The following is a 72,089-nucleotide window of genomic DNA, read 5'->3' as shown; positions in this document are numbered from 1 at the left end:
TTCATCTATTAGCCCAGAAGGAAGGAGAGCCCCTGCGCAAGTACATTCAGAGATTCAGCCGTGTACAGCACAACATCCCAGATGTCCACCCTGCCGCGGTCATCAGCGCGTTCCATCAGAACGTGCGTAACCGCAGGATGCGGGAGGAGATGGCGATGTGCAAGATCAGAGACGTCAGTGAGCTGTATGCCCTGGCCGACAAGTGTGCACGTGCTGAAGAAGGGAGGAAACTCCCCGGAGAGAATATAGGAGCAGGAGGATCTGACAGTGAGGATGCTGCCCCGGCAAAGAAAAACCGGCGGCAGAACAGGAAGAAGAAAGGCAAAGATGTGCTAGTCGTTGAGCAGTCCGGCAACGAAGGTGGCACCAAGAAAGCCAAAGTTGGTAGCTCCGGCAAGGAGATTGCCGCATGCACCAACTGCCAGGCTGTGGCGGTCGCCGACAAGCAGGACGGCACCGACAAGTAGTACTGCAAGATTCACCGCACCAAGGGCCATGACCTCCAGAGCTGCAAGAAGGTCGAGCAGCTTGTCCAGCAGCAGAAGGCTGAGTACGAGCGACGAGACAAGGAGAGGGCCCAAGGAGGCGCTGGAGAATCTGGCAAGAAGCGCGCCGGCCGGGGAGGACGCTGCGGCAAAGCCAAGCAGCGGCAAGGAGACAGACCTCCCCGCGGCCGCGACAAGGATGAAGATGACGACGACGACGAAGACATGGATGATGTTGAGACCAGTGAGCAGGAGTTCCAGAAAGCCACAGATGTCTTGTGCGTTGACGGCAGTGCTTCTCTGCATACTTCACACCGCCAACTCAAGCAGTGGGTGCGGGAAGTCAATGCAGCGGAACCACCTGTCGAGTCACGCAAGCTTCTGAAATGGTCCAGCACGCCTATCATCTTTGATATTGAGGATCACCCTGACCGCACAACTGCGGTCGGGTGCTTGCCGATGTTGGTTTCACCAACTATCCGCAACCTCAAGGTCACTAAGATGTTAGTTGACGGCGGGGCCGGCTTGAACCTGATCTCCTCCGCTGTACTCCAGAAACTCCAGATCCCTGACAGCGAGCTTGAAGAGACCGGAACATTCCAAGGAATTAACCCAGGAAGGAGCAAGCCGAAGGGGAAGGTTACGTTGCCAGTAACATTTGGCAGCGAGCTGAACTTCAGGACTGAGAGGGTCACTTTTGACGTTGCCGATATTCCATTGCCTTACAATGGGATACTTGGCCGTCCAGCACTCACCAAGTTCATGGCAGCCTCTCACTACGCATACAACATGCTGAAGATGCCAGGCCCGATAAGCGTCATCTCTGTCCCTGGCGACAAGAAGGATGCTCTTATCTGCGCCGACAAGATCTACCGGGAAGCAGCAGCCGTAGCGGACCGCAAGTCACTTGCCGCTGAAACTCCCGGGGGGAAGAAGAAGACCAAGTACGGCAAGAGTTCTGATGCCCACTCCGGCAAGCGCACCTCTTCGGAGTGCTGCGCTGCCGTCGAGGACGCACCATCGAGCTCCACCCGGCAAGTGTAAGAAGACAATGGCAGCTCCGCCAGAGACGAAGAAGGTGTCCGCCAAGGAGGACGGCACTGGTGGTACCTTCACCATCAGTGCCACTCTCGACCCTAAATAGGAAAGCGCGCTCATTGCTTTCCTGCGGGCGAATGTCGACGTGTTTGCATGGCAACCGTCTGACATCCCCGGTGTTCCCAGGAAAGTAATTGAGCACCACCTTGCCGTTTGTCCTCATGCGCGGCCCGTCAAGCAGAAGGTCAGGAAGCAAGCAGTGGAGCGCCAAGAATTCATTGCAGAAGAGATCAAGAAGTTGGAAGCAGCAGGCCTTGTCAGAGGAGTGCTCCATCCTACGTGGTTGGCCAATCCTGTAGTCGTGCGCAAGGCAAACGGGAAATGGAGACTTTGTATCGATTTTACCGATGTTAACAAAGCTTGTCCCAAAGACCCATTTCCTTTGCCGCGCATTGACCAGATTGTTGACTCCACAGCCGGATGTGATTTGCTTTCATTTCTTGACGCATACTCATGATACCATCAGATCTTCATGGCAGAAGAGGATGAGGAGAAGACCGCATTTATTACTCCATGTGGCACGTACTGTTTCGTATGGATGCCTTTTGGTTTAAAAAATGCTGGATCAACATTTGCAAGAGTAGTCCATGTCGCTCTGGAGCCACAAATACACTGAAATGTGGAAGCCTACATGGATGACATAGTGGTCAAGAGCAAAGACAAGGCGACTCTGATCCAAGATTTAGACGAGACCTTTGCAAATCTGCGCAAGATCAGCCTCAAGCTCAACCCAGAGAAGTGTGTGTTTGGAGTCCCCTCCGGCAAGCTCCTCGGGTTCTTTGTGTCTCAGTGGGGAATTGAAGCCAATCCCGACAAGATCAAGGCCATTCAGCAGATTGAAGCACCAAAGCGCGTCAAGGATGTACAAAGACTTGCCGGTTGCGTGGCTGCTCTCAGCAGGTTTATCTCTAGGTCTGCTGAGCGCGCCCTGCCATTTTTCAAATTATTGAAAAAGGCAGGTCCAATGAAATGGACTCCGGAAGCGGAGGCTACGCTGCAAGACTTGAAGAGATACCTATCCTCCCCTCCAATACTTGTCGCACCTAAGCCACAAGAGAAGTTGCTGTTGTACATAGCGGCAACCAATCAAGTGGTTAGTGCTGCGTTAGTAGCAGAGAGGGAGGCAGATGACGAACCAGCAACCACGGCAAGCGCGTCCAGCGACAAGCAAGGGGCTTCCCCGGCAAGCTCTGGTCCCGACAAAGATGGATCTGCGCAGATGCACGAGGAGACACAGAAGAAAATGGTGCAGCGCCCAGTTTACTTTGTCAGTTCCCTTCTGCAGGGGGCTAGGTCAAGGTACTCTGGCGTGCAGAAATTGCTTTTCGGCCTTCTCATGGCCTCGAGAAAGCTGCGCCATTACTTCCAAGCACATGAGATCACAGTTTTCACTCGCTTTCCGCTGAAGAGGATACTACAGAATCCAGAAGCGACAGGCAGGATTGTTGAGTGGGCACTGGAACTGTCAAGCTTTGGCCTCAAGTTTGAGAGTACTTCAACTATCCAAAGCAGAGCATTGGCATAATTCATAGCAGAATGGACGCCAACACCAGATGAAGAAATTCCAGAAACGAGCATCCCCGTCGACGAAGCAAGCAAAGAGTGGCTGATGTACTTTGATGGTGCCTTTTCGCTGCAAGGCGCCGGCGCTGGCGTGCTGCTTGTCGCACCCACCAGAGAGCACCTCAAGTACGTAGTCCAGATGCACTTTCCCAAGGAGCAAGCAACTAACAATACTGCAGAGTATGAAGGCTTGCTTGCCGGTCTCAGGATTGCGGCAGACCTTGGGATTAAGAAGCTCATTGTCAGGGGTGACTCACAGCTTGTCGTCCGCCAAGTGAACAAGAGCTATCAGAGTCCGTTGATGGAAGCCTACGTCGACAAAGTGAGAAAGCTAGAAGAGCACTTTGACGGCCTACAATTGGAACATGTTCCAAGAGCTCAGAACACCATTGCCGATGGCCTGTCAAAGTGCGCCGCACTTAAGTTACCTGTGGAACCAGGGATCTTTGTGCTCAAGCTGGCTCAACCGTCCGTAACGCCATCAACTGGACAGAGCAAGAAGAGGAAGTTGATTTCTGGTGACTATTTGCCGGCGGGGCTTCCCGAAGCCGCCGCCAAGAAGGTCCCCAAGATCAACGCCAAGAGCGCTGAGGAGCAGTCTGCTCCGGCAAGCCCTAGGGTTTGTTCCGTTGAAGCAGAAGCTCCCGATAAGTTTTGCTCCGGCAAGCTTGTCGGGGAACGTCAAGCTCCGGCAGAGACGCAGCTTCTCGCCGTAGAAGCGGATGTTCCCGCAGCAGCTGAGACCAACACCAAGAGTGCTGAGGAGCGATATGCTCCGGCGAGCCCTAGGGTTTGTTCCGTTGAAGCAGAAGCTCCCGACAAGTTTTGCTCCGGCAAGCTTGCCAGGGAACGTCAAGCTCCGGCAGAGCCGCAGGTTCTCGCCGTAGAAGCGGATGTTCCTGCAGCAGCAGATTTGCCTTTATTCCTTGTTGTCGAGCCACAAGCTCCAGCATGGGCACAACAGATTGTCCGTTTCCTTCAGACAGGAGAACTTCCCGAAGAGCAAGAAGAAGCCGAAAGAGTAGCCCGACAATCAAGTATGTACCAGTTTGTCGACAAGACACTGTACAGAAGAAGACTCAACGGTGTGAAATTGAAGTGTATTCACCGGGAAGACGGACAAAAGCTGTTGGCAGAGATACATGGAGGCATATGTGGTCACCACATTGGCGCAAGAGCACTTGTCGGCAAAGCGTTCCGGCAAGGTCTCTTTTGGCTGACAGCCCTCCAGGATGCAACTGCACAAGTAACCAAGTGTGAACCATGCCAGTTCCATTCCAAGCAGATACACCAACCAGCTCAAGCTCTCCAGACGATCCCTTTATCCTGGCCATTTTCGGTCTTGGGGCTCGACATCCTCGGCCCCTTTCCCCGAGCAGTCGGGGGCTTTGAGTACTTGTACGTTGCAATCGACAAGTTCACAAAGTGGCCGGAAGTGGAACCAGTGAGGAAGGTGACAGCACAGTCAGCAGTCAAGTTCTTCAGGTCGATTGTTTGCCGCTTCGGGATCCCTAACAGGATAATCACCGACAATGGTACACAATTCACGAGCCGCACCTTCATGCAGTACGCCCAAGACCTTGGCGCCAAGGTCTGCTTCGCTTCTGTTGCTCACCCGAGAAGCAACGGTCAAGCGGAGAGGGCAAATGCTGAAGTGCTGCACGGGCTCAAGACCAGGACTTTCGACAGACTGCACAAGTGCGGAAGAAACTGGATCGAGGAGCTGCCGGTGGTTCTTTGGTCGATCAGAATGACGCCAAATCGAGCCACTGGACAGACACCTTTCGCTCTAGTCTATGGAGCAGAGGCAGTTATCCCCACAGAATTCGTATACGGGTCACCTCGAGTGCTCTCTTATGATGAGCTCGAGCAAGAGCAGCTGCGAGAAGATGACGCGCTGCTCCTTGAGGAAGACCGTCTTCAGGCTGCTGTGCGAGCTGCTCGTTACCAGCAAGCTTTGCGCCGCTACCATAGCCGCAAAGTTAACGCCAGAAGTCTCGAGGAAGGCGACCTTGTTCTTCGGCGTGTTCAGTCCGCCAAGAATTCCAACAAGTTGACGCCGAAGTGGGAAGGCCCTTACCGGGTGAAACGAGTCACTAGGCCTGGCGCTGTCCGCCTTGACACCGAAGATGGCATTCCGGAAAGGAAGGTTCCCTCGCCCACAAGTTTGCCGGGGGGAAAGGAGAAGATAATGGTATGGACCAGGCGTTGTTCAAGAAAGTTTCGCCTTGCCGGGAAGCAAACAACAGAAAAGCTAAGTTGCCAAAGTTTGAGCAATCGGATTTTTAAAATTTTTAAGTTATCTCCCTTGAACGACCGCACTTTGTATGGAAAACCTGTGCGCGGAGGAACCAACTCGTAGCTAGTTGCGCCCTTACTTTGTTTCGAGTCCGCTCAACAACTTGAGTGAGCTACAACTTGTTGCGACAAGGTTTCTTGTTGGTAGCGGCACCGCCAGCAGGCTGCTGACGTCCCGCACTCAGCGCTCGCGGCTCGGGTGCCTGCACCAGCAAGTTCCCTAAAAGCGTAGGGCAAAAACATACAAAGGAAGGAATCAAGTAAAGGGAATAACATTGCAATCATTACCCAGAATAAAGTTATATTACAAAGACAGCTTGTCGCAGCTCTAACAGATTGTTTTCATAACATGACAAACAGCGACAAGGAAAGAAGAAATGGGCTGCCTAATCTATGCGATCGCCCTCGATCCTCTTGATCCCGCTCACCTTGTCCACAATGGGTGCGACAAGGGCCTTGAGCGCCTCCAGATCAGCATCCGGCGGCAGGGTCTTGAGGACGTTGGTCAGGTTGAGGCCCGGATTGCGGAAGGCCACGTTCACCAACACTTTCTGAAGAGCTCCCGCGCAGATCTTGCGTGACTCGTCGGCCAGATGCTTTGGGACCCTCTCCCGGAGACGCTGGAGGGCCGTCGCCACGCCCTTGAAGAACAAGACGAGCTTGGCGCTGGGTTGGAGGTTCTCGTCGGAGGGATACCCGAGATCCTCCATCCCCAGCTGCGCCAACTCCTTGTCAATGTTTGTGGCAGCATTCACAAGACTCTCCGTCCAATGCTCCACAGTCTCCCGGAAAGCGTTTTGGGTGGCGGCGACACTTTCCAGCAGCGCCTTGTCAGCCTTGATCTCCTCCTTCAAGGCCGCCTCCTGCTTCTTGGTGCCCTCCAGCGTCTTGGTCAAAGCAGTCAACTTCGACTCAAGATCTGCATGGAGTCCTTAGCGGCGCTGAGCTCTTTGCCCTTCTCGGCAAGATTGACCTCCAGCTGCGCCACCTTCGTCTCCAACTCCTTCTTGGCGGCCTCGGCGGCGGCGGCAGCGTCCTCTGCTTGCTTGAGGGCTCCGCCGAGTTTTTCCTCGCGCGCGGCAAGCTCCTCCTCATGGGCGTCAAGATTGACCTTCCGCTGCGCCAGCTCGCCCTCCTCCGCGGATAGCTTCACAGCGGCAAGCCGCTGCTGCTCTTCGACTTCGGCCTTCTCGAGGAGGAAGGCCTTCTGCGCTTCGTCGAGTTGCTCCCGCTCCTCTGCCAAGGACCGACGAGCTTCCTGGTGGAAGCCCCGGAGCTCCTCCGCGCGCTTCTCAATATCTGCTCCCACCTTCGCGACAAGCGCCTCGCGGGATTTCAGCTTGGCTTGCCGCGCGCGGTAGAGCGACATCAACTTCCGCAGCAGCCGCTCGTCTTCGGGCTCGTTGCTGCTGCTGCTTGGCGCGTCAACCAGCGTCAGCCCCGCTGAGGCAAGCACTTCCCCGTCGAAGATCTCTCCCTCGACCGGCGCCCTGGAGCTTGACGCCCAGGGGAGGTTGATGAAGACGCCTTCGCCGGCCTTCAGGTAGACGCCTGGCTGGGGCTCTTCGGAGCCTGGCGCTGCGGCAGCGGCGGACGGGTCGGCAGTCGGTGTAGCGCCTGGCGCTCCTATGGCCTCAGGGCCGTCAGTGCGATCGCCAGACCCCTCGCCAGTTGCCGCGGCGGCAGCCTTGGCGGCCTCTGCGCCGGCGGGATCGTCAGCGCCGGCCGCTTCTTCGGCGGCAACCTCGGTCTCCATCGGCTCCACAGCAGATGGGTCTGGCAGCCGGAAAGGGGAGAAGAGTCAAGAAAAAATCCAACAAAAAGAAGATCAAAAGAAGAAGAACCCAAGGGAAGCCTTGCAGCGAAAGGATTACCTGTACCGGGTTCTGCAGTCGTGGTCTCCGCCGTCGGGGGGCCGCTGGTGCTGTCCCTTGCCGGAGAACCCTCCCTTGCCGGAGACTTCTCCCTTACCGGGAAGCCCTCCCTTGCCGGAGAGTTCTCCCTTGTCGGGGGATTCTCCCTTGTCTCCTGGTGGGGCTGCTCTGCTCCTACACAAATCAGCAATCAAATATCAGCAAAGACAGAGTATCCATGCGCACCTCACAAGCGGAAAGCAAACCATATACGTACGCTGGGGGCTGCTCTGGAGAAAAGTTGCCGGACCCGGCAAGGTTGCCTCGGGCGCACCTCCTGCTGTCACAGTAGGTTCGTCCTCGATGACAATCACCGGGACCTTGGCCCTCTTTGCTGCTCTCTGGGCCAGAGTCCTAAAGAGGAACAAGTTCAGAGAAAAGCAAATGAGATACTAAACAAACAGCAAGGATTGAAGAACAGCAAGTACAGCAAGAGAAGCTTACTCTTCTTCTTCTTCCTCGTCCGAGCTAAAGACGGAGAAGTCGAAGTCCGGCGCGCGCCCGGTGCGAGGAGGCGGAGGAGAAGCTTCCCTTGGCCGCTTGGCGGGAGCAGTGGTGGCGGTCTGAGACGACCCCGCTCCAGCTATCATCGCGGCATGAGAAGCGGCAGGAGCAGAAGCGGTGGTCCGGGAGGGCCCCGCTCCAGTTGTCGTCGCAGCGTGAGATGCTCCCGCGGCGACAGTGTTTGCCACGGTGGAGCGTGTCACGCGGCACGGCAACTGTTGACCCGCTTGCCGCTCCGCTACGTCACCGGCCTTGCGGAGACGCCTTCTTGGTGGGGATGGAGGCTCTGCTTGCGGCGAGCTGTCTGAAGACGACGTGGAAGACGAGTTGATCTCCAGCGAGCCGCTCGTATCCTTGGCGGGCTCGCTCGACTCGACGTTCTGCCCGGCAAGCTCTTTCTCGCCGGCAGGCTCCCTTCGCTCGGCACGGCTTGCCGCCTCTGCTGCATCTGCCTCCTCCACGGTGAATCCAAACTCGCCCGCGGCTGCGGCTGCCGCCGCCTCTTCCAGCCTGGTGGCGATGTGTGCCATCTCCGCATCGGTGGTGTCGCGGGTGAGGCCGTCCTTCTCGTCGGGGCGGATCGCCACTTCTACCAAGTCATTGAAGAACTGCTGCACGACGTCGTCTGCAGGCTCCTGCCAAGTTGGCACAATTCCATGCGAGTCGCACTCCGGCATCATTGCACGGATGCGGTCGAGCGAGGAATTGTTGCACAACGGAACGACACCCCCCGGCAACCTGAACACTTCGGGATGTTGGGGGTCATACTTGAAGAGTTCTTGGAGCATCGTGTTGAGCTCCAGAACAGTAAAGTTGTAGTTGAGGCCCGGCCGCAGCCTCATGATATCCGCCGCATTCTTGAACTCCCAAGTGGGTCTCCCCCGTTCCTGAAGGGGGGCGATGCGGCGGCAAAGAAAATCTGCACCAACGGCGCCTACAGTGAGCCCGGCAAGCCTGAGGCGCAGGATCCGGGTGACAGCAATCTTCAACCTGTCGTCTTCCGGGGCCACGTCACTCCAATCGCTACCGCGTGCTACTGGGGTTTGGCGCCGGGCGGTGAATGGCTGCGGGTTCTCCTCGTCAATCCAGCACCAGTCTGCCCTCCACTCCTCCCACTTGCCGCGGAATTCTCCCTCCAGATAAGTTTCCTTCTTGCCGGCCCTTGAGATCCAGGCGATTCCGCCGGATAGAGGCTCTCCTCTCTCTACTCGGGGTATGAAGAAATGGCGAAAGAGGGCTACATTGGGATGGACTCCGACAAAGTTTTCGCAGAGATGTGCGAAAACTGCCATGGTCAGAACGGCATTGGGGGTGAAGTCAAGGAGGTGGAATCCATAGGTATTCATGATGTCGCAGAAGAATTCAGAGAAAGGCGGGCAGAGCCCGCAGTAGAAGAACAAAGCGAAGAAAGGGTATCCATTTGGAGCCTTCTACCAAGCGGCGGCGGGGAGTACCTTCGTGCGCGGATGCGCTCGTGTCTCCGCCGACCAGAAGAGGTAGTAGTTCTCCCTCAGCTCCTTCGCGGCAAGCTTGGGGGGGAAGACTGCGCGCTCCTTCCGCAGCGCCGCAAGCCGCTGCGCCTCGGTCGACTTCACGACCTTTCCCTTGTCGGCTTTTGGAGCCATGGAGGAAGTGGTGGAGGAGATTGATGGCGTTGGTGGCGCTGGTGGCAATGGGGGGCGGAGCGCTGCTCTCTTTCGGCTTTGGGAAGACGAGGGAGCGGCGGAGATTTCTGAGATTGGAAGCAGCAACGGGCGAATGGGCGGACTGCCCCTGTTTCCCCTGCTTATAAAGAGGGAGGGGGCGGAGGTTCCGCATTTCTGAATAAAGAAACCACCCACGATCTCTCCCACGACGCCGCATTCAACGCGTGCCGTTCGGGGAGGGCGCGGTGGATACGGAGTGAGATACGGCGTAACCTAGGCCGCGCGTGCCCGTGCCCTGTTTTGGGCCTGGCCCAACAGTGCTCGGCACCGTGTATGGCCCAGGCCCGGGGGCTCCTGTCGGTGTACTAGAGTAGAGGTACCCTAGTATCCCGAACTTGTGCACGGGCAGTCGCAGCATCCCGCGGCAAGGCTTGCCGGGTGACCGCCAAGGTCCTCCGTGGTTCCTTTGGAGCCGTTCAAGAACAAAGTATCCAAGTCAAGACCCCGGCAAGAGGAGCTTGCCGGGAAGGCCAACCAAGGCACTTCAAGACCCCGGCAAGAGGAGCTTGCCGGGAAGGCCACCCAAGGCATCTCAAGGAACTTGCCGCGGCGCGCCACGCGTCCCGGCAAGGCCCGGTGAGCGACAAGCTCTCGGACGCGACAAGACAACGACCGCGGCAAGGCGCTTGCCGCGGCAAGCCACCACTCCGTGCCCGCGCTCCAGCACATCCACCAACGTGTCGCTCTGGGACCCTTCCCAGCGTACGTGGCGGGAGGCTGTGCAGCCAGCGGTGAGCGGTGGCAAGCGGCGCTAACAAGATTGCCGTCGTGGCGAGCGGTGGCGTCCCTGACGGTCCCTTTTACACTGTTTAGGCGACGTAGATGGGCATTTAAGGCCCTTGTCCCCTGCCGTCAGGGTTAGGTATGATACACTGAAGCAGGTAGCTGTACCAACCGCAGCACCTTTCCCTTTTTGCCCTTGTCTACGTTGCCACCTGTCGGTGACCCCTTGAGCACATAAAAGGAGGCCCATGCGCAACATAGAGGGGGGTTGGCTGGTTCAAGAACACTCACGCTCGGTCTCGTTAGCTGCTGGTGTGTACTGTAGCACTCCGCGCTCCCGAGCAAGAACTCAATACAAACCACAAAGCAGGAGTAGGGTTTTACGCATCCGTGCGGCCCGAACCTGGGTAACTGCTCGTGTGTTTCGCCTCGATCCGCTCTTTGCACGACCTCCGCCCCCGCCGAACCGAAAGGGACTCGGCCCACCGGTCCCATAGGTGTCCGTGGATCAGTACCCCGGCACCAAGATTCGATCGTCGGTATCTCAATACCTAGTTCAATCTCGTTACCGGCAAGTCTCTTTACTCGTTCCGTAATACATCATCCCGCAACTAACTCATTAGTTACAATGCTTGCAAGGCTTATAGTGATGTGTATTACCGAGTGGGCCCAGAGATACCTCTCCGACTATCGGAGTGACAGATCCTAATCTCGAAATACGCCAACTCAACAAGTACCTTTGGAGACACCTGTAGAGCACCTTTATAATCACCCAGTTACGTTGTGACATTTGGTAGCACACAAAGTGTTCCTCCGATAAACGGGAGTTGCATAATCTCATAGTCATAGGAACGTGGATAAGTCATGAAGAAAGCAATAGCAACATACTAAACGATCAAGTGCTAAGCTAACAGAATGGGTCAAGTCAATCACATCATTCTCCTAATGATGTGATCCCGTTAATCAAATGACAACTCATGTCTATGGTTTAACCATCTTTGATTAACGATCTAGTCAAGTAGAGGCATACTAGTGACACTATGTTTGTCTATGTATTCACACATGTATTATGCTTCCGATTAATACAATTCTGAATAATAAACGTTTATCATGAAATAAGGAAATAAATAATAACTTCATTATTGCCTCTAGGGCATATTTAGTTCAGTCTCCCACTTGCACTAGAGTCAATAATCTAGTTCACATCGCCATGTGATTTAACACCAATAGTTCACATCACCATGTGAATAACACCCATAGTTCACATCGTCATGTGACCAACACCCAAAGGGTTTACTAGAGTCAATAATATAGTTCACATCGCTATGTGATTAACACCCAAAGAGTTCTAAGGTGTGATCATGTTTTGCTTGTGAGAGAAGTTTAGTCTACGGGTCTGCCACATTCAGATCCATATGTATTTTGCAAATTTCTATGTCAACAATGCTCTGCATGGAGCTACTCTAGCTAATTGCTCCCACTTTCAAAATGTATCCAGATTGAGACTTAGAGTCATCTGGATTAGTGTCAAAATTTGCATCGACGTAACCCTTTACGACGAACCTTTTGTCACCTCCATAATCGAGAAACATATCCTTATTCCACTAAGGATAATTTTGACGCTGTCCAGTGATCTACTCCTAGATCACTATTGTACTCCCTTGCTAAACTCAGTGTAGGGTATACAATAGATCTGGTACACATCATGGCATAGGGAATGACTTTCATTCTCTTTCTATCTTCTGCCATGGTCGGGCTTTGAGTCTTACTCAATTTCACACCTTGTAACACAGGTAAGAACTCTTTCTTTGACTGTTCCATTTTGAACTACCTCAAAATATTGTCAAGGTATGTACTCATTGAAAAAACTTATCAAGCGTCTTGATCTATCTCTATAGAACTTGATGCTCAATATGTAAGTAGCTTCACCGAGGTCTTTATTTGAAAAACTCCTTTCAAATACTCCTTTATGCTTTGAAGAAAATTCTACATTATTTCCGATCAACAATATGTCATTCACATATATTTATCAGAAATGTTGTAGTGCTCCCACTCACTTTCTTGTAAATACAGGCTTCACCACAAGTCTATATAAAACTATATGCTTTGATCAACTCATCAAAGCGTATATTCCAACTCTGAGATGCTTCCACCAGTCCATAGATGGATCGCTGGAGCTTGCACATTTTGTTAGCACCTTTAGGATCGACAAAACCTTCTGGTTGCATCATATACTCTTCTTTAAGAAATCCATTAAGGAATGTAGTTTTGACATCCATTTGCCAGATTTCATAAAATATGGCAATTTGCTAACATGATTCAGACAGACTTAAGCATCGCTACGAGTGAGAAAATCTCATCGTAGTCAACACCTTGAACTTTGTCAAAACCTTTTTCGACAAGTCTAGCTTTGTAGATAGTAACACTACCATCAACGTCCGTCTTCCTCTTGAAGATCCATTTATTTTCTATGGCTTGCCGCTCATCGGGCAAGTCAGCCAAAGTCCACACTTTGTTCTCATACATGGATCCCATCTTAGATTTCATGGCCTCAAGCCATTTCACGGAATCTGGGCTCATCATCGCTTCCTCATAGTTCGTAGCTTCGTCATGGTCAATTAACATGACTTCCAGAATAGGATTACCGTACCACTCTGGTGCGGATCTCACTCTGGTTGACCTACGAGGTTCGGTAGTAACTTGATCTGAAGTTACATGATCATCATCATTAGCTTCCTAACTAATTGGTTAAGGAGTCACAGAAACAGATTTCTGTGATGAACTACTTTCCAATAAAGGAGCAGGTACAGTTACCTCATCAAGTTCTACTTTCCTCCCACTTACTTCTTTCGAGAGAAACTACTTCTCTAGAAAGGATCCATTCTCAACAACAAACATCTTGCCTTCGGATCTGTGATAGAAGGTGTACCCAACAGTTACTTTTGGGTATCCTATGAAGACGCACTTCTCCGACTTGGGTTTGAGCTTATGAAGATGAAACTTTTTCACATAAGCATCGCAACCCCAAACTTTAAGAAACAACAGCTTAGGTTTCTTGCTAAACCACAGTTCATACGGCACTACTAGGAAAAGGGCTATAGATAGGATTGACACTAATGGCGCACTAGGGAAGTAGTGCGCCACTACTATATACTAATGGCGCACCAGTTGGTGATGCGCCATTAGTGTGGAAGACACTAATGGCGCACCAGAAAATAGGTGCGCCACTAGTGATAATTTTTTTTCATTTTTACATACATACTAATGGCGCATCCTACCGAAGTGCGCCATTACGAGTTCTAACTAGTAATGGCGCACCAGACAGGGAGTGCGCCAATACTGAATTTTTTATTCTTTTTTTTTGCAAAACTACTAATGGCGCACCGCGGTGTCGTCTCAACGGATTTAGATGGTGCCCTTTTTAATGTGAATGCAGCTGTCTCTAATGCATAACCCCAAAACGATAGTGGTAAATCGGTAAGAGACATCATAGAATGCACTATATCAAATAAAGTACGGTTATGATGTTCGGACACACCATTACGCTGTGGTGTTCCAGGTGGCATGAGTTTGTGAAACTATTCCACATTGTTTTAATTGAAGGCCAAGCTCGTAACTCAAATATTCTCCTCTGCGATCAGATCGTAGAAACTTTATTTTCTTGTTACGATGATTTTCCACTTCACTCTGAAATTCTTTGAACTTTTCAAATGTTTTAGACTTATGTTTCTTCAAGTAGATATACCCATATCTGCTCAAATCATCTGTGAAGGTCAGAAAATAATGATACCCGCTGCAAGCCTCAACACTCATCGGACCTCATACATCAGTATGTATTATATCCAATAAGTCAGTTGCACGCTCCATTGTTCCGGAGAATGGAGTCTTATTCATCTTTTCCCATTGATACGTCTCGGTCGTATCTACTTTTCCAAACACTTTTGCCCTTGTTTTGGACTCTAACTTGCATGATTTGAATGGACTAACCTAGACTGACGTTGTTTTCAGCAGAATTGCCATGGTTTTATTTATGTGTAGAAACAAAAGTTCTCGGAATGACCTGAAACTCCACGGAGATTATTTTTAGAAATAATAAAAAATACTGGCAAAGAATCAAGGCCAGGGGACCCACACCCTAGCCACGAGGGTGGGGGGTGCGCCTGCCCCCCTTGGCATGCCCCTGCCTCGTGGGCCCCCTGGAGCTCCACCGACCTCAACTCGAACTCCATATATTCGTGTTCGGGGAGAAACAAATAAAGGGGAAGGATTCATCGCATTTTACGATACGGAGCCGCCGCCAAGCCCTAAACTCTCTCGGGAGGGCTGATCTGGTGTCCGTTCGGGGCTCCAGAGAGGGGAACCGTCGCCATTGTCATCATCAACCATCCTCCATCACCAATTTCATGATGCTCACCACCGTGTGTGAGTAATTCCATCGTAGGCTTGCTGGACGGTGATGGGTTCGATGAGATTTATCATGTAATTGAGTTAGTTTTGTTAGGGTTTGATCCCTAGTATCCACTATGTTCTGATATTGATGTTGCTATGACTTTGCTATGCTTAATGTTTGTCACTAGGGGCCGAGTGCCATGATTTCAGATCTGAACCTATTATGTTTTCATGAATATATGTGAGTTCTTGATCTTATCTTGCAAGTCTATAATCACCTACTATGTGTTATGATCTGGCAACCCCGAAGTGACAATAATCAGGACCACTTCCGGTGATGACCATAGTTTGAGGAGTTCATGTATTCACTTTGTGTTAATGCTTTGGTTCGGTACTCTATTAAAAGGAGGCCTTAATATCCCTTAGTTTCCACTAGGACCCCGCTGCCACGGGAGGGTAGGACAAAAGATGTCATGCAAGTTCTTTTCCACGAGCACGTATGACTATATTCGGAATACATGCCTACATTACATTAATGAATTGGAGCTAGTTCTGTGTCACCCTAGGTTATGACTGTTACATGATGAACCGCATCTGACAAAATTCTCTATCACCAATCCATTGCCTACGAGCTTTCCATATATTGTTCTTCGCTTATTTACTTTTCCGTTGCTATTGTAATCATAACTACAAAACACCAAAAATATAACTTTTGCTACCGTTACCTTTTGCTACTGTTACCCCTACTATCATATTACTTTGCTACTAAACACTTTGCTGCAGATACTAAGTTTCCAGGTGTGGTTGAATTGACAACTCAGCTGCTAATACTTGAGAATATTCTTTGGCTCCCCTTGTGTCGAATCAATAAATTTGGGTTGAATACTCTACCCTCGAAAACTATTGCGGTCCCCTATACTTGTGGGTTATCAAGACTATTTTCTGGTGCCGTTGCCGGGGAGGGTAGGACAAAAGATGTTGGATTTACATATTTACAACAACAAGAGCAAACAGAGTTTCTAAAAGTTTTTCTTTATCACTTTTAGTTTGTCAACTGAATTGCTTGAGGACAAGCAAAGGTTTAAGCTTGGGGGAGTTGATACGTCTCCGTCGTATCTACTTTTCCAAACACTTTTGCCCCTGTTTTGGACTCTAACTTGCATGATTTGAATGGAACTAAACCGGACTGAAGCTGTTTTCAGCAGAATTGCCATGGTGTTATTTATGTGCAGAAACAAAAGTTCTCGGAATGACTTGAAACTCCACGGAGATTATTTTTGGAAATAATAAAAAAATACTGGCAAAGAATCAAGGCCAGGGGGCCCACACCCTAGCCTTGTGGGCCCCTGCCTCGCGGGCCCCTTGGAGCTCCACCGACCTCAACTCCAACTCCATATATTCGTGTTCGGGGAGAAAAAAATAAAGGAGAATGATTCATCGCGTTTTATGATACAGAGCCACTGCCAAGCCCTAAACTCTCTCGGGAGGGCTGATCTGGAGTCCGTTCGGGGCTCCGGAGAGGGGAATCCGTCGCCATCGTCATCATCAACCTTCCTCCATCACCAATTTCATGATGCTCACCGCCATGTGTGAGTAATTCTGTCATAAGCTTGTTGGTCGGTGATGGGTTGGATGAGATTTATCATGTAATCGAGTTAGTTTTGTTAGGGTTTGCTCCCTAGTATCCACTATGTTCTGAGATTGATGCTGCTATGACTTTGCTATGCTTAATGCTTGTCACTAGGGCCCGAGTGCCATGATTTCAGATCTGAACCTATTTTGTTTTCATGAATACATGTGAGTTCTTGATCTTATCTGGCAAGTGTATAGTCACCTACTATGTGTTATGATCCAGCAACCCCGAAGTGACAATAATCGGTACCACTTCCGGTGATGACCATAGTTTGAGGAGTTCATGTATTCACCATGTGTTAATGCTTTGGTCCGGTACTATATTAAAAGGAGGCCTTAATATCCCTTAGTTTCCACTAGGACTGAGGGAGTCCTGGATTAGGGGGTGTACGGATGGCCGGACTATACCTTCAGCCGGACTCCTGGACTATGAAGATACAAGATTGAAGACTCCGTCCCGTGTCCGGAAGGGACTTTCCTTGGCGTGGAAGGCAAGCTTGGCGATATGGATATGCAGATCTCCTACCATTGTAACCGACTTTGTGTAACCCTAACCCTCTCCGGTGTCTATATAAACCGGAGGGTTTTAGTCCGTAGGACAACATACACAACAACAATCATACCATAGGCTAGCTTCTAGGGTTTAGCCTCTCCGATCTCGTGGTAGATCTACTCTTGTACTACCCATATCATCAATATTAATCAAGCAGGACGTAGGGTTTTACCTCCATCGAGAGGGCCTGAACCTGGGTAAAACTTCGTGTCCCTTGCCTCCTGTTACCATCTGGCCTAGACGCACAGTTCGGGACCCCCTACCCGAGTTCCGTCGGTTTTGACACCGACATTGGTGCTTTCATTGAGAGTTCCTCTATGTCGCCGCCGTCAGGCTTGATGGCTCCTATGATCATCAATGGCAATGCAGTCCAGGGTGAGACCTTCCTCCCCGGACAGATCTTCGTCTTCGAAGGCTTCGCACTACGGGCCAATTCACTTGGCCATCTGGAGTAGATCGAAAGCTATGCCCCTGGCCATCAGGTCAGATTTGGAAGTTTAAACTACACGACTGACATCCGCGGGGACTTGATCTTCGACAGATTCGAGCCACTACCGAGCGCGCCGCACTGTCACAACGAGCATGATCTAGCTCTGCCGCCAAACAGTGCCCTGGAGGCCGCACCCGCATCGGCTTCGACCCTTAATTCAGAGCCAATTGCGCCGATCGAGGATAGGTGGTTGGACGCCACCTCGGGGGCTGCGATCCCAACGGCGATCGAGCCAAACACCAGCCCCGCACTCTGCGAGACTCGTGACTCCAAGGAGCCGGACTCCTCTCCAGACTCCGAACCCTCCGCGCCCCTGCCGATCGAATCTGATTGGGCGCCAATTATGGAGTTTACTGTCGCGGGCATCTTTCAGCACTCGCCTTTCGGCGATATTCTGAAGACACCGAAGTTTCTCTCTTTATCAGGAGAGCCCTGGCCGGACTACGGTCAGCAAGGTTGGGACTCGGACGATGAAGAAATTCAAAGCCCACCCACCACCCACTTTGTAGCCACTGTCGACGCCTTAACTGACATGCTCGACTTCAACTCCGAAGACATCGACGGTATGGACGCCGATGAAGGAGACGATGAAGAACCAGCGCTTATCAGGCCCTGGAAAGCCACCTCGTCATATGACATATACATGGTGGACACCCCAAAAGAAGGAGATGGCAATGGAACAGTGGAGGATGACCCCTCCAAGAAACAGCCTAAGCGCCGACGTCAGCGGCGCTGCTCAAAATCCCGCCAAAACAAATACGATGATTCCAGCACGGGAGATAATAATACTCCGGAAAGTGCTGAAGAAAACCCCCTCCAGTATGATTTAGCACAGGAGGATGGAGAAACCAGCCCTCATGAGAGAGCGACAGACAGAGAGGTCGAGGACGATAATTATATGCCTCCCTCTGAAGACGAGGCAAGCCTCGACGACGACGAATTCGTCGTGCTAGAGGATCCCGTTGAGCAAGAGCGTTTTCAACGCAGGCTTATGGCCACGGCAAGAAGCCTCAAGAAAAAATAGCAACAACTTAGAGCTGATCAAGATTCGCTAGTCGACAGATGGACTGAGGTCCTTGCGGCCGAAGAGCATAAACTCGAACGCCCCTCCAAGAGCTACCCAAAGCGCAGGTTGCTACCCCGATTAGAGGAGGAAGCACTTGATACGGCCGACCGGCCACCTCGTGGACGCGACAGAGAGGCCTCTCGGCCCTCCACTCAAGCCACACCCCGTACCAAGGCATGGGAATATGCGCCGGACTTACGAGATATGTTGGAGGACAAGGCAAGGCAAATAAGATCGATCTACGGATCGTGTGGGCGCCCCACGGCTCGAGACGGTAACCGTCACGCCGGCCACAAATTCGGCTGGGCCGAACACAGTAGACAAAGCTCATTGGAGCTACGTCGTGATATAGCCCAGTACAGAGGCGCCGCACACCCACTTTGCTTCACAGACGAAATAATGGATCATCAAATCCCCGAGGGTTTCAAACCCGTAAATATCGAATCATATGATGGCACAACAGATCCTGCGGTATGGATTGAGGATTATCTCCATCATATCCACATGGCCTGCGGCGATGATTTCCACGCCATCAAATACCTCCCACTCAAGCTTAAAGGACCAGCTCGGCATTGGCTTAACAGCTTGCCAACAAGATCAATCAGTTGTTGGGAGGACCTGGAAGCCGCATTCCTCGACAATTCCCAGGGCACTTATGTGCGACCCCCAGACGCCGATGACCTAAGTCACGTAATTCAGCAGCCAGAGGAATCGGCCAGGCAATTCTGGACACGGTTCCTAACAAAGAAAAATCAAATAGTCGACTGTATGGACGCTGAGGCCCTAGCAGCCTTCAAGCACAATATTCGTGACGAGTGGCTTGCCCGGCACCTTGGACAGGAAAAGCCGAAGTCTATCGCAGCACTCACGACACTCATGACCCGCTTTTGTGCGGGAGAAGACAGCTGGCTTGCTCGTAGCAACAATATGACCAAGAACCCTGGTAATTCGGATACCAGGGACAGTAGTGGCAGGTCGCGTCGCAACAAGCAGAAGCGCCGCATTAACGGTGACAATGCTAAGGATACGACAGTTAATGCCGGATTCAGAGGCTCTAAATCCGGTCAGCGGAAAAAGCCATTCAAAAGGAATCCTAGGGGCCCATCCAATTTGGACCGAATACTCGACCGCTTGTGCCAGATACATGGCACCCTCGAAAAGCCGGCCAATCACACCAACAGGGATTGTTGGGTGTTCAAGCAGGCAGGCAAGTTAAACGCCGAAAATGAAGACAAGGGGCTGCATAGCGATGACGACGAGGAGCCCCGGCCGCCGAACAACAGTGGACAGAAGGGTTTTCCCCCACAAGTGCGAACGGTGAACATGATATACGCAACCCACGTCCCCAAAAGGGAGCGGAAGCACGCGTTAAGGGACGTATACGCGGTAGAGCCAGTCGCCCCAAAGTTCAACCCATGGTCCTCCTGCCCGATCACCTTTGATCGAAGGGACCATCCCACTAACATCCGTCATGGCGGATTCGCCGCATTGGTTCTAGACCCAATTATTGACGGATTTCATCTCACTACAGTCCTTATGGACGGCGGCAGTAGCCTGAACCTGCTTACCAGGATACAGTGCGGAAAATGGGCATAGATCCCTCGAGGATTAAGCCCACCAAAACGACCTTTAAAGGCGTAATACCAGGTGTAGAGGCCAACTATACAGGCTCAGTCACACTTGAAGTGGTCTTCGGATCTCCAGATAATTTCCGAAGCGAGGAGTTAATCTTCGACATAGTCCCATCCGCAGTGGCTATCACGCACTGCTCGGGCGAACCGCATTCGCCAAGTTCAATGCGGTACCGCACTACGCATACCTTAAGCTCAAGATGCCAGGCCCTCGAGGAGTAATTACGGTCAATGGAAACACCGAACGCTCCCTCCGAACGGAGGAGCACACGGCGGCCCTTGCAGCGGAAGTACAAAGCAACCTCTCCAGGCAGTTCTCTAGTCCGGCCATTAAAACGATCGGACACCGTCAAGCGCGCCCGGAGTAACCTACAACAAGACCGCCTGGCACGATCCGAGCAGGCGTAGCAATGCGGCCCCAACGCCAGCCCTCGCAAAAATGCGACACCAGTACTTCGCGTACATAACTACGCTCTAGAAATACCATGGCTACAGGGGAAGGGGCACCATCACGGCACGCCCGAAACACGGCTTAAACCGCACCAGGGGCTGCCGATTTTTTAATTTTCTCTTACTTTCAGGACTCCATGCTTCGGAAGGCCTGTTTGGCAGTTCAATTGCCGCACAAATGATGCAAGAACCAGGGAAGCAGACAAGCCATGCCGCATTACGGAACTCCCAGGTGGTCTCTATCACGAGCAGTATACCTGTTTCGCATACTATTCCGTAGCTTGCCCCTGGAACGGACATGTTACATAGTCCAACCTTTTGCTTATCGCATTATTTGTATCATTCTGCTTTGATCGCAGCCCTTTTTAATAAACAGTGCATAGCTTTTGTCTATTTTTGCATTACTCTATATATATATGTGTGTGTGTGTGTGTGTGTTCCTTAACGACATATTGGACCCTTACACTTTTTGGTACGGCCTAAATACGCCAGGGGCTTTAGTACCCCTCAATATGGTGTGAGAAGTCCGAACACTTTAACAAGTGTGGCACCCCGAACTTATAGCATTATATGCATCGGCTCCGAATCATGTCTTGGGTCAATAGTTGGGTTTTCCCGGCTCCTATGTTTTGGTGCCTTACGTTCCGCTATATCGGCTAAGGTAGCACTAGGAGAACCACAGCGATTGTGCCCTAGTTGAGCTGGGTCGAGCACCTCAGTGGAGAAAGTTAAAACTGACTGTCATGATGAAGCGAGAGCTGGTCGCTGTTCGAGAGGTTTTTCGAGTCCCTAACGACTTATGCCGCTTAGAGCGAGGAGCCGGCTCTGTCCGGCCAAGGCGTGGATAGCGCCCTGAACTCGGTCTTCCGAATACCAGGGGCTTCGCCAAAATTTAAAATTATAGAATTCTATGGCTAAGTGAGAGTGTTCACGCATTATAGTCTGATTGCCTTGTTCGTTGGGCTGAGCGCCTCCCTCGAAGGGCCCAAACATGGGAAAAAGAGCGCTCAGGTTTATCCCCGAACACCCCAGCACTAGCGGCACGGGGGCAGAAGCCGACGACTTGCCATCTCTCAGAATTGATAAACAGCCGCACAGAAGGTAATATTTTAAATTCCAAACAGCATTGCTTAGCGCATATGAACAAGTTTTCAGCGCATAGGACAAAACGAGCAAGTTTCACTCAAAAATTACATCCCTAGAACATTCATCCGCCACAAGGCAGGCACCCTTCAGAACATCCTTATAATAATTCTCGGGCTTGCGATGCTCTTTCCCCGGCGGTGGCCCGTCCTTCACAAGCTTCTCAGCATCCAGCTTGCCCCAGTCACCTTAGCACGGGCAAGGGCCCTACGGGCACCTTCAATATAGACTGAGCGCTTGATGACTTCGAGCCTTGGACAGGCCTCCACCAGCCGCCGCGCCAGCCCGAAATAGCTCCCAGGCAGAGCCCCTCCAGGCCACAGCCGAACTATGAGGCCCTTCATGGCCTGTTCGGCCGCCTTGTGGAGCTCGACCAGTTGCTTCAGCTGGTCGCTCAGGGGCACGGGGTGTCCGGCCTCAGCATACTGAGACCAGAACACCTTCTCTGTCGAGCTGCCGTCCTCGGCTCGATAGAATGCGGCGGCATCAGACACACTCCGGGGAAGATCTGCGAACGCTCCTGGAGAGCTCCGGATTCGGGTAAGTAACAAGTAACTCACGTTTATGTGTTTGCTTGGAATAAAGAATGCCTTACCCGCCACTATCTTCTTCACCTCATCCAACTCCTGTAGGGTCTTCTGGGATTCGGCCTTGGCAGACTTGGCATTTTCAATAGCCACCGCGAGCTCGGACGCTCGCGTCTTTGAGTCAAGCTCCAAACTCTCATGTTTTTCCATGAGAGCCTGGAGCTCTTGCCGTACCTTGCCAACCTCGGCCTCACACTTCTCCCGCTCGATGCGCTCTGTGGCCGCCCTCTTCTCGGCCTCGACCAGCGCTTGCTTAAGGGTCGCCGCCTCAGACGTGGCTCCTACAATAGCCATGATAATCCTGTCATTTTTTGCAATTGCACCTTTTTATATATATTTAAACAAGGTATTTCTTACCTTCATTATCCTCGAGCTGCTTCTTGGCACGCCCGAGCTCTTGCTCGGACCGCTCGAGGTTCTGCTTTAGCATGTCCACTTCCGGAGTCAGTGCGGCGGACGCAAGCAGAGAAGCCTGCATACGCATATTGACTCCTTTTTGTTAGACTCCCGCGAATTTTATTTGATCCTCTATTCGGCTTTTCTTCCCGAACGCCAAACAGAGCATCAGGGGCTACTGTCTATGCGGTAATATTATTTACACATTCTTTACTTACCTCAAAGCCTGTTAGAAGGCTAGTACAAGCTTCAGTCAGTCCGCTCTTGGCGGACTGAACCTTCTGGACCACCGCACTCATAATGGTGCGGTGCTCCTCGTCGATGGAGGCGCCTTGGAGCGCCTCCAACAGATTGTCCGGCGCCTCCGGTTGGACGGGGGTCAGCGACACGGTGGGCTTGCTCCTCTTGGAAGGAGGTCCCCTGCCAGACTCTGGAACCTTTGAAGGTTCCGGAGCGGTGTCCGGCCTAGAGCCAGACTTGGAGCCCTGGGGGGTTTCATCCCCTTTACTCCCGGAGTCCGGGAGGTCGCCTTGCGACGCCTCCGGGACCACCTCCTCCCGGCTTGGAACCTGTTGGGACAGCACTTCGGTGTCGTCCATAGGGCGGGGGGAGGAAGCCGTCGGAAGTGAGTTCACATCCGACGAGTCCAGTGAGCCGCTCGACGACGCGTCGAGCCGGTCTTTGGGTGGACTGCATAAACATATTCGACATAAGGGAAAGCTGTGCAATAAATGAATACTATGAGTTACTCTGGTATCCGGATACTTACGATTTTGCCAGGGGCTTGGCCCTGGGCGACCACTCCTCTCCGCCGTCGTCGGCATCGGTGGAGTAGTCCGGAGGAAGGGTTTTCCCCTTCTTGGACCCTCCGGCCTCCCCAGAGAGGGCGGCCTTCCTTTTCTTCTCTCCTCAAACTGGAGGGGGAGAGGTCTCTTCTTCTTCCTCCTCGCCTTCATGGGAGGAATGCACCTCGGAACCGTCGGATGATGGATCCGACACCTCCTGGCGCCGGGCACTCTTTCGAGTCCCCGTGGCCTTTTTTGCGGCCTTCTTCTCCGGCACCACATAGGGTGCCGGAACCAGCAGCTTCGCCAAGCGAGCGTCCGCTGGGCCTTCGGGCAAAGGAGCCGGACAGTTGATCTGTCCGGACGTCACCTGCCAATCCTGTCAAAGGTAAGGGAGCTTAGATCCCGCATGGAGTCAAACTATGAAAAAATGATACCCTGTAAAAGGAAAAAACAGCTTACCACATGAGCGTGACGCTGCGTACTGAATCCGCGATCCTCGGTAGCGGATGCGGGGGCCTCGACGCCCTTGAAAAGCACCTTCCAGGCATCTTCGTATGTCGTGTCAAAGAGCCTGCTCAGAGTTTGGTGCCACGCCGGGTCAAACTCCCACAGGTTGAAAGCCCGTTGTTGACACAGGAGGATCAGGCGGATGAGCATAACCTGGACTACGTTGACAAGTTTGAGTTTCTTGTCCACCAGGGTTTGGACGCATGTTTGGAGTCCGGTCAGCTCTCCTTTTTTACCCCACGACAGGTCCGTCTCCTTCCAGGAGGTGAGCCGCGTAGGGGGTCCGGATCGAAACTCGGGGGGTGCGACCCATTCGGGGTCGCGCGGCTCGGTGATGTAAAACCACCCCGATTGCCACCCCTTCAGGGTCTCCATAAAGGAGCCCTCGAGCCATAAGACGTTGGCCATCTTGCCCACCATGGCGCCTGCGCACTCTGCCTGGTTGCCGCGCACCACCTTCGGCTTGACATTGAAAGTCTTGAGCCATAGGCCGAAATGGGGGCGGATGCGGAGGAAAGCCTCGCACACGACGATAAACGCCGAGATGTTGAGGACGAAGTTCGGGGCCAGATCGTGGAAATCCAGGCCATAGTAGAACATGAGCCCCCGGACAAATGGGTGAAGAGGGAAGCCCAGTCCGTGGAGGGAATGGGGGAGGAACACCACCCTCTCATGGGGCCTAGGGGTGGGGATGAGCTGCCGCTTTTCGGGAAGCCGGTACGCAATGTCGTTAGACAAGTACCGGCCTTCCTCAGTTTTTTGATGTGTCCCTCCGTGACGGAGGAGACCATCCACTTGCCTCCCGCTCTAGACATGGCTGGAGAAGGTTGAGGTGGGGAGTGCGGACTTGGGCGCTGGAGCTTGAGTGCGCGAGAATGGATAAGCAAGGGAGGAAGAAGGCGTAGGTGGACAGGTGGATCCTTATCCCCTTATATGGGTGGACGCAACTACGTGTCGCCACCAGCCTGGTAAAACTCGCTTATCTCCAAGCACCGTAATCAATGGCGCGGTTGGGTTACCCACGCCCGTATTGATGAGAATCCCGGAATAAGGGGACACGATCTCTGCTTTAACAAGACGTGCCAAGGAAACTGCCCCTCGCATGACGCGCTGAGGTGGGATAATGAAACGACTCGGATAAAGTCTTGGCCGTGGTGTGTCACACAACGGAATACGTCAGCAGATTAGGTTTGTGTAAATGTTATTCTCTCTATGGCAATATGTGGAAACTTATTTTGCAGAGCCGGACACTATCTTTGTGTTCAAAATCTTCTATGAAGTACTTGGAGGAGGAACCCGCCTTGCAATGCCGAAGACAATCTTGTGCCGGACTCGTCGTCATTGAAGCCTGGTTCAGGGGCTACTGAGGGAGTCCTGGATTAGGGGGTGTCCGGATGGCCGGACTATACCTTCAGCCGGACTCCTGGACTATGAAGATACAAGATTGAAGACTTCGTCCCGTGTCTGGAAGGGACTTTCCTTGGCGTGGAAGGCAAGCTTGGCGATACGGATATGTAGATCTCCTACCATTGTAACCGACTTTGTGTAACCCTAACCCTCTCCGGTGTCTATATAAACCGGAGGGTTTTAGTCCGTAGGACAACATACACACAACAATCATACCATAGGCTAGCTTCTAGGGTTTAGCCTCTCCGATCTCGTGGTAGATCTACTCTTGTACTACCCATATCATCAATATTAATCAAGCAGGACGTAGGGTTTTACCTCCATCGAGAGGGCCCGAACCTGGGTAAAACTTCGTGTCCCTTGCCTCCTGTTACCATCCGGCCTAGACGCACAGTTCGGGACCCCCTACCCGAGATCCGCCGGTTTTGACACCGACAAAAGGACCCCGCTGCCACGGGAGGGTAGGACAAAAGATGTCATGCAAGTTCTTTTCCATAAGCACGTATGAATATATTCGGAATACATGCCTACATTACATTAATGAATTGGAGCTAGTTCTGTGTCACCCTAGGTTATGACTGTTACATGATGAACCGCATCCGGCATAATTCTCTATCACCGATCCATTGCCTACGAGCTTTCCATATATTTTTCTTCGCTTATTTACTTTTCCGTTGCTATTGTTATCATAACTACAAAACACCAAAAATATTACTTTTGCTACCGTTACCTTTTGCTACCGTTACCCCTACTATCATATTACTTTGCTACTAAACACTTTGCTGCAGATACTAAGTTTCCAGGTGTGGTTGAATTGACAACTCAGCTGCTAATACTTGGGAATATTCTTTGGCTCCCCTTGTGTCGAATCAATAAATTTGGGTTGAATACTCTACCCTCAAAAACTGTTGCGATCCCCTATACTTGTGGGTTATCAAGACTATTTTCTGGCGCCGTTGCCAGGGAGCATAGCTCTATTCTTTGAGTCACTTGGGATTTATATCTGCTTATCATTATGAAGAACTTGAGAGATCCAAAAACCAAGATTTATCCCTCAACTACGAGGGGAGGTAAGGAACTGCCATCTAGCTCTGCACTTGATTCACCTTCTGTTTTGAGTAAGCTTGCGACACCTAAACCTGCTTCTGCTATTAATTCTAATATGTCGCATATTATTGATGATGCCACTTCTGCTATGCATGATACTTATGGTGAAACTACTTCTATGCTTGATACTACTGTGCCACTTGGTGAATTTCTTGATGAACAACTTGCTAGGGCTAGAGAGAATGAAATTATTGAAACTGATAATATTGATGAAAGTGATGATGAAGGCTCTCCTAATAAATATGAATTGCCTGTTGTGCCTGAGGGCTATGTTATGGATGAAGAAACTACAAGAGACTTTCTTGCTTGCAATGCTAGAAGTGATCTTAAGAAATTATTAGCTAAGCTTAAACAAAAAACTTTGAATGCTAGAATGAAATATGATCCTGCTTATGCTACTTCACCTATCTTTGTTACTAATAAGGATTATGAATTCTCTATTGATCATGATATAATGACTTTAGTTGAATCTGATACTTTCTATGGTTATGAATCTAAAACTGTTGTGGCACATCTTACTAAATTGAATGATATAGCCACCCTGTTCACCAATGATGAGAGAACTCGCTACTTTTATATCCTTAAAATATTTCGGTTCTCATTAAAGGGTGATGCTAAGATATGGTTTAATTCTCTTTATCCTGGTAGTGTGCTGAAGGATATATGCCCCAGAGGCAATAATAAAGTAATTATTTATTTCCTTATATCATGATAAATGTTTATTATTCATGCTAGAATTGTATTAACCGGAAACATGATACATGTGTGAATACATAGACAAACAGAGTGTCACTAGTATGCCTCTACTTGACTAGCTCGTTGAACAAAGATGGTTATGTTTCCTAGCCATAGACAAAGTGTTGTCAATTGATTAACGGGATCACATCATTAGGAGAATAATGTGATTGACTTGACTCATTCCGTTAGCTTAGCACTTGATTGTTCAGTTTGTTGCTATTGCTTTCTTCATGACTTATACATCTTCCTATGACTATGAGATTACACAACTCCCGTTTACCGGAGGAACACTTTGTGTGCTACCAAACATCACAACGTAACTGGGTGATTATAAAGGTGCTCTACAGGTGTCTCCAAAGGTACTTGTTGGGTTGGCATATTTCAAGATTAGGATTTGTTACTTCGATTGTCGGAGAGGTATCTCTGGGCCCACTCGGTAATACACATCACTTAATCCTCGCAAGCATTGCAACTAATGGGTTAGTTGCGGGATGATGTATTACGGAACGAGTAAAGAGACTTGCTGGTAACGAGATTGAACTAGGTATTGCGATACCGACGATCGAATCTCGGGCAAGTAACATACCGATGACAAAGGGAACAATGTATGTTGTTATGCGGTTTGACCGATAAAGATCTTCGTAGGATATGTAGGAGCCAATATGAGCATCCAGGTTCCGCTATTGGTTATTCACCGGAGACGTGTCACGGTCATGTCTACATAGTTCTCGAACCTGTAGGGTCCGCACGCTTAAAGTTCGATGACGGTTATATTATGAGTTTATGTGTTTTGATGTACCGAAGGTAGTTCGGAGTCCCGGATGTGATCACGGACATGACGAGGAGTCTCGAAATGGTCAAGACATAAAGATTGATATATTGGAAGACTATATTCGGACACCGGAATGGTTCCGGGGGTTATCGGATATATACCGGAGTACCGGGGGTTACTGGAACCCCCCAGAGGTTATTGGGCCTCATGGGCCCAATTGGTGGAAGAGGAGAGGCGGCCAAGGTGCAGCCGCGCGCCCCTCCCCTCCCAAGTCTGAATTGGACAAGGAAGGGGGGCGCCCCCCTTTCCTTTCTTCCTCTTTCTCCTTCCCTCTCCTCTCCTACTCCAATATGGAAGAGGGGGAGTCCTACTCCCAGTGGGAGTAGGACTCCTCATGGGGGGCTCCAAGGGTGGCCAGCCCCTCCCCCTCCTCCACTCCTTTATATACGGGGAGGGAGGCACCCCCTAGAGACAGAACAATTGATCCCTTGGATCTCTTAGCCGTGTGCGGTGCCCCCCTCCACCATAATCCACCTCAGTCATATCGCAGCAGTGCTTAGGTGAAGCCCTGCGTCGGTAGAACATCATCATCGTCACCATGCCGTCGTGCTGACAGAACTCTCCCTCAAAGCTTGGCTGGATCGGAGTTCGAGGGACGTCATTGAGTTGAACATGTGCAGAACTCAGAGGTGCTGTGTGTTCGGTACTTGATCGGTCTGATCGTGAAGACGTACGACTACATCAACTGCGTTGTGCTAACGCTTCCGCTTTCGGTCTACGAGGGTACGTGGACACACTCTCCCCTCTTGTTGCTATGTATCACCATGATCTTGCATGTGCGTAGGATTTTTTTTGAAATTACTACGTTCCCCAACAGTGGCATCCGAGCCAGGTTTTATGTGTAGATGTTATATGCACGAGTAGAACACAAGTGAGTTGTGGGCGGTACAAGTCATACTTCTTACCAGCATGTCATACTTTGGTTCGGTGGTATTGTTGGATGAAGCGGCCCAGACCGACATTACGTGTACGCTTACGCGAGACTGGTTCTACCGACGTGCTTTGCACATAGGTGGCTGGCGGGTGTTAGTTTCTCCCACTTTAGTTGAACCGAGTGTGGCTATGCCCGGTCCTTGAGAAGGTTAAAACAACACTAACTTGACGAACTATCGTTGTGGTTTTGATGCATAGGTAAGAACGGTTCTTGCTCAGCCCGTAGCAGCCACGTAAACTTGCAAGAACAAAGTAGAGGACGTCTAACTTGTTTTTGCAGGGCATGTTGTGATGTGATATGGTCAAGACATGATGCTATATTTTATTGTATGAGATGATCATGTTTTGTAACCGAGTTATCGGTAACTGGCAGGAGCCATATAGTTGTCGCTTTATTGTATGCAATGCAATCGCCCTGTAATTGCTTTACTTTTTCACTAAGTGGTAGCGATAGTCGTAGAAGCAATAGTTGGCGAGACGACAACGATGCTACGACGGAGATCAAGGTGTCGCGCCGGTGACGATGGTGATCATGACGGTGCTTCGGAGATGGAGATCACAAGCATAAGATGATGATGGCCATATCATATCACTTATATTGATTGCATGTGATGTTTATCTTTTATGCATCTTATTTTGCTTTGATTGACGGTAGCATTATAAGATGATCTCTCACTAAATTTCAAGATAAAAGTGTTCTCCCTGAGTATGCACCATTGCCAAAGTTCGTCGTGCCCAGACACCACGTGATGATCGGGTGTGATAAGCTCTACGTCCATCTACAACGGGTGAAGCCAGTTTTGCACACGCAAAATACTCAGGTTAAACTTGACGAGCCTAGCATATGCAGATATGGCCTCGGAACACTAGAGACATAGTGATGTTCACCATCGAAAACTACTCCATCTCACGTGATCATTGGACATGGTTTAGTTGATTTGGATCACGTGATCATTTAGATGATTAGAGGGATGTCTATCTAAGTGGGAGTTCTTAAGTAATATGATTAATTGAACTTTAATTTATCATGAACTTAGTCCTGATAGTATTTTGCAAATAATTTTGTAGATCAATAGCTCGCGTTATTGCTTCCCTATGTTTTGTATGTGAGTTCCTAGAGAAAACTAAGATTGAAAGATGATATTAGCAATGATGCGGACTGGGTCCGTGATATGAGGTTTATCCTCATTGCTGCACAGAAGAATTATGTCCTTGATGCACCGCTAGGTGACAGACCTATTGCAGGAGCAGATGCAGACGTTATGAATGTTTGGCTAGCTCAATATGATGACTACTTGATAGTTTAGTGCACCATGGATAACGGCTTAGAATCGGGACTTCAAAGACGTTTTGAACGTCATGGACCATATGAGATGTTCCAGGAGTTGAAGTTAATATTTCAAGCAAATGCCCGGATTGAGAGATATGAAGTCTCCAATAAGTTCTATAGCTGCAAGATGGAGGAGAATAGTTCTGTCAGTGAGCATATACTCAAAATGTCTGGGTATCATAATCACTTGACTCAACTGGGAGTTAATCTTCCTATTGATAGTGTCATTGTCAGAGTTGTTCAATCACTGCCAACAAGCTACAAGAGCTTCGTGATGAACTATAATATGCAAGGGATGAATAAGGCGATTCCCGAGCTCTTCGCAATGCTAAAGGCTGCGGAAGTAGAAATCAAGAAGGAGCATCAAGTGTTGATGGTTAATAAGACCACCAGTTTCAAGAAAAAGGGCAAATGGAAGAAGAAGGGGAACTTCAAAAAGAACAGCAAACAAGTTGCTGCTCAAGAGAAGAAACCCAAGTCTGGACCTAAGCCTGAGACTGAGTGCTTCTACTGCAAGCAGACTGGTCACTGGAAGCGGAACTGCCCCAAGTATTTGGCGGATAAGAAGGATGGCAAGGTGAACAAAGGTATATGTGATATACATGTTATTGATGTGTACCTTACCAGAGCTCGCAGTAGCACCTGGGTATTTGATACTGGTTCTGTTGCTAATATTTGCAACTCAAAACAGGGACTACGGATTAAGCGAACACTGGCTAAGGACGAGGTGATGATGCGCGTGGGTAATGGTTCCAAAGTCGATGTGATCGCCGTCGGCACGCTACCTCTACATCTACCTTAGGGATTAGTTTTAGACCTAAATAATTGTTATTTCGTGCCAGCATTGAGCATGAACATTATATCTGGATCTTGTTTAATACGAGACGGTTATTCATTTAAATCTGAGAATAATGGTTGTTCTATTTATATGAGTAATACCTTTTATGGTCACGCACCCTTAAGGAGTGGTCTATTTTTGATGAATCTCGATAGTAGTGATACACATATTCATAATGTTGAAGCCAAAAGATGCAGAGTTGATAATGATAGTGCAACTTATTTGTGGCACTGCCGTTTGAGTCATATTGGTATAAAGCGCATGAAGAAACTCCGTACTAATGGACTTTTGGAATCACTTGATTATGAATCACTTGGTACTTGCGAACCATGCCTCATGGGCAAGATGACTAAAATGCCGTTCTCCGGAACTATGGAGCGAGCAACTGATTTGTTAGAGATCATACATACTGATGTATGTGGTCCAATGAATGTTGAGGCTCGCAGCGGGTATCGTTATTTTCTCACTTTCACAGATGATTTAAGCAGATATGGGTATATATACTTAATGAAACATAAGTCTGAAACATTTGAAAAGTTTAAAGAATTTCAGAGTGAAGTTAAAAATCATCATAACAAGAAAATAAAGTTTCTACCATCTGATCGTGGAGGATAATATTTGAGTTATTAGTTTGGTCTACATTTAAAACAATGCGGAATAGTGTCGCAACTCACGCCACCCAGAACACCACAGCGTAATGGTGTGTCCGAACATCATAATCGTACTTTACTAGATATGTTTCAATCTATGATGTCTCTTACTAATTTACCGCTATCGTTTTGGGGTTATGCTTTAGAGACGGCCGCATTCACGTTAAATAGGGCACCATCAAAATGCATTGAGACGACACCTTATGAACTATGGTTTGGCAAGAAACCAAAGTTGTCGTTTCTTAAAGTTTGGGGCTGCGATGCTTATGTGAAAAAGCTTCAACCTGATAAGCTCGAACCCAAATCGGAGAAATGTGTCTTCATAGGATACCCAAAGGAAACTGTAGGGTACACCTTCTATCAAAGATCCGAAGGCAAGACATTCGTTGCTAAGAATGGATCCTTTCTAGAGAAGGAGTTTCTCTCAAAAGAAGTGAGTGGGAGGAAAGTAGAACTTGATGAGGTAACAGTACCTGCTCCCTTGTTGGAAAGTAGTTCATCACAGAAACCGGTTCCTCTAACAACTACACCAATTAGTGAGGAAGTTAATGATAATGATCATGAAACTTCAGATCAAGTTATTACTGAACCTCGTAGGTCAACCAAAGTAAGATCCGCACCAGAGTGGTACGGTAATCCTGTTCTGGAGGTTATGTTGCTAGACCATGACGAACCTATGAACTATGAAGAAGCGATAGTGAGCACAGATTCTGCAAAATGGCTTGAAGCCATGAAATCTGAGATGAGATCATTCTATGAGAACAAAGTGTGGACTTTGGTTGATTTGCCCGTTGATCAGCAAGCCATCGAGAATAAATGGATCTTCAAGAAGAAGACTCACGCTGATGGTAATGTTACTTTCTATAAAGCTCGACTTCTTGCAAAAGATTTTTGACAAGTTCAAGGGATTGACTACGATGAGACCTTCTCACCCGTAGCGATGCTTAAGTCTGTCCGAATCATGTTAGCAATTGCCGCATTTTATGATTATGAAATTTGGCAAATGGATGTCAAAACTGCATTCCTGAATGGATTTCTGGAAGAAGAGTTGTATATGATGCAACCGGAAGGTTTTGTCGATCCAAAGGGAGCTAACAAAGTGTGCAAGCTCTAGCGATCCATTTATGGACTGGTGCAAGCCCCTCGGAGTTGGAATAAATGTTTTGATAGTGTGAGCAAAGCATATGGTTTTATACAGACTTTTGGAGAAGCCTGTATTGACAAGAAAGTGAGTGGGAGCTCTGTAGCATTTCTAATATTATATGTGGATGACATATTGTTGATTGGAAATGATATAGAATTTCTGGATAGGATAAAAGGATATTTGAATAAGAGTTTTTCAATGAAAGACCTCGGTGAAGCTGCTTATATATTGGGCATCAAGATCTATAGAGATAGATCGAGACGCTTAATTGGACTTTCACAAAGCACATACCTTGACAAAGTTTTGAAGAAGTTCAAAATAGATCAAGCAAAGAAAGGGTTCTTGCCTATGTTACACAGTGTGAAATTGAGTAAGACTCAATGCCCGACCACTGCCGAAGATAGAGAGAAAATGAAAGATGTTCCCTATGCTTCAGCCATAGGCTCTATCATGTATGCAATGTTGTGTACTAGACCTGATGTGTGCCTTGCTATTAGTTTAGCAGGGAGGTACCAAAGTAATCCATGAGTGGATCACTGGACAGCGGTTAAGAACATCCTGAAATACTTGAAAAAGACGAAGGATATGTTTCTCGTTTATGGAGGTGACAATGAGCTCGTCGTTAATGGTTACGTCGATGCAAGCTTTGACACTGATCCGGACGATTCTAAATCACAAACCGGGTACGTGTTTTAATTAAACGGTGGAGCTGTCAGTTGGTGCAGTTCTAAACAAAGCATCATAGCAGGATTTACATGTGAAGCGGAGTACATAGCTGCTTCGGAAGCAGCAAATGAAGGAGTCTGGATGAAGGAGTTCATGTCCGATCTAGGTGTCATACCTAGTGCATCGGGTCCAATGAAAATCTTTTGTGACAATACTGGTGTAATTACTTTGGCAAAGGAATCCAGATTTCACAAGAGAACCAAGCACATCAAGAGACGCTTCAACTCCATCTGGGATCAAGTCCAGGTGGGAGACATAGAGATTTGCAAGATACATACGGATCTGAATGTTGCGGACCCGTTGACTAAGCCTCTTCCACGAGCAAAACATGATCAGCACCAAGGCTCAATGGGTGTTAGAATCATTACTGTGTAATCTAGATTATTGACTCTAGTGCAAGTGGGAGACTGAAGGAAATATGCCCTAGAGGCAATAATAAAGTTATTATTTATTTCCTTATATCATGATAAATGTTTATTATTCATGCTAGAATTGTATTAACCGGAAACATGATACATGTGTGAATACATAGACAAACAGAGTGTCACTAGTATGCCTCTACTTGACTAGCTCGTTGAACAAAGATGGTTATGTTTCCTAGCCATAGACAAAGAGTTGTCATTTGATTAACGGGATCACATCATTAGGAGAATAATGTGATTGACTTGACCCATTCCGTTAGCTTAGCACTTGATCGTTTAGTTTGTTGCTATTGCTTTCTTCATGACTTATACATGTTCTTGTGACTATGAGATTATGCAACTCCCGTTTACCGGAGGAACACTTTATGTGCTACCAAACGTCACAACGTAACTGGGTGATTATAAAGGTGCTCTACAGGTGTCTCCAAAGGTACTTGTTGGGTTGGCGTATTTCAAGATTAGGATTTGTCACTCCGATTGTCGGAGAGGTATCTCTGGGCCCACTCGGTAATACACATCACTTAAGCCTTGCAAGCATTGCAACTAATGGGTTAGTTGCGGGATGATGTATTACAGAACGAGTAAAGAGACTTGCTGGTAACGAGATTGAACTAGGTATTGCGATACCGACGATCGAATCTCGGGCAAGTAACATACCGATGACAAAGGGAACAATGTATGTTGTTATGCGGTTTGACCGATAAAGATCTTCGTAGGATATGTAGGAGCCAATATGAGCATCCAGGTTCCGCTATTGGTTATTCACCGGAGACGTGTCACGGTCATGTCTACATAGTTCTCGAACCTGTAGGGTCCGCACGCTTAAAGTTCGATGACGGTTATATTATGAGTTTATGTGTTTTGATGTACCGAAGGTAGTTCGGAATCCCGTATGTGATCACGGACATGACGAGGAGTCTCGAAATGGTCGAGACATAAAGATTGATATATTGGAAGACAATATTCGAACACCGGAATGGTTCCATGGGTTATCGGATATATACCGGAGTACCGGGGGGTTACCGGAATCCCCCCAGAGGTTATTGGGCCTCATGGGCCCAATTGGTGGAAGAGGAGAGGCGGCCAAGGGGCATCCACGTGCCCCTCCCCTCCCAAGTCCGAATTGGACAATGAAGGGGGCGGCGCCCCCCCCCTTTCCTTTCTTCCTCTTTCTCCTTCCCTCTTCTCTCCTACTCCAACATGGAAGGGGGGAGTCCTACTCCCCGTGGGAGTAGGACTCCTCATGGGGCGCGCCAAGGGTGGCCGCCCCCCCTCCCCCTCCTCCACTCCTTTATATACGGGGAGAGAGGCAACCCTAGAGACACAACAATTGATCCCTTCGATCTCTTAGCCGTGTGCGGTGCCCCCCTCCACCATAATCCACCTCGGTCATATTGTAGTAGTGCTTAGGCGAAGCCCTGCGTCGGTAGAACATCATCATCGTCACCACGCCATCGTGCTAATGGAACTCTCCCTCAAAGCTCGGCTGGATCGGAGTTCGAGGGACGTCATTGAGTTGAACATGTGCAGAACTCGGAGGTGCCGTGCGTTCGGTACTTGATCGGTCGGATCGTGAAGACGTACGACTACATCAACCGCGTTGTGCTTTCGGTCTACGAAGGTACATGGACACACTCTCCCCTCTCCTTGCTATGGATCACCATGATCTTGCGTGTGTGTAGGAATTTTTTTGAAATTACTACGTTCCCCAACATGTGCGTAGTCCCTACACTACTAGGGAAAACCCTATACACAGAATCTTAGCAGCAGCGCGGCTCAAAAAGGAGCGCTGCTGCTAATTAGCAATAGCGCGGGTGTGGAAAACCCGCTACTAACAAGTGCTTAGCAGTAGCGCGCTAGACGTAACCCGTGCTGCTACAAATATCGACCGACAGTGCCCACCCAACTTCATTTAGCAGCAGCGGTGCCGCGAGCCGCGCTACTGCTATAGCTGTAGTAGTAGCGCGGTTTTTCTGAGGTCGCTGCTGCTAATTTTCAAATCGGGCACACTTTTGGTCCCGGTTAGCAGTAGCGCTTGTACCGAAAGCGCGCTGCTGCTACTTTCTTAGCAACAGCGTGTTTTACGTACCGCGCTACTGCTAATGCGCACCGACCACCTTTTCCCCACCCCTCCTCCCCCCCCCCCCAATCCCTCCTCTCTTCTGCCACTCCCTCCTCTCTCTCTCCATACGTTCTCACATTGACCTCTTGCCAATGCGCCCCTCCTCCTCCATGGCACCGAAAGAGGGCGGCGCCTCGCGCCACCGGCGTCTAGGAGCTCGCCGGTCTTCCACCGGCGTCTAGGAGGCCGCTGCCTCGTGCCACCACGCCAGAGACCTAACCACCGATGACCAGCCCCGCTACTCCCTCCATCTCCTTCCTCTCTCCCTCGGTTTTCTTTCTCTCTCTCTCTCTCTCTCTCTCCCTCTGGTTTGACTCGCAATCCCATGTCCATGCCCGTGCAGGTAGTCGCCATGGACGACCATATCTGGCATGGTCGAGAAGAGGAGCCCCATGCCGTTGCCTTGCTCTTCCATGGAAACAGGCCCTCCTCCAACAGCCACCGCCGGATCTGGTGTGCCGCTGCTCGTTCATACCTCCCGCGACCCCAACCATCGCTGGATCGAACAACTGCTGCCATTGACAACACGCACGGGATCAAGATATTTTTTTTGGTTTTGAAAGTAATAGTAGTAGCACGGGGCATAAGACCCGCTATAGATAATTAGCAATAGCGCTATACTGCAACGCATGCTACAGCTAACCATGTATAGCAGTAGCGCGTGTCAACACACGCTACTGCTACAAATTAGCTGTGGCGCCGTATCAGTAGCACGGGCGCCCGCGCTACTGATACACCCAAAACCCGCGCTACTGCTAGGCTTTTCCCTAGTAGTGCTAGGATATGATTTATTACTTCTCTGCTAAATATTTCCCTGCTCATAAGAAACAAGCTGCCTTAAGGGATATATATAATTTTGTGCAAATTGAAGAAGAGAGTCTCCCACAAGCTTGCGGGAGGCTTCTCCAATTACTTAATGCTTTGCCTGATCACCCTCTTAAGAAAAATGAAATACTTGATATCTTTTATAATGGACTAACCGATACTTCCAGAGATTATCTGGATAGTTGTGCTGGTTCTGTTTTCAGAGAAAGAACACCGGATGAAGCTGAAATTCTATTGAATAATATGTTGACAAATGAAAATAATTGGACACTTCCTGAGCCAGCTCCTGAGCCAAATCCTAAGCCTATTCGTAAACCAACTCCGAAGAAAAGAGGTGTTCTATTTCACAATCCTGAAGATATGCAAGAGGCAAAGAAATCTATGAAAGAAAAGGGTATTAAAGCTGAAGATGTTAAGAATTTACCTCCTATTTAAGAAATACATGGTCTTAATTTACCGCCTATTGAAGAAACACATGGTCTTGATAACCCACACAGGTAGTAAAGGTAAATTTTCTCTATAGATATGATAAAGCTAAAATCCCTCCTACTAAGTTTGCTAGCCAATGTTTGGATGAGTTTGATAACTTCATGGTTAAGCAAGACGACTTCAATGCTTATTTTGGTAGAAAATTGAAACAAAATGCTTATATGATTGAACACTTGGGTGCTTATATGTCTAGAGTTAAAGGTGAACTTAAACTCATTAGTAAACATGCTTTTATGGTTACCACTCAAGTAGAACAAGTACTTAAAGCTTAAAATGATTTTCTCAATGAATTAAATAGTAAGAAAAATGATAACGCGGTTAGAGTTATGACTTGAGGTGGTAAAATGACCCAGGAACCTTTGTATCCTAAGGGCCATCCTAAGAGAATTGAGCAAGATTCTCAGAGAAATGATATTGATGCACCTAGTCTTTCCAAGAGGAAAAAAAAGAAAAATGATAGGACTTTGCATGCTTCTAGTGAACCTGTTATTGACACACCTGACAATCCCAATGATATCTCTATTTCTGATGCTAAAACACAATCTGGTAATGAGCATGAACCTAGTGATAATGTAAATAATGATGTTCATGTTGATGCTCAACCTGGAAATAATAATGAGGTAGAAGTTGAACCTGTTGTTGATCTTGATAACCCACAATCAAAGAATCAACGTTATGATAAAAGAGACTTTGTTGCTAGGAAACACGGTAGGGAAAGAGAGCCTGGGGTTCAGAAACCCATGCCTTTTCCTCCTAAGCCATCCAAGAAAAAGGATGATGAGGATTTTGAGCGCTTTGCTGAAATGATTAGACCTATCTTTTTGCGTATGCGTTTGACTGATATGCTTAAAATGAATCCTTATGCTAAGTACATGAAAGATATTGTTACTAATAAAAGAAAGATACCGGAACCTGAAATTTCCACCATGCTTGCTAATTATACTTTTAAGGGTGGAATACCTAAGAAACTAGGAGATCAAGGAGTACCAACTATACCATGCTCCATTAAAAGAAACTATGTTAAAACTGCTTTATGTGATCTTGGAGCCGGTGTTAGTGTTATGCCTGTCTCTTTATATCGTAGACTTGATTTGAATACGTTGACACCTACTGAAATTTCTTTGCAAATGGCTGATAAATCAATTGCTATACCTGTCGGTATTTGTGAGGATGTGCCTGTTGGGGTTGCAAACATTACTATTTTAATGGACTTTGTTATTCTTGATATCCCCGAGGACGATAGTATGTCTATTATTCTTGGAAGACCCTTTTTGAATACTGCAGGGGCTGTTATTAATTGCAACAAAGGCAATGTCACTTTTCATGTTAATGGTAATGAGCATACAATACACTTTCCGAGGAAACAACGTCAATTCCACAGTATAAATTCTATTGGAAAATTTTCAACAATCACTATTGGAGGTTTTGAATTTCCTCTTCCTACTGTCAAGAAGAAATATGATATTCTTATTGTTGGGGATGTGCATATCCCGTTTGAGATAACCTAGTGTTATTCGAAAATTCTCTGATTCCATGTTACTCGGAATGAGTTTGTTAACAAGACTTGATCAACCTTGTTAGTGGATTCCTTTTGATGAGCATGAGATGGATGGAGTTAGAAAACACAACTCTCTATACCCTCTTTTTACTTTTTGTTATTTATATTAAATAAAGCAAAAATAGTAATTTCTGTCTATTTTCTGAATTATCCATGCAATATAAAAATACCCCAAAAATAAAAGTTCTCCAAATGCCCTAAAATTTAAATATGATTTTTTCTGGAATATTTGAGAATGTCTGGCACTGAGAACACAGCAGGGGGAGCAAGCACCTGGCCACGAGGGTCCACGGCGCGCCCACCCCCTAGGCGCGCCCCCCTGCCTCGTGGGCCCATGGTGGCTCCCCACCACTTATTCCTGGACCCACACACTTCTTTTTCCTCCCAAAAAATCACCATCTAGCTCAAGCACGAGTTCTAGCTCATTTTGCTGCAATTTTCGATCTCTTTGCTAAAAGCACCTCTCACAAAATTGCTTTGGGGAATTGTTCTTGGTATGTGACTCCTCCATTGATCAAATTAGTTTTTGTTCTAGTGCTTTATTCATTGCAAATTTGTGCTGCCTAGGTGACCATGTTCTTAAGCTTGCATGTCAATTTTTTATGGTTCCAAGTAGTTCTAATGCATGATATAGGCTCTAGGAACTTATAGGAGTAGTTGCTATCAATTTTGTTGAGTTTGGTTTACTTTTATTTGAAGTTACTAAAAATTTTAGAAATTTTTCAGAAGAAGAAATATGTTTAGGAAAATGTACCAAGGTGGTCCTTCAAGGAAGCAAGGACCCAGGCTTGCAATGTGTGATGCTGATGATGAGCCACCAAGGGATGCTCCTGTGCGGCCTTGTGAATGGCCTTCAGAGGACTTCATGGATCGAGCAGGAATTAAGGAAGAACTTAATGCATATTTGCGTAATGTTGATCTTGTGAGCTTCGAGGTAGAAAAATGCCGTCAATACCACTATCTCACTAGTTCCTTCGTGAGGAGGTTTGAATTTTCATCTTCACGCAATTCTCAAACTTTCATGTTTGATCTTTATGAAAATTCTCATACTATGGACTTAGAGGACTTTACCACTGCTTGCAAACTTCCACAATGGGGTAGTACTAGTGAACCTTGCAAATCTGAGTTTAGAGATTTTCTTGCTAGTATAACTGTGGGGGAATCTAGAGATATAGCACAAGCTACCATAGGGAGCATTCATTTTCCTGCTATACATTATTTTGCTCTCTTCATAGGTAGGTGCATAAATGGTAAAGATGAAGCATGCCATATGTGTGTCCCTGACCTCAGTATTCTTAGGAGTGCTGTGTTAGGAGATAAATCTTATAACTTGGGAGCCATTGTTGCACGTAGGTTGCATCATAATAGATTTAATGGAGATTTATTTGGTGGAATTTATGCAACTCGTATAGCTAATTTTCTTGGTATAACCATACGTGAGGATGATATTGAGTTGCCTCCTGGTTATTTGGATTATGAGGCTATGGCTCGTCATCATTTTGTTGAGAGGAACGATAAGTTCCTCCAGTACCGACTAATCTTTGACAGACGACGCACCTATCACGTTGCTCTCCCTGCTTCTACCTTCTTTGACTTTCAGGCAAAGGGAAGATATTACATAACCAGAGAGGAGGCAGAAGAGTATAAGAGGAGGGCTGAGATAGCTCGCCTCCAAGCTGAAGCCCACGATGCAATGACTGCTGCATCACAATACGACCCCAACTACAACTTTGGACATCCGCCAGGCCATCCGTGGCATTAGACCAACTTAGGCCAAAATCCTAAGCTTGGGGAGTACGTATTTCCCACCGACATTACATTTATGTTCACACACTCATTGCTAGTTGTCGGTGCTCATACTTTTTCATTGTATCATCCATACTAGTTCATTTCCTTTTTATGCTTTCTTCTTGTGTGTTTGATAAACCTTAAGAAAAACCAAAAAAATAGTTGTAGCTTTTAGCTAGTTTAATTTCCATGCTTGTAGTAGTAATTAAAAAGAAAACCCAAAAAGATTTCATGTTCTTCTTTTGCTTGTTGGGAGCTTTCCCGTGTAAATAGTTTTATTTCTTTTCTTTTCTTTGGGGGCCAATGGGAGAAGACCATGAGTAAATTGTTGAAGTGACTCCTATATGCATAATTGTTGATTTAACCAAGAGTACATATTGCCTTGTCTTCTCCTGTTTATTGAATGCTTGCAGATTCCAGCTTAGTCCAATGCATGTGCACTGTTATTATTATTCACATCATTCGGTCGTGCAAGTGAAAGGAAATTATGACGATATATGATGGACTGATTGAGATGGGAGAAGCTGGCATGAACTCGACCTCTCTTGTTTTTGTAAATATGATTAGTTTATCGTTCCTGATTCATCCTATTATGAATAAACATGTTTGCAATGACAATTAGAGATTATAGTTGCTTATGCCATGCTTAATTAGCTAGGAGCTTATAATGGTTTACCTTGCTTGCCAACATGCTATTAAAATGGTTGTGATGTGGTATGATAGGGTGGTATCCTCTTTTGAACGATTCGAGTGGCTTGACTTGGCACATGTTCACGCATGTAGTTGAAACAAAATCAACATAGCCTCTACGATATTTATGTTCATGGTGCATTATATCCTACTCATGCTTGCATTCGGTGTTGATTAATTTTAATGCATGTTCATGACTGTTGTCACTCTCTAGCTGGTCGCTTCCTAGTCTTTTTCTAGCCTTCACCTGTACTAAGCGGGAATACTGCTTGTGCATCCAATCCCATAAACCCCAAAGTTGTTCCATATGAGTCCACCATACCTACCTATATACGGTATCTACCTGCCGTTCCAAGTAAATTTGTATGTGCCAAACTCTAAACCTTCAAATAAACATTCTGTTTTGTATGCTCGAATAGCACATGTATCAACTAGGGCTGTCCGTATCTTCCATGTTAGGCGAGTTATTCTCAAGAGGAGTGGACTCCGCTCCTCACTCATGAGAAAATGGCTGGTCACCGGGATGCCCAGTCCCATGCTTTATGCAAATCAAATCAAAATAATTGCAAACAAAACCCCCCTAGGACTGTTGTTAGTTGGAGGCACTCATTGTTTCGAGCAAGCCATGGATTGATGCTTGTTGGTGGAGGGGGAGTATAAACTTTACCATTCTGTTTGGGAACCGCCTATAATGTGTGTAGCATGGAAGATATCGCCATCTCTTGGTTGTTATGTTGACAATGAAAGTATACCGCTCAAAATATTATTCACCTCTATTTCAAAATCGAGCTCTGACACCTCTACAAATCCCTGCTTCCCTCTGCGAAGGGCCTATATATTTTACTTTTATGTTGAGTCATCATCCTCTTATTAAAAAGCACCAGTTGGAGAGCACCGCTGTCATTTGCATTCATTACTGTTAGTTTACATTGAGTATGACTTGGCTGGATCTCTTTTACCATGAATTACAATGTCTAGTCAGTCCTTGATCTTTAAAGGTGCTCTGCATTTATGTTTTGCGGTCTCAGAAAGGGCTAGCGAGATACCATCTTGTTATATCATATTGTGAGTGTTTGAGAAAGTGTTGTCATCCGAGATTTATTATTATTGCTCGCTAGTTGATTATGCCATTGATATGAGTAAACATGAGACCTAAGAGTTATTGTGAATATGGTTAGTTCATAATCTTTGCTAAAAACTTGAATGTTGGCTTTACATATTTACAACAACAAGAGCAAACAGAGTTTGTAAAAGTTTTTCTTTATCACTTTCAGTTTGTCAACTGAATTGCTTGAGGACAAGCAAAGGTTTAAGCTTGGGGGAGTTGATATGTCTCCGTCGTATCTACTTTTCCAAACACTTGTGCCCTTGTTTTGGACTCTAACTTGCATGATTTGAATGGAACTAACCCGGACTGATGTTGTTTTCAACAGAATTGCCATGGTGTTATTTATGTGCAGAAACAAAAGTTCTTGGAATGACCTGAAACTCCACGGAGATTATTTTTGGAAATAATAAAAAATACTGGCAAAGAATCAAGGACAGGGGCCCCACACCCTAGCCTTGTGGGCCCCTGCCTCGTGGGCCCCCTGGAGCTCCACCGACCTCAACTCCAACTCCATATATTCATGTTCGAGGAGAAAAAAGTAAAGGAGAAGGATTCATCGTGTTTTACGATACAGAGCCGCCGCCAAGCCCTAAAGTCTCTTGGGAGGGCTGATCTGGAGTCCATTCGGGGCTCCGGAGAGGGGAATATGTCGCCATCGTCATCATCAACCTTCCTCCATCACCAATTTCATGATGCTCACCGCCGTGTGTGAGTAATTCCATTGTAGGCTTGCTGGACGGTGATGGGTTGGATGAGATTTATCATGTAATCGAGTTAGTTTTGTTAGGGTTTGATCCCTAGTATCCACTATGTTCTGAGATTGATGTTGCTATGACTTTGCTATGCTTAATGCTTGTCACTAGGGCCCGAGTGCCATGATTTCAGATCTGAACCTATTATGTTTTCATGAATATATGTGAGTTCTTGATCTTATCTTGCAAGTCTATAGTCACCTACTATGTGTTATGATCCGGCAACCCCGAAGTGACAATAATCGGGACCACTTCCGGTGAGGACCGTAGTTTGAGGAGTTCATGTATTCAGTATGTGTTAATGCTTTGGTCCGGTACTCTATTAAAAGGAGGGCTTAATATCCCTTAGTTTCCACTAGGACCCCGCTGCCACGGGAGGGTGGGACAAAAGATGTCATGCAAGTTCTTTTCCATAAGCACGTATGACTATATTCGGAATACATGCCTACATTACATTAATGAATTGCAGCTAGTTCTGTGTCACCCTAGGTTATGACTGTTACATGATGAACCGCATCCAGCATAATTCTCTATCACCGATCCATTGCCTACGAGCTTTCCATATATTGTTCTTCGCTTATTTACTTTTCCGTTGCTATTGTTATCATAACTACGAAACACCAAAAATATTACTTTTGCTATCGTTACCCCTACTATCATATTACTTTGCTACTAAACACTTTGCTGCAGATACTAAGTTTCCAGGTTTGGTTGAATTGACAACTCAGCTGCTATGCTCCTCCATCTTGCAGCTATAGAACTTGTTGGAGACTTCATATCTCTCAACTCGAGCATTTTCTTGAAATATTAACTTCAACTCCTGGAACATCTCATATCCTCCATGACGTTCAAAACATGTTTTAAGTCCCGATTCTAAGACGTAAATCATGGCACACTAAACTATCGAGTAGTCATCAGCTTTGCTCTGCCATACGTTCATAATACTTGAGAATATTCTTTGGCTCCCCTTGTGTCGAATCAATAAATTTGGGTTGAATACTCTACCCTCGAAAACTGTCGCGATCCCCTATACTTGTGGGTTATGACCCATGATGCATGGTTCGCAAGCATCAACTGATTCATAATCAAGTGATTCCAAAAGCCCATCAGCATGGATTTTCTTCATGCGCTTTACACCAATATGACCTAAACGGCAGTGCCACAAATAAGTTGCACTATCATTATTAACTTTGCATCTTTTGGCTTCAATATTATGAATATGTGTATCACTACGATCGAGATTCAACAAACCATTTTCATTGGGTGTATAACCACAGAAGGTTTTATTCATGTAAACAGAATAACAATTGTTCTCTAACTTCAATGAATAACCGTATTGCAATAAACATGATCAAATCATATTCATGCTCAACGCAAACACCAAATAACACTTATTTAGGTTCAACACTAATCCCGAAAGTATAGGGAGTGTGCGATGATGATCATATAATTCTTGGAACTACTTCCAACACACATCGTTACTTCACCCTTAACTAGTCTCTGTTCATTCTGCAACTCCCGTTTCAAGTTACTACTCTTAGCAACTGAACTAGTATCAAATAGCGAGGGGTTGCTATAAACACTAGTAAAGTACACATCAGTAACATGTATATCCAATATACCTTTGTTCACCTTGCCATCCTTCTTATCCGCCAAATACTTGGGGCAGTTCCGCTTCCAGTGACCAGTCCCTTTGCAGTAGAAGCACTCAGTCTCAGGCTTAGGTCCAGACTTGGATTTCTTCACTTGAGCAGCAACTTGCTTGCCGTTCTTCTTGAAGTTCCGCTTCTATCCCCTTTTCCCTTTTCTTGAAACTAGTGGTCTTGTTAACATCAACACTTGATGCTCTTTCTTGATTTCTACCTTCGTCGATTTCAGCATCACGAAGAGCTTGGGAATCATTTCTGTTATCCCTTGCATATTATAGTTCATCATGAAGTTCTAGTAACTTGGTGATAGTGACTAGAGAACTTTGTCAATCACTATCTTATCTGGAAGATTAACTCCCACTTGATTCAAGCAATTGTAGTACTCAGACATTCTGAACACATGCTCACTAGTTGAGCTATTCCCCTCCATCTTGTAGGCAAAGTACTTGTCAAAGTTCTTAAGCCTTTCGACATGGGCATGAGTCTGAAATACTAATTTCAACTCTTGGAACATCTCATATGCTCCATGCGGTTCAAAAACGTCTTGGAAGCCCCGATTCTAAGCCATAAAGCATGGTGCACTAAACTGTCAAGTAGTCATCATATCGAGCTTGCCAAACGTTCATAACGTCTGCTTTTGATCCTGCAATCGGTCTGTCATCTAGCGGTGCATCAAGGACATAATTCTTCTTTGAAGCAATGAGGATATACCTCAGATTGCGATGCTAGTCCGCATCATCACTACTAACATTTTTGAACATAGTTTTTCTCTAGGAACATATCAAAATAAACGGGGAGCAACATCGCGAGCTATTGATCTACAACATAGTTATGCAAATACTATCAGGACTAAGTTCATGATAAATTAAAGTTCAATCAACCATATTACTTAAGAACTCCCACTTAGATAGACATCCCTCTAGTCATCTAAATGATCACATGATCCAAATCAACTAAACCATGTCCGATCATCACGTGAGATGGAGTAGTTTTCATTGGTGAACATCACTATGTTGATCATATGTACTATATGATTCATGCTCGACCTTTTGGTCTCCAGTGTTCCGAGGCCATATCTGCATATGCTAGGCTCGTCAAGTTTAACCCGAGTATTTCTGCGTGTGCAAAACTGTCTTACACCCGTTGTAGACGAACATTGAGCTTATCACACCCGATCATCACGTGGTGTCTCGGCACGGCGAACTTTGGCAACGGTGCATACTCAGGGAGAAGACTTTTACCTTGAAATTTAGTGAGAGATCATCTTATAATGCTACCGCTGAACTAAGCAAAAATAAGATGTATAAAAGATAAACATCACAAGCAATCCAAATATGTGATATGATATGGCCATCGTCATCTTGTGCTTTTTATCTCCATCTCCAAAGTATTGTCATGATCTCCATTGTTACCGGCATGACACCATGATCTCCATCATCTTGATCTTTTATCAACGTGTCATCACATGGTCATCTCACCAGCTATTGCTTTTGCAACTATTGCTATCGCATAGCGATAAAGTAAAGCAATTACATGGTACTTGCATCTTATGCAATAAAGAGACAACCATAAGGCTTCTGCCAGTCGCCGATAACTTCAATAAAACATGATCATCTCATACAGCAACTTATATCTCATCACGTCTTGACCATATCACATCACAACAAGCCCTGCAAAAACAAGTTAGACGTCCTCTACTTTGTTGTTGCAAGTTTTACGTGGCTGCTACGGGCTGAGCAAGAACCATTCTTACCTACGCATCAAAACCACCACAATAGTTCGTCAAGTTAGTGTTGTTTTAACCTTCTCAAGGATCGGGCGTAGCCACACTCGGTTCAACTAAAGTTGGAGAAACTGACACCTGCCAGCCACCTGTGTGCAAAGCACGTCGGTAGAACCAGTCTCGCGTAAGCGTACGCGTAATGTCGGTCCAGGCCACTTCATCCAACAATACCGCCGAACCAAAGTATGACATGCTGGTAAGCAGTATGACTTGTATCGCCCACAACTCACTTGTGTTCTACTCGTGCATATAACGTCTACGCATAAACCTGGCTCGGATGCCACTATTGGGGAACGTAGTAATTTCAAAAAAAATCCCTACGCACACACAGGACCATGGTGATGCATAGAAATGAGAGGGGAGAGTGTGTCCATCTACCCTCGTAGACCGAATGCGGAAGCATTAGCACAACGCGGTTGACGTAGTCGTATGTCTTCACGATCCGACCGATCCAAGTACCGAACGCACGACACCTCCGAGTTCTGCACACGTTCAACTCGATGACGTCCCACGAGCTCCGATCTAGCAAAGCTTCACCGGAGAGTTTCATCAGCACGACTGCGTGGTGACGTTGATGATGATGCTACCGACGCAGGGCTTCGCCCAAGCACCGCTACGATATGATCGAGGTGGATTATGGTGGAGAGTGGCACCGCACACGGCTAAGAGATCAATGATCAATTGTGGTGTCTCCAAGGGGTGCCCCCCTCCCCGTATATTAAGGAGTGGAGGAGGGGGAGGGACGACCCTCTCTATGGCGCGCCCTAGGGGAGTCCTACTCCCACCGGGAGTAGGATTCCCCCTTTCCTAGTAGAACTAGGAGCCCTTCCAAGTAGTAGGAGTAGGAGAGAAGGAAAGGGAAAGAGAATAGAAGGAAGGAGGGGGCGTCGCCCTCCCCCTAGTCCAATTCAGACTAAGCATTGGGGGGCATGCAGCCTCTCCTCTCTCTTTCCTCTACAGCCCAATAAGGCCCATATACTCCCCGGTGAATTCCAGTAACTCTCCGGTACTCCGAAAAATACCCGAATCACTCGAAACCTTTCCGATGTCTGAATATAGTCGTCCAATATATCGATCTTTACATATCGACCATTTCGAGACTCCTCATCATGTCCCCGATCTCATCCGGGACTCCGAACTACCTTCGGTACATCAAAACACAGACTCATAATACAAATCGTCACCGAACATTAAGCATGCGGACCCTACGGGTTCGAGAACTATGTAGACATGACTGAGACAGGTCTCCGGTCAATAACCAATAGGGGAACCTGGATGCTCATATTGGCTCCTACATATTCTACGAAGATCTTTTATCGGTCAAACCGCATAACAACATACGTTGCTCCCTTTTGTCATCGGTATGTTACTTGCCCGAGATTCGATCGTCGGTATATCAATACCTAGTTCAATCTCGTTACCGGCAAGTCTCTTTACTCGTTCCGTAATACATCATCCCGCAACTAACTCAATAGTTACAATGCTTGCAAGGCTTATAGTTATGTGTATTACTGAGTGGGCCCAGAGATACCTCTCCGACGATCAGAGTGACAAATCCTAATCTCGAAATACGCCAACTCAACAAGTACCTTCGGAGATACCTGTAGAGCACCTTTATAATCATCCAGTTACCTTGTGACGTTTGGTAGCACACAAAGTGTTCCTCCGGTAAACGGGAGTTGCATAATCTCATAGTCATAGGAACATGTATAAGTCATGAAGAAAGCAATAGCAACATACTAAATGATCAAGTGTAAGCTAACGGAATGGGTCAAGTGATAACCCACAAGTATAGGGGACCGCAACAGTTTTCGATAAGTAAGAGTGTCAAACCCAACGAGGAGCTAAAGGTAGAATAAATATTCCCTCAAGTTCTATCGACCACCGATACAACTCTACACACACTTGATGTTCGCTTTACCTAGAACAAGTATGAAACTAGAAGTACTTTGTAGGTGTTGTTGGATAGGTTTGCAAGGTAATAAAGAGTACATAAAAAAGTAGGGGCTGTTTAGATAAAGAAACAATAAAGTAAATATAGCGAGTGTGGAAAAGTGGTGGTAGGAGTTGCAAAATTGCCCCTAAGCAATTGACTACTTTACTAGACCGATAGCAAGTATTATGTGGGAGAGGCCACTTCTAGTATGTCATCCCTGACTTGGAATTCTATGCACTTATGATTGGAACTATTAGCAAGCATCCGCAACTACTAATGTTCATTAAGGTAAAACCTAACCATAGCATTAAGGTATATTGGTCCCCCTTCAATCCTGTATGCATCAATTTCTATGCTAGGTTGAAGCTTCTGTCACTCTTGCCCTCCAATACATAGTCCTATCAACATACAACTAACCCTAGGGTGTGATCCACGCGCGCAATCATATGATGGGCACCAAAGGACAACAACATAACCACAATCAAATTAAATCAATCATAGCAATTCATCAACCACTGATAGGACAACGAAAATCTACCCATACATCATAGGATGGCAACACATCATTGGATAATAATATGAAGCATAAAGCACCATGTTCAAGTAGAGGGTACAAAGGGTTGCGGGAGAGTGGAACGCTGTAGATAGAGGGGGGAAGGTGATGTAGATGTTGGTGAAGATGGCGGAGGTGTTGGTGTAGATCGCAGTGATGATGATGGCCCACGGCGGCGTTCCGGCGCCACCTGAAGCGAGGGGGAGAGAGCCCCCCTCCTTCTTCTTCTTCCTTGACCTTCTCCCTAGATGGGAGAAGGGTTTCCCCTCTGGTCCACGGTATCCATGGCATGGGAGGGAGGAGAGCCCCTCCAAGATTGGATCTGTCTATCTGTCTCTCTCTGTTTCTGTGTTCCCAGATTCTTCCCTTTCACCGTTTCTTCTATTCCTGGAGATCCATAACTCCGATTGGGCTGAAATTTTAACACGATCTCTATCCGGAAATTAGCTTTCTTGTAGCGAAAGAAGGGCACCAACTGCCTTACGGGTGGCCCACGAGGGTCAGGGGCGCGCCCAGGGGGGCAGGCGCGCCACCCTGCCTCGTGGCCACCTCGGGCACCGTCTCGCGTGGATTTTTTTCCCAGAAATCATATATAATCCAAAAAAAATCTCTGTTAGTTTTTATCCCATTTGGACTCCGTTTGATATGGATATTCTGCGGAACAAAAAACATGCAACAAACAGGAACTGGCACTGGGCACTGGATCAATATGTTAGTCCCAAAAATAGTATAAAAAGTTGCCAAAAGTATATGAAAGTTGTAGAATATTGGCATGGAACAATAAAAAATTATAGATACGACGGAGACGTATCAGCATCCCCAAGCTTAATTCCTGCTCGTCCTCGAGTAGGTAAATGATAAAAAAGATAGTTTTTGATGTGGAATGCTACCTAGCATAATCTTGATCACATATCAAATCATGGCATGAATATTAAGATACGAGTGATTCAAAGCAATAGTCTATCATTTGACACAAAAACAATAATACTTCAAGCCTACTAATAAAGCAATCATGTCTTTTCAAAATAACATGGCCAAAGAAAGCTATCCCTACAAAATCATATAGTCTGGCTATGCTCCATCTTCACCACACAAAATATTCACACCATGCACAACCCCGATGACAAGCCAAGCAATTGTTTCATACTTTTGACGTTCTCAAACCTTTTCAACTTTCACGCAATACATGAGTGTGATCCATGGACATAGCACTATAGGTGGAATTGAATGGTGGTTGAGGAGAAGATAAAAAGGAGAAGATAGTCTCACATCAACTAGGCGTATCAACGGGCTATGGAGATGCCCATCAATAGATATCAATGTGAGTGAGTAGGGATTGCCATGCAACGGATGCACTAGAGCTATAAGTGTATGAAAGCTCCAACTGAAACTAAGTGGGTGTGCATCCAACTTGCTTGCTCATGAAGACCTCGGGCATTTGAGGAAGCCCATCATCGGAATATACAAGCCAAGTTCTATAATGAAAATTCCCACTAGTATATGAAAGTGATAACTCAACAGACTCTCTATATGAAGAACATGGTGCTACTTTGAAGCACAAGTGTGGAAAAATGATAGTAGCACTGCCCCTTCTCTCTTTTTCTCTCATTTTTTTATATATTTTTTGGTGGGCTTCTTTGGCCTCTTTTATTTTTTTGTAAAGTTTGGAGTCGCATCCCGACTTATGGGGGACTCATAGTCTCCATCATCCTTTCCTCACTGGGGCAATGCTCTAATAATGATGATCATCACACTTTTATTTACTTACAACTCAATGTCTAGAACAAAGTATGACTCTATATGGATGCCTCCGGCGGTGTACCGGGATGTGCAATGATCTAACATAGCAATGACATCAAAAAAATGGACAAGCCATGAAAACATCATGCTCGCTATCTTACGAACATGCAAAGCAATATGACAATGAATGCTCAAGTCATGTATATGATGATGATGGAAGTTACATAGCAATATATCTCGGAATGGCTATGGAAATGCCATGATAGGTAGGTATGGTGGATGTTTTTAGGAAGGTATATGGTGGGTTTATGGTACCAGCGAAAGTTGTGTGGTACTAGAGAGGCTAGCAATGGTGGAAGGGTGAGAGTGCGTATAATCCATGGACTCAACATTAGTCATAAAGAACTCACATACTTATTGCAAAAATCTATTAGTCATTGAAACAAAGTACTACGCACATGCTCCTAGGGGGATTGATTGGTAGGAAAAGACCTTTGCTCGTCCCCGACCGCCACTCATAAGGAAGGCAATCAATAAATAAATCATGCTCCGACTTTGTTACATAACGGTTCACCATATGTGCATGCTACGGGAATCACAAACCTCAACACAAGTATTTCTACAATCCACAACTACCCACTAGCATGACTCTAATATCACCATCTTTATACCGCAAAACTATTGCAAGGAATCAAACATATCATATTCAGTGATCTACAAGTTTTATGTAGGATTTTATGACTAACATGTGAATGTCCAGTTCCTGTCATCTCTCTAAATAGATATAAGTGAAGCAAGAGAGTTTAATTCTTTCTAAAAAAGATATGCCCGTTGTCGGTGTCAAAACCGGCGGATCTCGGGTAGGGGGTCCTGAACTGTGCGTCTAGGCCGGATGGTAACAGGAGACAAGGGACACAATGTTTTACCCAGGTTCGGGCCCTCTTGATGGAGGTAAAACCCTACGTCCTGCTTGATTAATATTGATGATATGGGTAGTACAAGAGTAGATCTACCACGAGATCAAGGAGGCTAAACCCTAGAAGCTAGCCTATGGTATGATTGTTGTATGATGAAGTTGTCCTACGGACTAAAACCCTCCAGTTTATATAGACACCGAAGAGGGTTAGGGTTACACAAAGTCGGTTACAATGGTAGGAGATCTTGAATATCCGCATCGCCAAGCTTGCCTTCCACGCCAAGGAAAGTCCCATCCGGACACGGGACGGAGTCTTCAATCTTGCATCTTCATAGTTCTGGAGTTCGGCTGAAGGTATAGTCTGGCTACCCGAACACCCCCTAATCCAGGACTCCCTTAGTAGCCCCTGAACCAGGCTTCAATGACGACGAGTCCGGCGCGCAGATTGTCTTTGGCATTGCAAGGCGGGTTCCTCCTCCAAATTCTTCATAAAAGTTTGTAAACACCAAGAGTAGTGTCCGGCTCTGCAAAATAAGCTTCCACGTATTGCCATAGAGAGAATAATATTAACACAAATCTAATCTGCTGACGTATTCCGCAGCGTGACATCACACTACGGCCAAGCCTTTATTCGAATCGTTTTCACTTCTCCACCTCAGCGTGTTTTGCGAGGCAGTTTCCTTGGCACGTCTTGTCAAAGCAGAGATCGTGCCCCCTTTGTTTACGGGATTCTCGTTAATACGGACATGGGTAACCCAACCGCGCCACTTATCACGGCGCTTGGGAGGCAAGCGAGTTTTACTAGGCTGGTGGGGACGCATAGTCGCATCCGCCCATATAAGGGGATAAGGATCCACCTTTTTACCTACGCCTTCTTCCTCCTTTTCCTATCCATCTTCTGCGCAGCCGAGCTCCAGCGCCCTAGCCCGCACTTCCTACCTCAACCCTCTCCAACAATGTCCGGAGCGGGAGGCAAGTGGATGGTCTCCTTCGTCACGGAGGGCCATGTCAAAAGGTTAAGGAAGGCCGGATACTTGTCCAAAGACATCGCGCACCGGCTTCTTGAGGAGGGGCAGCTTCTCCCCACCCCAAGGCCCCATGAGAGGGTAGTATTTCTTCCCCACTTCCTCCGCGGACTGGGTTTTCCTCTCCACCCATTTGTCCGCGGGCTCATGTTCTACTATGGCCTAGATTTCCACGATCTGGCCCTGAACTTCATCCTCAATATCTCGGCGTTTATCTTCGTGTGCGAGGCTTTCCTCTGCATTCGCCCCCATTTCGGCCTCTGGCTCAAGACCTTCAACGTCAAGCCAAAGGTGGTGCGCGGCAACCAGGCGGAGTGCGGAGGTGCCATGGCTGGCAAAATTGCCAACGTCCTATGGCTCGAGGGCTCCTTTGTGGAGACCTTGAAGGGGTGGCAGTCAGGGTGGTTTTACATCACCGAGCCACGCGACCCGAAGTGGACCGCAGCCCCTGAATTCCGATCCGGACCCCCTACGCGGCTCACGTCCTGGAAAGAGACGAGCTTGTCGTGGCGCGACGAAGGAGAGTTGACCGGACTACAAAAATGCATCCAGTCCCTGGTGAACAAGCAGCTCAAGCTTGTCAACGTAATCCAGGTCATGCTTGTCCGCCAGATCCTTCCGTGTCAAGAACGGGACTTCAGTTTGTGGGAGTTCAACTCGGCGCAGCACTGCACTCTGAGTAGGCCCTTTGACACGACATACGAAGATGTCTGGAGGGGGCTAACCAAAGGCGCCAAGGCTCCCACATCCACCTCCGAAGACCGCGGATTCAGCTCGCAGCGTCCTGCTGGCGAGGTAAGATATTTCCATCCTTTATAGGGTGTTATGTTTTTTCATAGTTTGACTCTATGCGGGATCTAAACTCCCTCACCTTTGACAGGATTGGCGGGAGAAGTCCAGACAGATTAACTGTCCGGCTCCCTTGCCTGAAGACCCAGCCCCTGCTCTCCTAGAGAAGCTGCTAGTTCCGGCACCTTATGTGGTGCCGGAGAAGAAGGCCAAGAAGAAGAAGGCCACGGAGACTCGAAAGAGTTCCCGGCATATGGTGGTGTCGGACTCGTCGTCCGACGAGTCCGAGACGCACTCCTCCCGTGAAAACGAGGAGGAGGAAGAAGAAACCTCTCCCCCTCCAGCGGGGGGAGGAGAGAAGAGGAAGGCCGCCCCAGTAGGGGAAGCCGAGGGGTCCAAGAAGAGGAAAACCCCTCCGCCGGACTACGTCCCCGACGCTGACGAGGACGAAGAGGAGTGGCCGGACAGGGCAAAAGCGTCCGGCGAGATCGTAAGTGTTCGGATACCAGAGTAACTCGTGATATTCCTTTTGTTGCACAGCTTTCCCTAACGTCGGATATAATCATGCAGTCCGCCCAAGGACGGGCTCGATGAGTCGTCGAGCGGCTCCCTGGATTCATCGGACGTGAATTCAGCTCCGCCCGCTGCTTCCCCCTGTGCTGCAGATGACGCCGATGTGGCATCGCGACAAGCTCCAGGGCGAGAGGAGGTGGTCCAGGAGGAGCCGCGAGGCGACCTCCCGGACTCTAGGAGTGAAGGGGACAAGACCCCCCTGGGTTCCAAGTCCAGCTTTAAGCCGGACACTGCGCCGGAATCATCAACGGTTCCGGATCGCGCTAGGCGAATTCCTGCCAAGAGGAGCAAGCCTACTAAGCCGGCATCCTCCGTCCAACCGGAGGCGCCGGACAATCTGCTGGAGGAGCTTAAGGGCGCCTCCATCGACGAGGAGCACCGTGCCATCATGAGTATGGTGATCCAGAAGGTTCGGTCCGCCAAAAGCGGACTGACTGAAGCTTGTGCTAGCCTTCTAACAGGCTTCGAGGTAAGTAAAAATATGTAAAAATATTACCGTATAGACAGTAGCCCCTGATGCTCTGTTTGGCGTTCGGAAAGAAAAGCCGAATAGAGGATCTATTAAATATCACAGGAGTCTAACTAAAAAGGAGTCAATATACGTATGCAGGCTTCGTTGCTGGCCACCGCCGCACTGACTGCAGAGGTGGGTGCCCTGAAGCAGGGCCTCGAGCGGACCGAGCAAGAGCTCGGCCTTGCCAAACGGCAGCTCGAGGAGAAAGAAGGTAAGAAATGCCTATAGGAAGGCGCAATTGCAAAAAATGACGGGAGTATACTGCTTATTGTAGGGGCCACAACTGAGGTGGCGACCCTCAAGCAGGCACTGTCCGAGGGCGAGAAGAAAGCGGCCACGGAGCACGCCGAGCGGGAGAAATTTGAGGCGCAGGTCGGCGAGGTGCGGCAAGAGCTTCAGGTTCGCATGCAAAAACATGAGAGTTTGGAGCTCGACTCGAAGACGCGAGCGTCCGAGCTTGCTGCGGCCCTTAAAACTGCCAAGTCTGCCAAGGCCGAAGCCCAGAAGGCCCTCCAGGAATTGGATGCGGTGAAAAAGATAGCGGTGGGTAAGGCATTCTATATGCAAAGCAGACATATAAAAGTAAACTACTTGTTACTTACCCGAATCCGGATCTCTCCAGGGGCATTCACAGATCTTCCCTGCAGCGTATCCGATGCCGCCGCATTCTACCGAGCCGAGGAAGGCAGCTCGACAGAGAAGGTGTTCTGGTCTCAGTATGCTGAGGCCGCACACCCTGTGCCCTTGAGCGACCAACTGAAGCAGCTAGTCGAGCTCCATAAGGCGGCTGAACAGGCCCTGAAGGGCTTCATAGTTTGGCTGTGGCCTGGAGAGGCCCTGCCTGGGAGCTACTTCGGACTGGTGCGGCGACTGGTGGAGGCTTGTCCAAGGCTCGAGGTCATCAAGCGCTCCGTCTGCATCGAAGGTGCCCATAGGGCCCTTGCCCGTGCAAAGGTGCATTGGGGTAAGCTGGACGGTGAGAAGCTTGTGAAGGACGGGCCGCCGCCGGGGAAGGAGCATCGCAAGCCCGAGAACTATTACAAGGATGTTCTTGCTGGTGCCCACCTTGTGGCGGATGAATGTACCAAGGATGTAATTTTTGAATGAACTCGCTCGTGTTATCCTGTGCACTGAAAACTTTTTCATATGCGCTAAGCAATGCTTGAATTTAAAATATTACTTTCTGTGCGGCCGTTTATCAAAAAATTGAGAGATGGCCAGTCGTCGGCTTCTACCCCCATGCCACTAGTGCTGGGGTGTTCGGGATAAACCTGAGCGCTCTTTTTCCCATGATTGGGTCCGTCGAGGGAGGCGGTCAGCACAACGAACAAGGCAATCGGACTATAATGCTTGAACACTCTCACTTAGCCATAGAACTCTATAATTTTAAATTTAGGCGAAGCCCCTAGTATTCGGAAGACCGAGTTCGGGGCACTATCCACGCCTTGGGCGGACAAAGCCGGTTCCTCGCTCGAAGTGGCATAAGCCTTTAAGGACTCGAAAAACCTCTCGAACAGCGACCGGTCTCTCGCCTCATCATGACAGTCAGTTTTAGCTTTCTCCATTGAGGTGCTCGGCCCAGCTCAACTGGGGCACAATCGCAGTGGTTCTCCTAGTGCTACCTTAGCCGATATAGCGGAACGTAAGGCACCAAAACATAGGAGCCGGGCAAACCCAACTATTGACCCAAATCATGATTCGGAGCCGATGCATATAGTGCTATAAGTTCGGGGTGCCGCACTTGTGAAAGTGGACGGACTTCTCATGCCATATTGATGGGTACTGAAGCCCCTGGTGTATTTTGCCGTACCATAGTGTACGGATGCAGCATGTTATTAATAAACATATATATAAAAAGAGGGTAATGCAAAAAATAGACAAAAAGCTATGCATTGTTTATAGAAAGGCTGCTATGAAAGCGGAACGATACAAATAGTGCGATAAGCCAAATAAATTGGACTATTTAACATGTCCTGGCCAGGGGCAGGCTGTGGAATTGTATTAAAAAACAGGTATACTGCTCGCAATAGAGACCACCTGGGAGTTCCATGATGCGGCGTGGCTTGTCTGCTTCCCTCGATCTTGCATCGTTTGTGCGGCAGTTGAATTGCCGAACGGGTCGTCCGAAGTATGGAGTCCTGAGAATAAGAGAAAAAAAATAAGGAATCCGGCAGCCCCTGGAGCGGTTTAAGCCGTATTTCGGGCGTGCCGTGATAGTGCCCCTTCCCCTGTGCCCATGGTATTTCAAGAGCGTAGTTATGTATGCGAAGCGCTGGTTTCGCTATATCGCGAGGGCTAGGGTTGGGGCCGCATTGCTACGCTAGCTCGGAACGTGCCAGGCGGTCTTGTTGTAGGGTACTCCGGGCGCGCTTGACAGTGTCCGGCTTTTTGAAGGCCGAACTGGAGAACTGCCTAGAGAGGCTACTTTGTACTTCTGCTGCGAGCGCTGCCGTGTGCTCCTCTGTTCGGAGGGAGCGTTCAGTGTTCCCATTGACCGTGATGACTCCTCTAGGGCCTGGCATCTTGAGCTTGAGGTATGCATAGTGCGGTACCGCGTTGAATTTTGCGAATGCGGTTCACCCGAGCAGTGCGTGATAGCCACTACGGAACGGGACTATGTCGAAGATTAACTCCTCGCTTCGGAAGTTATCCGGAGATCCGAAGACCACTTCCAGTGTAACTGAGCCTGTACAGTTGGCTTCTACACATGGTATGATGCCTTTAAAGGTCGTTTTCGTGGGCTTGATCCTTGAGGGATCTATGCCCATCTTTCGCACTGTATCCTGGTAAATCAGGTTCAGGCTGCTGCCTCCGTCCATGAGGACTCTTGTGAGATGTAATACGTCAATGATTGGGTCTAGAACCAATGCGGCGAAGCCGCCGTGACGGATGCTAGTGGGGTGGTCCCTTCGATCAAAGATGATCGGGCAGGAGGACCATGGGTTGAACTTTGGGGCGACCGGCTCCATCGCATATACGTCCCGTAACGCACGCTTCCGCTCCCTCTTGGGGATGTGGGTTGCGTATATCATGTTCACCGTCCGCACTTGCGGGGCAAATCCCTTCTGTCCACTGTTGTTCGGCGGCCTGGGCTCCTCCTCGTCGTCGCTATGCAGCCCCTTGTCTTTGTTTTCGGCTCTTAACTTGCCTGCCTGCTTGAACACCCAACAATCCCTGTTGGTGTGATTGGCTGGCTTTTCGGGGGTGCCATGTATCTGGCACAAGCGGTCGAGTATTCGGTCCAAACTGGACGGGCCCTGAGTTTTTCTTTTGAATGGCTGTTTCCGTTGACCGGATTTGTAGCCTCGGAATCCGGATTAACTGCCGTATCCTCGTTGCTGTTGCTGTTAACGCGGCACTTTTGTTTGTTCCGACGCGACCTGTCACTTTTGTCCTTCGTATTCGAATTACCAGTGTTCTTGGTTAAGTTGTTACTGCGAGCTAGCCAGCTGTCTTCTCCCGCACAAAAGCGGGTCATGAGTGTCGTGAGGGCTGCCATAGATTTCGGCTTTTCCTGTCCCAGGTGCCGGGCCAGCCACTCGTCACAGATATTATGCTTGAAGGCCGCTAAGGCCTCTGCGTCCGGACAGTCGACTATCTGGTTTTTCTTTGTTAGGAACCATGTACAGAATTGCCTGGCCGATTCTTCTAGCTGCTGAATTATGTGGCTTAGGTCATTGGCGTCCGGTGGTCGCACATAAGTGCCCTGGAAGTTGTCAAGGAATGCGGCTTCCAGGTCCTCCCAAGAACCAATTGAGTTTGCTGGCAAGCTGTTAAGCCAATGTCGGGCCGGTCCCTTAAGTTTGAGTGGGGGGTATTTGATGGCATGTAGATCATCGCCGCGGGCCATGTGGATACGAAGGAGATAATCCTCGATCCATACCGCAGGATCTGTTGTGCCATCGTACGATTCGATGTTTACAGGTTTGAAGCCCTCCAGGATTTTATGATCCATTACTTCATCTGTGAAGCATAGTGGGTGTGCGGCGCCTCTGTATTGGGCTATATCATGACGCAGCTCGAAGGAGCTTTGTCTGTTGAGTTCGGCCCGGCCGGATTCGTTGCGTCTGGAGTGACGATCACCATCACGTGCCGTGGGGCGTCTGCATGATCCGTAGATCGATCTTGTTTGCCTTGTGCCGGGGTACTGATCCACGGGCACCTATGGGACCGGCGGACCGGGTCCCATTCGGTTCGGCGGGGGCGGAGGTTGTGCAAAGAGCAAATCGAGGCGATGCACGTGAGCGATTTACCCAGGTTCGGGCCGCACGGATGCGTAAAACCCTACTCCTGCTTTGTGGTTTGTATTGATTTCTTGCTCGGGAGCGCGGAGTGCTACAGTACACACCCGCAGCTAACAAGACCGAGCGTGAGAGTTTGAACTGGCTAACCCCCCTCTACGTTGCACACGGGCCTCCTTTTATATGCTCAAGGGGTTCCTGACAGGTGGCAACGGAGGTGAAGGGTAAAAATGGAAAGGTTCTGTGGTAGGCACAGCTACCTGCTACAGTGTATCATACCTAACCCTGACGGCAGGGGACAGGGGCCTTAAATGCCCGTCTATGTCGCCTAAACAGTGAGAAAAGAGACCGCCAGGGACGCCACCGCTCGCCACGATGGCGATCCTGTCAGCGCCGCTTGCCACCGTACGCCGCTGGCTGCACAGCCTCCCGCCACGTGCGCCTGGAAGGGCCCCAGAGCGACACGTTGGTGGATGTGCTGGAGCGCGGGCCCAGGAAGGTGGCTTGACACGGCAAGCGTCTTGCCGTTGTCGTTGTCTTGTCGCGTCCGGGAGCTTGTCGCTCACCGGGCCTCGCCGGGGCGCGCGGTGCGCCGCGGCAAGTTCCTTGCAATGCCTTGGGTGGCCTTCCCGGCAAGCTCCTCTTGCCGGGGTCTTGTCTTCTTGGCTTGGATACTTTGTTCTTGAATGGCTCCAAAGGAACCACGGAGGATCTTGGCGGTCGCCCGGCAAGCCTTGCCGCGGGATGCTGCGATTGCCCGTGCACAAGTTCGGGATACTAGGGTACCCCCACTCTAGTACACCGACAGGAGCCCCCGGGCCTGGGCCATACACGGTGCCGAGCGCTGTAGGGCCAGGCCCAAAACAGGGCACGGGCACGCGCGGCCTAGGTTACGCCGTATCTTACTCCGTATCCACCGCGCCCTCCCCGAACGGCACGCGTTGAATGCGGCGTCGTGGGCGAGATCGCGGGTGGTTATTTTATTCGGAAATGCGGAACGTCCGCCCCCTCCCCCTTTATAAGCAGAGGAAACGGGGGCAGTTCGCACATTCGCCCGTTGCTGTTTCCAATCTCAGAAACCTCCGTCGCTCCCTCGCCTTCCCAGAGCAGAGAGAGAGAGTAGCGCCCCGCCCCCCATCGCCGCCAGCATCACCAACGCCGTCGACCTCCTCCACTGCCTCCGCCATGGCTCCCAAAGCCGACAAGGGGAAGGCCGTGAAGTCGACCGAGGCGCAACGACTCGCGGCGCTGCGGAAGGAGCGGGCAGTTTTCCCCCCCAAGCTTGCCGCGAAGGAGCTGAGGGAGAAGTACTACCTCTTCTGGTCGGCGGAGACGCGCGCGCATCCGCGCACAAAGGTACTCCCCGCCATCGCTTGGAAGAAGGCTCCGAATGGATACCCCTTTTTTGCTCTGTTCTTCTACTGCAGGCTCTGCCCGCCTTTCTCAGATTTCTTCTGCGACATCATGAATACCTACGGATTCCACCTCCTCGACTTCACCCCCAATGCCGTTCTGACCATGGCGGTTTTCGCAAACCTCTGTGAAAATTTTGTCGGAATCCTTCCCAACGTAGCCCTCTTCCGCCACTTCTTCATACCCCGAGTAGAGAGAGGAGAGCCTCTATCCGGCGGGATTGCCTGGATCTCAAGGGCCGGCAAGATGGAGACCTATCTGGAGGGAGAGTTCCGCGGCAAGTGGGAGGAGTGGAGAGCAGATTGGTGCTGGATTGACGAAGAGGATCCGCAGCCATTCACCACCCGGTGCAAAACCCCAGTAGCACGCGGCAGCGACTGGAGTGACGTGGCCCCGGAAGACGACAGGCTGAGAATTGCCGTCACCAGGATCCTGCGCCTCAGGCTTGCCGGGCTGACTGTTGGCGCCGTTGGCGCAGACTTCCTTCGCTGCCGCATCGCCCCCCTGCAGGAACGCGGGAGGCCCACTTGGGAGTTCAAGAACGCGGCAGACATCATGAGGCTGCGGCCGGGCCTCAACTACAACTTCACAGTCTTGGAGCTCAACGCAATGCTGCAGGAGCTGTTAAAATATGACCCCCAACATCCCGAGGTCTTCAGGTTGCCGGGGGGCGTCGTCCCGTTGTGCAACAATTCTTCGCTTGACCGCATCCGTGCAATGATGCCGGAGTGCGAATCGCATGGAATTGTGCCAACTTGGCAGGAGCCCGCAGACGAGGTCGTGCAGCAATTCTTCGACGACTTGGTGGAGGTGGCACTCCGCCCCGACGAGAAGGACGGCCTCACCCGCGACACCACGGATGCGGAGTTGGCGCTCATCGCCACCAGGATGGAGGAGGCAGCGGCAGCCGCAGCCGCGGGCGAGTTCGGATTTACTGTGGAGGAGGCTGATGCAGCGGAAGTGGCAAGCCGTGCCGAGCGAGGGGAGGCCGCCGGCAAGAAGGAGCTTGCCGGGCGTGACGCCGAGCCAAGCGAGCCCGCCAAGGACACGAGCGGCTCGTTGGAAATCAACTCCTCTTCCTCGTCGTCTTCAGGCAGCTCGCCGCAAGCAGGGCCTTCATCCCCGCCAAGAAGGCGTCCCCGCAAGGCCTGTGATGTGGCGGAGCGGCAAGCGGGTCAACAGTCGCCGCGCCGCGTGACACGCTCTACCGCGGCAAAGACCGTTGCCGCGGGAGCGCCTCATGTTGCGACGGCAACTGGAGCGGAGTCTAGCCGGACCACCGCTTCAGTCCCTGCCGCTACTCACGCCGCGCCGACAGTTGGAGCGGGGTCGGCTCAGCCCACCGCCACCGCTACCGCCAAGCGGCCAAGGGAAGCTACCCCTCCGCCTCCTCACGCCGGGCGCGCGCCGAACTTCGACTTCTCCGTGTTCAGCTCCGACGAGGAAGAAGAAGAAGAAGAGTAAGCTTCTCCTGCTGTACTTATAGTTCTTCGATTCTTGCTGTTTTGTCTTGTTTCTCACTTGCTTTTCCCTGAACCTATTCCTCTTCAGGACTCTGGCCCAGAGAGCGGCGAAGAGAGCCAAGGCCCCGGTGATCGTCATCGAGGACGAGCCCACTGCGACAGCAGGAGGCGCGCCCGAGACAACCTTGCCGGACCTGGCGACTTTTCTCTAGGGCAGCCCCCAGCGTAAGTGTATGATTTACTTTCTGCTGCGGGGCGCGCTTGGGTACTTGTCTTTGCTGATATTTGTTTGTCGACTTGTGTAGGAACCGAGCAGCCCCACCAGGAGCCAAGGGAGAATCCCCCGACAAGGGAGAATTCTCCGGCAAGGGAGGGCTTCCCGGTAAGGGAGAAGTCTCCGGCAAGGGAGGGTTCTCCGGCAAGGGAGAAGTCTTCGGCAAGGGAGGGTTCTCCGGCAAGGGACAGCGCCAGCGGCCCCCCGATGACGGAGACCACAACTGCAGAGCCTGGTGCAGGTACTCCTCTTGCTCCAAAACTTCCCTTGGGTTCTTCTTCTTCTGATCTTCTTGAGTTTTTGTTGGATTTTTGCTTGACTCTTCCCCTCTTTCCGGTCGTTAGATCCATCCGCTGCGGAGCAGACGGAAACTGAGGTTGCCGCCGACGAGGCAACCGGTGCTGGCGATGCCGCCGGCGCAGAGGCCGCCAAGGCTGACGCCGCGGCAGCTGGCGAGGGGTCCGGCGATCGCACTGACGGCCCTGAGGCCACAGGAGCGCCAGGCGCTGCACCGACCGCCGACCCGTCCGCCGCTGCCGCTGCGCCAGGCTGCGGAGAGCCCCAGCCAGGCGTCTACCTGAAGGCCGGCGACGACGTCTTCATCAATCTTCCCTGGGCATCAGGCTCCAGAGCGCCGGTCGAGGGGGAGATCTTCGATGGAGAAGTGCTTGCCTCCGCGGGGTTGACGCTGGTCGACGCGCCAAGCAGCAGCAGCAACGAGCCCGAAGAAGAGCGACTGCTGCGGAGGTTGATGTCGCTCTACCGCACGCGACAAGCCAAGCTGGAGTCCCGCGAGGCACTTGTCGCGAAGGCGGGAGCAGACATTGAAAAGCGCACGGAAGAGCTCGGGGGTTTCCACCGGGAAGCCCTCCGATCCCTGGTGGAGGAGCGGGAGCAGCTTGCTGAGGCGCGGAAGGCCTTTCTCCTCGAGAAGGCCGAAGCCGAAGAGCGCTAGCGACTTGCCACTGTGAAGCTCGCCGCAGAGGAGGGTGAGCTGGCGCGGCGGAAGGTCAATCTTGACGCCCACGAGGAGGAGCTCGCCTCACGCGAGGAGAAACTTGGCGGAGCCCTCAAACAAGCGGAGGACGTTGCCGCCGCCGCCAAGGCCGCCAAGGAAGAGTTGAAGACGAAGGTGGCACGGCTGGAGGTCGATCTCTCCGAGAAGGGCAAGGAGCTCAGCGCCGCCAAGGTCTCCAACGTGGATCTTGAGTTGAAGCTAACCACTTTAACCAAGACTCTGGATAGCGCCAAGAAGCGGGAGGCGGCCTTGAAGGAGGAAATCAAGGCCGACAAGGCGCTGCTGGAGAGTGCTACCACCGCCCAGAACGCCTTCAGGGAGACCGTGACGCACTGGACGGAGAGCCTGGTGGACGCCGCCACGGACGTCGACAAGGAGCTGGCACAACTGGGGATGGAGGATCTCGGGTATCCCACCGACGACAACCTCCAGCCCAGCACCAAGCTCGTTCTGTTCTTCAAGGGCGTGGCGACGGCCCTTCAGCGACTCCGGGAGAGGATCCCCAAGCAACTGGCTGACGAGTCACGCAGGGTCTGCGCAGGGGCCCTCGAGAAAGTGTTGATGAAGGTGGCCTTCCGCAATCCTGGCCTCCGCCTCACCAACATCCTCAGGACCTTGCCGCCAGAAGCTGATCTGGAGGAGCTCAAAGCCCTTGTCGCACCCATTGTGGACAAGGTGAGCGGAATCAAGAGGGTTGAAGGCGATCGCGTGGATTAGGCCGCCTATTTCTTCTTTCCTTGTCGCTGTTTATCTTGTCATGAAAACACTCTAATAGAGCTGCGACAAGCTATCTTTGTAATATAACTTTATTCTGGGTATTGATTCGCAACGTTATTCCCTTTACTTGGTTCCTCCCTTTGTATGTCTTTTTACCCTACGCTTTTAGGGAACTTGCCGGTGCAGGCACCAGAGCCGCGAGCGCTGAGTGCGGAACGTCAGCAACCTGCTGGCGGTGTCGCTACCGGCAAGAAACCTTGTCGCGACTAGTTGCAGCTCACTTAATGTTGTCGAGAGGACTCGAAACAAAGTAAGGGCGCTAGCAGCTCACTTAATTTGTTGAGCGGACTCGAAACAAAGTAAGGGCGCTTAGCAGCTCACTTAATTTGTTGAGCGGACTCGAAACAAAGTAAGGGCGCAACTAGCTACGAGTGGGTTCCTCCGCGCACAGGTTTTCCATACAAAGTGGCGGTCGTTCAAGGGAAATAACTTAAAAATTAAAAAATTTGATTGCTCAAACTTTGGCAACTTAGCTTTTTTGTTGTTTGCTTCCCGGCAAGGCGAAACTCTCTTGAACGACGCCTGGTCCATACCATCATCTCCTCCTCTCCTCTCCTCCCCGGCAAACTTGTGAGTGAGGGGAACCTTCCTTTCAAAAGAAAGAAGAGACAATACAGATATGGAGCTTTACGGCTCGTTAGTGCTTACCGTGGAGTAGGTGCTGCACAAAGTGTCAGATCATATATGCCAAAAAATAGAAAGCATAAAATCGACAAAATGCGCAGGGCACCTGAGCTTTATTTATGCACGGGTTCTGCGCCCGGCTTTGTACAAAGGATTACATGCAATAGCGGCAAGACTTGTACAAAAGGTGGTTGCCGAAACAGGTTCCGGCAACCGCGCCTTACGGGTAAAACTTACGAAGATGCTCAATGTTCCAGGAGTTGCTCACCGGAATTCCATCTTCGGTCTCAAGGCGGACAGCGCCAGGCCTAGTGACTCGTTTCACCCGGTAAGGGCCTTCCCACTTCGGCGTCAACTTGTTGGAATTCTTGGCGGACTGAACGCGCCGAAGAACAAGGTCGCCTTCCTCGAGACTTCTGGCATTAACTTTGCGGCTATGGTAGCAACGCAAAGCTTGCTGGTAGCGAGCAGCTCGCACAGCAGCCTGAAGACGGTCTTCCTCAAGGAGCAGCGTGTCATCTTGTCGCAGCTGCTCTTGCTCAAGCTCATCATAAGCGAGCACTCGAGGTGACCCGTATACGAGTTCCTTGGGGATAACTGCCTCTGCTCCATAGACTAGAGCGAAAGGTGTCTGGCCAGTGGCTCGATTTGGCGTCGTCCTGATCGACCAAAGAACCACCGGCAGCTCCTCGATCCAGTTTCTTCCGCACTTGTGCAGCCTGTCGAAAGTTCTGGTCTTGAGCCCGCGCAACACTTCAGCGTTTGCCCTCTCCGCTTGACCGTTGCTTCTCGGGTGAGCAACAGAAGCGAAGCAGACCTTGCCGCCAAGATCTTGGACGTACTGCATGAAGGTGCGGCTCATGAATTGTGTACCGTTGTCGGTGATTATCTTGTTAGGGATCCCGAAGCGGCAAACAATCAACCTGAAGAACTTGACGGCTGACCGTGCGGTCACCTTCCTCACTGGTTCCACTTCCGGCCACTTTGTGAACTTGTCGATTGCAACGTACAAGTACTCAAAGCCCCCGACAGCTCGGGGAAAGGGGCCGAGGATGTCGAGCCCCCAGACCGAAAATGGCCAGGATAAAGGGATCGTCTGGAGAGCTTGAGCTGGTTGGTGTATCTGCTTGGAATGGAACTGGCACGCTTCACACTTGGTTACTTGTGCAGTTGCATCCTGGAGGGCTGTTTGCCAGAAGAAACCTTGTCGGAATGCTTTGCCGACAAGTGCTCTTGCGCCATTGTGGTGACCACATATGCCTCCATGTATCTCTGCCAACAGCTTTTGTCCCTCTTCCCGGTGAATACACTCTAATTTCACGCCGTTCAGTCTTCTTCTGTACAGTGTCTTGTCGACAAACTGGTACATACTTGACTGCCGGGCTACTCTTTCCGCTTCTTCTTGCTCTTCGGGAAGTTCTCCTGTCTGAAGGAAACGGACGATCTGCTGCGCCCATGTTGGAGCTTGTGGCTCGACAACAAGGACTAAGGGCAAATCTGCTGCTGCGGGAACATCCGCTTCTACGGCAAGAACCTACGGCTCTGCCGGAGCTTGACGTTCCCCGACAAGCTTGTCGGAGCAAAACTTGTCGGGAGCTTCTGCTTCAACGGAACAAACCCTAGGGCTTGCCGGAGCATCTTGCTCCTCAGCGCTCTTGGTGTTGATCTCAGCTGCTGCGGGAACATCCGCTTCTACGGCGAGAAGCTGCGTCTCTGCCGGAGCTTGACGTTCCCCGACAAGCTTGCCGGAGCAAAACTTATCGGGAGCTTCTGCTTCAACGGAACAAACCCTACGGCTTGCCGGAGCAGACTGCTCCTCAGCGCCTTCGGCGTTGATCTTAGGGACTTTCTTGGCGGCGGGTTCGGGAAGCTCTGCCGGCAAATAGTCACCAGAAATCAACTTCCTCTTTTTGCTCCTGGAACATTGAGCATCTTCGTAAGTTTTACCCGTAAGGCGCGGTTGCCGGAACCTGTTCCGGCAACCACCTTTTGTACAAGTCTTGCCGCTGTTGCATGTAATCCTTTGTACAAAGCCGGGCGCAGAACCCGTGCATAAATAAAGCTCATGTGCCCTGCGCATTTTTTCGATTTTATGCTTCCTATTTTTTGGCATATATGATCTGACACTTTGTGCAGCACCTACTCCACGGTAAGCACTAACAAGCCGTAAAGCTCCATATCTGTATTGTCTCTTCTTTCTTTTGAAAGGAAGGTTCCCCTCACTCACAAGTTTGCCGGGGAGGAGAGGAGAGGAGGAGATGATGGTATGGACCAGGCGTCGTTCAAGAGAGTTTCGCCTTGCCGGGAAGCAAACAACAGAAAAGCTAAGTTGCCAAAGTTTGAGCAATCAAATTTTTTAATTTTTAAGTTATTTCCCTTGAACGACCGCCACTTTGTATGGAAAACCTGTGCGCGGAGGAACCCACTTGTAGCTAGTTGCGCCCTTACTTTGTTTCGAGTCCGCTCAACAAATTAAGTGAGCTGCTAAGCGCCCTTACTTTGTTTCGAGTCCGCTCAACAAATTAAGTGAGCTGCTAGCACCCTTACTTTGTTTCGAGTCCTCTCGACAACATTAAGTGAGCTGCAACTAGTCACGACAAGGTTTCTTGCCGGTAGCGACACCGCCAGCAGGTTGCTGACGTTCCGCACTCAGCGCTCGCGGCTCTGGTGCCTGCACCGGCAAGTTCCCTAAAAGCGTAGGGTAAAAAGACATACAAAGGGAGGAACCAAGTAAAGGGAATAACGTTGCGAATCAATACCCAGCTCAAGCTCTCCAGACGATCCCTTTATCCTGGCCATTTTCGGTCTGGGGGCTCGACATCCTCGGTGTCGGTGTACTAGAGTGGGGGTACCCTAGTATCCCGAACTTGTGCACAGGCAGTCGCAGCATCCCGCGGCAAGGCTTGCCGGGCGACCGCCAAGATCCTCTGTGGTTCCTTTGGAGCCATTCAAGAACAAAGTGTCCAAGCCAAGAAGACAAGACCCCGGCAAGAGGAGCTTGCCGGGAAGGCTAACAAAAGCATCCCAAGACCCCCGCAAGAGGAGCTTGCCGGGAAGGCCACCCAAGGCATTGCAAGGAACTTGCCGTGGCGCACCGCGTGCCCCGGCAAGGCCCGGTGAGCGACAAGCTCCCAGACGCGACAAGACAACGACAGCGGCAAGACGCTTGCCGTGGCAAGCCACCTTCCTGGGCCCGCGCTCCAGCACATCCACCAACGTGTCGCTCTGGGGCCCTTCCAGGTGCACGTGGCGGGAGGTTGTGCAGCCAGCGGCGTGCGGTGGCAAGCGGCGCTGACAAGATCGCCATCGTGGCGAGCGGTGGCGTCCCTGGCGGTCCCTTTTCGCACTGTTTAGGCGACACAGATGGGCATTTAAGGCCCCTATCCCCTGCCGTCAGGGTTAGGTATGATACACTGTAGCAGGTAGCTGTGCCTACCACAGCACCTTTCCATTTTTACCCTTCACCTCCGTTGCCACCTGTCGGGAACCCCTTGAGCATATAAAAGGAGGCCCGTGTGCAACGTAGAGGGGGGTTAGCCAGTTCAAACTCTCACGCTCGGTCTTGTTAGCTGCGGGTGTGTACTGTAGCACTCCGCGCTCCCGAGCAAGAAATCAATACAAACCACAAAGCAGGAGTAGGGTTTTACGCATCCGTGCGGCCCGAACCTGGGTAAATCGCTCGCATGCATCGCCTCGATTTGCTCTTTGCACGACCTCCGCCCCCGCTGAACCGAAAGGGACCCGGTCCGCCGGTCCCATAGGTGCCCGTGGATCAGTACCCCGGCATCTTTGAAGACCAAGTCCGGCAAGAGTTCTGATGCCCACTTCGGCAGGCGCACCTCTTCAGAGTGCTGCGCTGCCGTCGAGGACGCACCATCGAGCTCCACCGGCAAGTGTAAGAAGACCATGGCAGCTCCGCCAGAGACGAAAAAGGTGTCCGCCAAGGAGGACGGCACTGGTGGTACCTTCACCATCAGTGCCACTCTCGACCCTAAATAGGAAAGCGCGCTCGTTGCTTTCCTGCGGGCGAATGTCGACGTGTTTGCGTGGCAACCGTCTGACATCCCCGGCGTTCCCAAGAAAGTGATTGAGCACCACCTTGCCGTTTGTCCTCATGCACGGCCCGTCAAGCAGAAAGTCAGGAAACAAGCAGTGGAGCGCCAAGAGTTCATAGCAGAACAGATCAACAAATTGGAAGCAGCAGGCCTTGTCAGAGGAGTGCTCCATCCCACGTGGTTGGCCAATCCTGTAGTCGTGCGCAAGGCGAATGGGAAATGGAGACTTTGTATCGATTTTACCGATGTTAACAAAGCTTGTCCCAAAGACCCATTTCCTTTGCCGCGCATTGACTAGATTGTCGACTCCACAGCCGGATGTGATTTGCTTTCATTTCTTGATGCATACTCAGGATATCATCAGATCTTCATGGCAGAAGAGGATGAGGAGAAGACCGCATTTATTATCCATGTGGCACGTACTGTTTCGTACAAATGCCTTTCGGATTAAAAAATGCTGGTTCAACATTTGCAAGAGTAGTCCATGTCGCCCTTGAGCCGCAAATACACAGAAATATGGAAGCCTACATGGATGATATAGTGGTCAAGAGCAAGGACAGGGCAACTCTGATTCAAGATTTGGACGAAACCTTTGCAAATCTGCGCAAGATCAGCCTCAAGCTCAACCCAGAGAAGTGTGTGTTTGGAGTTCCTTCCGGCAAGATTCTCGGGTTCTTCGTGTCTCAGCGGGGAATTGAAGCCAATCCCGACAAGATCAAGGCCATTGAGCTGATTGAAGCACCCAAGCGCGTCAAGGATGTACAAAGACTTGCCGGTTGTGTGGCTGCTCTCAGCAGGTTTATCTCTCGGTCTGCTGAGCGCGCCCTGCCATTTTTCAAATTATTGAAAAAGGCAGGCCCAATGAGATGGACTCCGGAAGCGGAGGCTGTGCTGCAAGACTTGAAGAGATACCTGTCCTCTCCTCATCCTCTTCTACCCTGAAGAGCTGATGATATCCTGAGTATGCATCAAGAAATGAAAGCAAATCACATCCGGCTGTGGAGTCAACAATCTGGTCAATGCGCGGCAAAGGAAATGGGTCTTTGGGACAAGCTTTGTTAACATCGGTAAAATCGATACAAAGTCTCCATTTCCCGTTTGCCTTGCGCATGACTACAGGATTGGCCAACCACGTAGGATGGAGCACTCCTCTGACAAGGCCTGCTGCTTCCAACTTCTTGATCTCTTCTGCAATGAATTCTTGGCGCTCCACTGCTTGCTTCCTGACCTTCTGCTTGACGGGCCGCGCATGAGGACAAACGGCAAGGTGGTGCTCAATTACTTTCCTGGAAACACTGGGGATGTCAGACGGTTGCCATGCACACACGTCGACATTCGCCCGCAGGAAAGCAATGAGCGCGCTTTCCTATTTAGGGTCGAGAGTGGCACTGATGGTGAAGGTACCACCAGTGCCGTCCTCCTTGGCGGACACCTTCTTCGTCTCTGGCGGAGCCGCCATTGTCTTCTTACACTTGCCGGTGGAGCTCGATGGTGCGTCCTCGACGGCAGCGCAGCACTCCGAAGAGGTGCGCTTGCCGGAGTGGGCATCAGAACTCTTGCCGGACTTGGTCTTCTTCTTCCCCCCGGGAGTTTCAGCGGCAAGTGACTTGCGGTCCGCTACGGCTGCTGCTTCCCGGTAGATCTTGTCGGCGCAGATAAGAGCATCCTTCTTGTCGCCAGGGACAGAGATGACGCTTATCGGGCCTGGCATCTTTAGCATGTTGTATGCGTAGTGAGAGGCTGCCATGAACTTGGTGAGTGCTGGACGGCCAAGTATCCCATTGTAAGGCAATGGAATATCGGCAACGTCAAAAGTGACCCTCTCAGTCCTGAAGTTCAGCTCGCTGCCAAATGTTACTGGCAACGTAACCTTCCCCTTCGGCTTGCTCCTTCCTGGGTTAATTCCTTGGAATGTTCCGGTCTCTTCAAGCTCGCTGTCAGGGATCTGGAGTTTCTGGAGTACAGCGGAGGAGATCAGGTTCAAGCCGGCCCCGCCGACAACTAACATCTTAGTGACCTTGAGGTTGCGGATAGTTGGTGAAACCAACATCGGCAAGCACCCGACCGCAGTTGTGCGATCAGGGTGGTCCTCAATGTCGAAGATGATAGGCGTGCTGGACCATTTCAGAAGTTTGCGCGATTCGACAGGTGGCTCTGCTGCATTGACTTCTCGCACCCATTGCTTGAGCTGGCTGTGTGAAGTGTGCAGAGAAGCACCGCCGTCAACGCACAAGACCTCTGTGGCTTTTTGAAACTCCTGCTCACTGGTCTCAACATCATCCATGTCTTCGTCATCGTCGTCGTCGTCTTCATCGTTGTCGCGGCCGCAGGGAGGTCTGTCTCCTTGCTGCTGCTTGGCCTTGCCGCGGCGTCCTCCCCGTCCGGCGCGCTTCTTGCCGGATTCTCCAGCACCTCCTTGGGCCCGCTCCTTGTCTCGCCGGTCGTACTCAGCTTTTTGCTGCTGGACAAGCTGCTCGACCTTCTTGCAGCTCTGGAGGTCATGGCCCTTGGTGCGGTGAATCTTGCAGTATTGCTTGTCGGAGCTGTCCTGCTTGTCGGCGACTGCCACAGCCTGGCAGTTGGTGCACGCGGCAACTTCCTTGCCGGAGCTACCAACTTTGGCCTTCCTGGCGCCACCTTCGTTGCCGGACTGCTCAACGACTAGCACCTCTTTGCCTTTCTCCTTCCTGTTCCGCCGCCGGTTTTTCTTTGTCGGGGCGGCATCCTCACTGTCAGTTCCTTCTGCTCCGGTCTTCTCTCCGGGGAGTTTCCTCCCTTCCTCAGCACGTGCACACTTGTCGGCCAGGGCATACAACTCACTGACGTCTCTGATCCTGCACATCGCCATCTCCTCCCTCATCCTGCGGTTACGCATGTTTTGATGGAATGCGCTGATGACCGCGGCGGGGTGGACGTCTGGGATATTATACTGTACACGGCTGAACCTCTGAATGTACTTGCGCAGGGGTTCTCCTTCCTTCTGGGCGAGCAGATGAAGGTCACTCTCTTGGCCAGGAGGTTTGTGGCCGCCTGTAAAGGCGCCGACAAACTGATGGCATAGATCAGCCCAGGAGGATATGGAGTTATCCGGCAAGTGCATGAGCCAGGACCTGACATTGGGCTTGAGCACCAGCGGGAAGTAGTTGGCAAGGATCTTGTCGTCCCGCCCCCCGGCAGCCTGCACCGCGATGGTGTAGATGCTGAGGAACTCCGACGGATGCGTCTTGCCATCGTACTTCTCTGGTACATCTGGTTTGAAGTTCTTCGTGCTGGGCCACTGGACTTGCCGCAGCTCACGAGTGAACGCAGGGCAACCTACCGCGTACGGAAAGTCGCCTGGTTCCCCTGGCGCATGCATGTCAACA

The sequence above is a fragment of the Triticum urartu genome, chromosome 5 (assembly GCF_003073215.2).
Source record: "Triticum urartu cultivar G1812 chromosome 5, Tu2.1, whole genome shotgun sequence".
Taxonomy (NCBI): domain Eukaryota; kingdom Viridiplantae; phylum Streptophyta; class Magnoliopsida; order Poales; family Poaceae; genus Triticum; species Triticum urartu.
Note: the sequence above shows the minus strand (reverse complement) of the source record.